Source organism: Cibotium barometz, chromosome 26 (genome assembly GCF_041138505.1).
Source record: "Cibotium barometz isolate CiBa-2024 chromosome 26, ASM4113850v1, whole genome shotgun sequence".
Taxonomy (NCBI): Eukaryota; Viridiplantae; Streptophyta; class Polypodiopsida; order Cyatheales; family Cibotiaceae; genus Cibotium; species Cibotium barometz.
The window spans coordinates 46,604,192-46,676,280 of record NC_141071.1 but is presented as its reverse complement, the minus strand read 5'-3'; the positions used below and the strand labels follow the sequence as shown (position 1 = coordinate 46,676,280).

Here is a 72,089-nt window from a genome sequence, read left to right as displayed (position 1 = left end):
GAGCCACCAACTCAGTGGCGCATATGATGAATGGGAATGAATAAAGTCTTGCGAGACTTCATACCACAAATAACTATGCCTTTTCTGGATGATGTGCCAATAAAAGGCTGTGATGAGAAAGATAAAGATGGGGGTTTGGATTCGAGGGGGTGCCGCAAGTTTGTGGCGAATCATATAGAAGATTGTGATATGATTCTATCCAGGCTTGAAGAGGTGAATCTTACTTTATCTGGATTGAAATCAGTGTTTGGGGTTGGTGAAGTGCTAATAGTGGAGCATCTTTGTAGTACTAGTGGACGCCGACCTTGTCCAGCCAAGATAGATGCAATACAAAGAATGAAAGAGATATGTATTAATGTTACGGAGCTAAGGAGATTTCTTGGTGCATGTGTCTTTTATGTTATATGGATCCCACATTATGCACATGTAGCAGATCCTCTTTATCAACTTTTGAGGAAAAATCAAAAATTTTTGTGGAGTGCAGTACATATTAAAGCTATGCGGAAGCTGAAATGTCTGCTCCAATCATCACCTACTCTAAGGAAGGCAGATTATGAGTGTGGCAGGCCTGTGATTGTTACAGTTGATACTAGTCCTACTGGGATAGGATGGGCAGTAGGGCAAGATGATGAGGATGATCACAGGTATGTAATCAAATTTGGAGCAAAGGTATTAAGCATTCGTCAGCGAAATTATCCGCAGATCAAGAGGGAGTTATGGGGAATAGTCACTGCTCTAAAATGTGAAAAAGAATATCTTATTGGGGCATCTGTACTTGTGGAAATTGCCACTCCTTGGGATGATTGCAAGCTGCTCCACTCCAGATATCGCTATGCTTAGGTGGATTGCCTATATCAAGTCACTAAATCCTGAGTTTAGGCATATTGTAGGAAAAGATAACCCAGTTGCAGATATGCTATCAAGAGCCAGGTATGAAGATGAAGAAGGGATGATTAGTGACATTGATGATGTAGGTACAAAGTTCTATACTACTGCATATGCAAAAGGGGACCATACTTGCCTATCAAATGCACTTGAGTTTTTTACTGAGGAAATGTATGAAGGAGATTGGTTGCTTATTGGTCAATACTTGAGTACTTTGACAAGACAGGAAAATTGGTCTAACTCAGAATTTAAGAGGATCCGCAGAAAAGCATATGGGTATTTTCTAAAGGATGGGTACTTGTGGAAGCATCCTAAGCAGAGGAATGCTATGCCACAGAGAGTCATATGTGATAAAGAGACTCAAGGGAAGCTCATGAAAGAATTCCATGAGAGTCTCTAGGCTGGACATCGAAGTGTGTGGGCCACCTTTACCAAAATAAAGGAAAGATATTGGTGGAAAGGAATGTACAAGGATGTTTCCCAATATGTGGAAACATGCATGATATGTCAAATGTACTCAAATGTGCGACATCGTGATGGCTTGCAACCAACCTACCCACCTGCCATGCACTACAAATGGGTAGTGGATCTAGTTACAATGCCTTTGGGAATTTGGCAGATGCGGTACATAGCACTTGCAAGAGAAGATTTGACAAATCAGGTGGAAGGGCGTGCTCTTAGAACAAAGAGTATGGAAACAGTATGCAAATTTCTCTTGGAAGATGTGATTTGTTGGTATGGTTGTGTTGGGAAAATAACAGCTGATAGATGTTGAAGAAGCAAGGGAATTCTTCTCTAGAATTGGCATCAAATTGGCCCTAACATGTGCTTACAACCCTGAGGGCAATGGTAAAAGTGAGCGAGGACATCCTCCAATCATTAAAGCTTTGGCTAAGGCATGCAAAGGAAGAATGCGAGAGTGGCCAAGGCTGCTACCATATGCTTTGTGGGCTGACCGTACAACTAATAACTCAGTGATGATAGGATACATGCCTGCAGAATTAATGTATGGTCAGAAGCCAGTAATGCCAGTTGAAGAAGTAGTTCCAACTTGGAATGTATTACCCTGGATGGAAGAATTGAATAGGGAAGACCTCCTTACATTGCGAATAAGGCAGCTGGAGAGGAGGCCTGAAGATGTAGAGCTTGCTAAAGCTCGTTTGAAAGATGCAAGGTTGAAAAATAAAGAAAGATTTGATAGAAGACACAGACTCCGGCCAAAATCTATTGAAGAAGGTGATTGGGTCCTAATGTATGATAGTAGTCTTGACAACCAGTTCACTGTTCAAAGAAAGTTTGCAAAAAGATGGTTTGGCCCTTACATTGTCAAGCATGTGCATGGAAATGCCACGTATACCCTGTGTGAGCTTGATGGAACAGAGATAAAGAATCTTGTAGCAGGCAAAAGGATCAAGATGTTTAAAAGAAGGCATGATAGTGATCCTTTTGATTCACAGGAGACTCAGGATGAGAGGCTTGTTGATAGTGATAGCATGGATATGGTTGAAGAGGAAGAGAATGATCTCCCTGATAATGTAGCAGATGAAGACGACATCCAGATATATGTGGATCTTGATGATGATTTGGCACATACCAGAGGATGTGCAGGTTTAGAGGGGGTGGATGTCGTGCCATGGCACGTCTATGGTGTGAAACCATGCATAAGAGGCCATTAAATGTAAATCCAGATGCATGGGATTAAGTGCCATGATTTGAGTCATTATATGATGCCTAAGTACATATGTTCATATTGTAAATGAGGTTCAATAAGACAACCTGAGGCTGAGCCAGGTCTTGAAGCCTCTGTACATAAGTATGGTGTGAATCATGGAGTTTTTATGCTTATGGTAGACCTTGTAGTAGGGAACACTCCTCTCAACATGTATGGGAAATGTGAGAGCATGTATGATGCAAGGATTGGTTTTGAAAGAATGCCTTTTCAAGATATCGTGTCTTGGAATGCCATGATTTCTGTTCTTACTCGGAATGAGCAGAACAGGGAGGCCTTTTTTCGCAGCCAAAATGATGGGCTCTCTCTTCACCCGAGCTCTGATTATGGTTGTGGGCTACGTCTATCCAGCATACAAATGCTTCAAATGCGTGGAGATGAACAGGCCTGATGTGGAGCAACTCCGGTTTTGGTGTCAATATTGGATGATTATGGCAATTGTCACTGTCCCGGAGAGACTGGGGGATGCCTTTGTATCATGGCTACCTTTGTATAGTGAGGCCAAACTTGCGTTTATTGTTTATCTGTGGTATCCAAAGACAATGGGAACTACTTATGTTTATTCAACGTTTTTGAGGCCTTTGGTGGTCACCCATGAGGGGGACATTGACCGCAACTTGAATGAGCTGACAACAAGAATAGGTGATCTGGTATCTCATTATTGGCAGAGGGGTTCAGTATATGCCCAGTCTCGGATCATGGAATTTCTTCAATATGTGGCATCACAGGCGCCTTCTTCAAGACCTGAACAAGGCTCGGATGTCTCTCAAATTCAGCCGCCCCTTGGCTTCCAACAGCCACCATCAGGCCACCAATCACCATCACCAGTAACAAACTACACATCTGCACCTGTAGTGCCGATGGAAAATCACTCTTAGGGCGACCCAACAGTTGGTGCTGGCTATCGTTACCAAGCACAGCCACCCTAACAAGGTTACTCGCAGCAAGCATCAGGATATCCTCAGCCACCCTACCTTAGACAGGAACAAGAAGCACCTTATGAAACGATGAACGTGGAGGAGTCCCAGCCAGTGTCTCAGGAAGTTAGCGTGCTTCCGGATTCAACAAACAGCTACATGACAAGGAGGCAAAGGTCTCACGGGCAGCAGCGCAGACGCAAGGTGGCAGCTTGCGTGGCATGCGAAGGAGTTTTTTTTAAAAAAAAGGTAATTTTCGAATATTAAGCAAGAAATAAGGAGGCGCAGTGTATTTCAAACTGGGAAAATTTGAAATTTTAGCTGTAACACTAGCAAGCTCTCCATATCTATCTCCTCAAGGCCTCCATTTCTCTATATCCATCTGCATCTCCTCCACCTCCATCTCCATCACCATCTCCATCTTCATCTCCTCCATCACCATCCACATTTCCATCCTCCACCTCCATCCTCCATCTCCATCATCTCCATCACCATCCACATTTCCATCTCTGTATCCATCTACATCTCCATCTCCATCACCATCCACATTTCCATCTCTGTATCCATCTACATCTCCATCTCCATTTGCTAGGTACAATGGCTCTACGGGACATCACCAACAAGCAATCAAAGTTTCACTTGCACGTGGACTTAGACGAGGAGTATGCCACAATGCGAAGTAATCGAACGAAGGGATGTATTCCTGCTGAGGTGCTACGACTTCAAGGTGCAAAAGCCATTGATCTTTAGACTGATGGAAGCATTTATCCCCTTGATCCACAGACTGGTGCACCTCCCCCTTTTCGTAATATCATGCAGGTCGTACGCTTCTTGGGTGATGGTTATAATGGTTTCTTAGGGTACTGTCAGAGGCTCTATTCTTTGTACTTGCAGGAACTCTCAAATCAAAATCACCTCAGGAAGCTTCTAAAATTATGCAAGGCAGAAAAGGAACATATGCTGGCTCGAGTCAAGGATCTAGAGAAGGAGGATGCAGAGCAGAAGATGAAGCTTGATAAAGGTGTGGAAAGGAGGGATCGAGCTATAGAGAACTATCTCCGTCTTCGAAACTCAACTCGGAACCTTCGCCGACGTGTCGATCATTTCACTCACCTCCCCGTGGGATATAATGCAAGGCAGCGAAAGCGCAAGCCTCTGAGTCTTCTTTCCAAAGATGGGGGGGCTCGCAAGCGACGTGTGCGTCAAACAAGGTAATCACAGCTTCAAAACTAGCATTACATTCCTTTTTCATATAGTTATGTCATTGACTCTGAACTATGTGATGTCCAGGGAATGTGCTAAAGCAATATTAGGTTGTTCCAATACTGAGGAGTCTATCCTTGAGCACATTATTCCAGAGCAGAAAGTAATCAATATGATAACCAATCCAGTAAATGGTGCGTTGCGTGACAGGATTCAAAAGTATTTTCTCAAGGAATTCGAGCAGATTGTCAGTCCCATTGACATGCTCACTGTGTGCGACACAGCAGGTATCAGTGATAAGGGATACAGGACTTTGTATACTTGCATCACAGCACGTCTACGAGGCAAAGGAATGACACGATCTATACTTCCAACACCATACAGTATAGTTATGGCAAGGAAGTCAGCAAACAACAATATTGCCGACTTGCTAGGCGGCTACAGATGGGTGGATGGTAGCATGCCAATGTCAAATTCAAAAGATTTTGCTTACAACAAGTTTAACAATGTTTACGTCGAGGTGGAGGCGCTTCAACGAGCTATGATTCAGTTTTATGATATGACATTAGAGGAGACGGATGGAAAGGCTATATTTGTCCTCAAATTGGATGAATGTCAGGTTGTAAAGGGCCAAAGGGTGGAACGTACAAGTCTGACACTCATGAGCAGGGCATTGAAGCGAAAGAGCTTAGACGGCGAAGATGAAACAGGTGATGCGGAGAATAACTTGCACACAAAGCGACGCAAGCAAGATTACTTTGGAGTGCAGTCTGAGAAGAACATATGGTGGCAGGCGGCATGGACCCTTCCGCATGAGGACCATGACAGTCTGAGGTGGTACTTCACCCGTACAGGTATTCAAGGAGTGATACACAGGCAATCAAATGGTGAAGTCTTGCATGTGCCTGGCACTGGTCACTTTGAAATAGAGTGGCACCTTGGTGGTGATCTCAAGACCCTCAAATGCATGTTGGGAACTAAAAGCGGTGCTAACACTTTGTTTCCATGCATCTTTTGTTGTCATCCAAGGATGCCAAGTGTCGCAGTGGGGAAGGCCAAACAAGCAACCAAGGTGAAAGGTCGTAAGCAGGCAAGTGCAAAGGGCTCAAATCAATTACAAAAAGGGAAGGGTATGCACGTCTGGCTCAATGGAATTATGAGCTGCAATCAAAGCAAGGCACCATCTCGCGCAGAGGAGGATGCTACTTGGAACCCTATTCTTTCAATTCCACTGTCGCGAGTACATGTGTGTACCTTGCACGCAAGACTTAGAATTCTGGACAAATTGTTGATGCTCCACATCAATTATACTTGGAACATGGAGCCAGAGTCACGGCGAGAACAGGGCATCCAAGAGCTTGAAGTTGTTTTATCATCCGTGGGGCTTCACGCAGGTGCTGTCACCCTCTCTAAGGATCGCAAAAACCCATCAAGTACCCAAGATAACCCTAATAAGATATGTATGGGTGGTGCAAAAGCAAGACACCTGCTCTCAAACTATGGTGAGGCTCAAAGCCATACACATTTTGAATTATGGAAGCAGATTTGTGATGTAACAACCTATCGAGGCAATGAGGCGACACTAGGATTGAAGCATGCACATGTGTGGGAAGCTTGTGATGAGATGATGAGGCTTCTTGAGCGCCCGTATCTTGATGAAGCAGAGATAGCTACATTCAAGACTTCGATTGACAGATTCACAGAAGAAATGATCGATGCTTGGGGGGAAACTCATATAACACACTACATGCATATTCTCTATGCGCACAGTTCCTTCTTTCTAGATGAATATGGGTCTCTTGCACTCTGGAGCAACCAAGGCATGGAACGATCACATTACCAAGCCAAGGCGGCCTATTTTAAGAACACGGGTCATGGTGGTGGCAAGGTTCGCAGCAATGCGTTTCAGGAAATGTTCAATTGGTTTTACCGTGCACTTACTGGGAGAAAGGCCCAAAAGCGAGCCGGAAATTTGTCTTTGAGGCGCAAAATCATGAAGGTGTTAGGTGCAAGGCGAAAGAGAAGGGTGCAATGCGTCAATGGCACGTGAAAGAGCGAGGCAATGGCACAGTGGTCGACTAAGAAATGGCCGTGTGTGGTTACCCACCCAATAATTCTTGTTCGCCACTTTTTGGCGCGTTCATTTTGTAAATTGACTTTTTTGTAATTTTGGCCCCCTATAAATATCAGTGAGTTTTATAGTCATTTTTAAAAGTCTTGACTTGTGAGCTCTCTCTCTTCCTCTCCCCTTGACTCTCTCGCGCGCTCTCTCTCTCTCTCTCTCGCTCGTGCACTAATATCTCACGCACATGGAGCCCCCAAATGATCCTCCCTCCAATACGCAGGATGACATTTTCAAAGACCTTGGGCCCTTACCGGTGGCACATAGAACTGCAATCCCAAACATTTACCCACAAGCCCAAGTGGATTTGGAAGCTGAGCATGTGAGGCTTGAGCGAGAGGCCCAAGAAGCCCAAGAATGCCAAGAAGCGAAGAGATTACACAAAGAAGCAGAGGACATGGAGGCAGTTGAGAGAGTAAGAAAAGAAGCCGAAGAGACCGTCAGAACTCAAGAGGACGAGGCAGCAAAGAAAGCACAGGAGGATGAGGCTGCCAAGAAGGAGGAAGAAGACGAGGCAGTTAGGAAGGCGGAGGCAGATAAGAAGGCTATAGAAGAAGCTCAGGCCGCCGCAAGCAACAAGAGAAGATTAGCATTCTTTGCTGCGGAGGAGGATGGGCTTAACAGAAAAGATCACGGATTTGTTGCTGACCTGCGAATGGTCGGATACGAAGATGACACAATTTTGGAAGCGGCTATACAAAGTCTTCGAGCAGAATATACAAAGAGGAGAAATGAAGACACAGTAGAAAGGGAGCACCTGCCGAGCAATAGGATTGTCAATGCAATGCTAGACAGAGTCTTGGCTCGTGCACTTGGTAAAGGAAAGAGAAAACTCTCAGCTGAGGAAGTAGAAAATAAGAGACAGAAGCTTGAACGAGAAGCCAGGGCAGCAAACACACGGAGGCTTCGTGAGGAAAAAGACAGGAAAGATGAAGAGGAGCGAGTAAGGAAGGAGGCAGAGCAGAGAGTAGCTCCGAAGACTCCATCTGCAAAGGCAAAGAAAACTCCAACACCTGCAAAGGCTAAGAAGGGGAAAACCATTCCTAAACGCACAGAACCCCCTTCCGATAACTTCCAAGAGCAGCGACAGAAGTTTAAAAATGACACGCCAGCTTGGACTCGCCACGCGCAAGCACCACCGCCCCCAACAACGCAGAAGAAGCAAAGGTGGAGACCAGGGACAGTTGCCCTTAGAGAAATTCGCAAATATCAAAAGACCTGCACACCAATTATTCCAAAGGCACCTTTTGGGCGTCTCGTCAAAGAGATTATCCACGACCAGCGCCGGGATGTCAATCGTGTGCAAGCGGCGGCACTAGGCGCTCTGCAACAAGGTGCCGAGGATATTTTGGTTTCGCTTTTCCAAGACGCGGTTTTGTGCATGGTGCATGCAAAACGTGTCACTTTGAAGCCATCTGATCTTCATCTAGCTAGGCGTATCCGTGGAGAGGAAGCTCTCTTTCACTAGATAGGGGAAGCCTTGTAATGCAACAAACCGTGTTTTGTAATCTCAATTTGATTAATGAAAAACCATGTCTATTTTCAAAAAAGTTATTTTCTATTGCAAGTGATTGTTGTCTTGTCAAGGTAATTGTAGTCTTTTGCATGTAATTGTTGTCGCTATGTACATTCGACCTCATGTGAACGCTCGTCTGCCACCGCCCGTCCGACTTTGGCTCGACTCGACGGGCCGATTTCTCCCGCGTATGGCCCCAGAAGGGTATATCAGCTGTGCGGGGTGCGCCGGGGCCGAGGGGGGGGCCGGTGGTCGCTCCGTGGAGCCTGTGTGCCACGGAGCGACTAAAGTGCTGAAGAAGTTGAATGCTAAGGTTTTTGAGAAGGCTAGGGATGTTGACCAAGGGATGCATCATATTGTTGATGTGTGGGATGTTGTTGGAGTTTTATTTGATATTGCTTGAAGAATTAAAATGTTGGTGTAGGAATAGAGGATTGTTTGAATTATGTAAGTATAGTTTTTAGGATAAATGCAAATGTTTAGTAGGAATACATGTTTTTGATCCAAGGGGAGGGCTACATGTTTCCTTGGCCATCAAATATGGAGTAACTTCTTTTCCTTTTGTTCCAGGTGGAGATAAAGGGAATGTGGTGTTGGTTTAATGGAGTTCTTATACAAAGTGTGCTAAGGTTTAGTAGGGTGAGTAGGGTGTGTAGTGTGAAGTCAAATATGGGGGAGGGCTAGGCAGTGTCACACAGATGGTGGTAGCAGTGAAGTGTGCATGCACATATAGAGGTGTAAAACATGAATGTTTTGTTGTAGGGGGGAGGGCTAACTATGCGTGTTTTGCTATAGGGGGGAGGGCTCAATATGATAGGCCAAGAAAAAGAATCCCAAAAGCATGTGAAAAAAGACAGGAAATGGTGTATTGACTACAATATGACCTAGATAGGTATGTACATGTGGCCTTGAAAAGGCATGGACTAGATAGCTAGATTTAGCAATTATACCATGTGTCACTTTTTAGAGAAACTTTCCATCTTGGAGGCATCGTGGACTGTAGATAGAGATAAATGTGTTGACATAGAATTGCAGACAGAGAGAGGAGAAAGAGTGGAGAGGAAGAAGAGATCAGAGTGAGGAGCTCAGAGCAGTGTGAGTAAGTGTGGGTTGGGGGCCAGAGCAGAGTGTGAGTGTGAATTGTTAGAGGATTAGCTGAGGGTTGTAGGAGGCAAGCCCAAGATCTCTCATTGAATCTCTATTAGAACTTGATGCTACCCAGGCCATGCTTAACTATAGTTTATGATTGAAGAAGAAGATAGTGAAAGAGTGGAGAAATTTGTAGAAGATGGTTGTAGAATCCAGCAAAAAGATTTGAGGTTGTGGAGATGAAGATAAAGTTTTGGAGAGCTACTATAGGGAGCTATCTGTATAGGTTTCCTATTTTTTAATGTATTTTTCCTTGTTTGAGTCCAAAGTCCCAGGGCTGTTGAGACTGGTTTTGATTTTTCAAATAAGAAGAAAACAAAGTCTCAGGGCTATTGAGACTGGTTTTGATTTTTCAAATAAGAAGAAAACAAAGTGCTTGAATTTGAACCTATTTTGAGTTAATGGTTGAGTTTTGTGATATGGTGATTTGGTTTTGGTGGTTATGATGTTTTGATTGAGATTATTGAGAAGATCAATTGTGAGTGACGTCTACGTGTTGGGAGTTGGTTGACTAGAGATAGGGTTAGTTGAGGGGGTCAATAGTGGAAGTTAGTGTCAGGAGAAGTCATTGAAGGTGTAGGAGGATAGAAATAAGACTTTTGGGTTCAGAGGAAGCCAATTATCAGGATAAAATTTGACACTTGAAGTTTGTCAGAGTCAATTAGAGTTTTGTGAGCTAGAGAATTTCAAATAGGGTCAGCTAGAGGTGAATTGATGTCAGATAAGGGTTGTAGTGTTGAATCATTGTGGGATCTAGGGTGTTTGAGGGTTTGTAAGTTTTAGAGGGCACAAAAGTGGGAAGGTCTGAAGTCGGTTGAAATCAAACAAAAGTTAGTCATGGTTGACAGGATCCAGCAGAAGGGTGTTGACATGATCAGTAAGGGTTCTGAAGTAAGGGATTTGAGGGTTGTTGGTTTTGGAGGAAAATATTAGAGTCTAGAGGACCAAAACCTGCTGGAAATTCTAGAGGATTAAGAAGGGATAAGGTAGGTGGTTAGCACAGTCAACTAGGGCGAGATACAATTAGGAACAATTGATTAGAGGAGGTTAGCTAAGGTGTTAGGACTGAAGATTAGGTTGTTGAGAGTCAGATCTAATCCAAGAGGACATTTTGGTGGGTTATCTAATTCAGACTGAGGGAGTCTAGGTGTTTGATTGTACAGCAGAGGGTCAAAGGACAGTTATAGGATTGTTGGGTGTCTTGAGTTGGGTGTTTTTAGTGATTTGGATGCTATAGAGGCCATAGTCTTTTCACTCTTCCCAATGGCCATTCATGCGATAGCTCAAGTTACAAGTGAAAAACATAGAAACATGCTTACCTAACAATAATCTGATAGAGAGGAGGTAGCTTACTCTAATTTTTAGGTGAATTATGTCTTGTTGTTAAAAAGAATGATTGTCCTTACCTTTACATTAATATGCCTTGTTGTATAAAAGAGTGATTGGCTTCAAAAAGCTCATCAAAAAAGTAAATATGCTCATATATTAGTACAAATAAGAGATTAGGAAAAAATCTCACCATAGGAAGCTCACTAAAAAATATTCCCCGTTTTTTCACCTTCAATAAGAGGGATGATGTACTTTTAACAGTTTTGGAGGCATTCCCTTCATGATGTCAATGTACTTCTAGGCAAAAAAATCTTGGAATTTTTTAAGGCCACCAATTATCCTTCTTGCTTAGGGATAAGGTTTTTGGCAACAAAAACATCTTGGATTTCCTTGAGCAAGGCTACCAATTCTCCTCCTTAGGGGTGAGGTCTTTGGCAATGAATACTAGCTTAGGTTCTTCACTAGGTCTTTCCTTGAGTAAGGCTACCAATTCTCATTCTTCTTAGGAGTGAGGTTTTTGGCAATGAATACTAGCTTAGGTTCTTTACTATGTCTTTCCTTGAGCAAGGCTACCAATTCTCGTTCTTCTTAGGGGTGAGGTCTTGGCAATGAATAATCGCTTAAGTTCTTTACTATAGAGCCAACAATATTTACTTCTTTGACCTTAGCACGAGGCCATTAAAAGAGGCATGGGGCTCTCTACCCAAGATTTTTTGAGACTTTTCACTGGATGTACCACTCCGGATGGCCTTTTTTGAGCCTTCTCATCATGTACCACTTTATGCCCACAAATGTTATAGGACTTAAAGTAGTTAGATCTTCTTCTTGGGGCTTTACGATCTCTTTGAGTTTAACTTCCTTCTCTACCTCCATCTTGAATTTTTAAAGCTTGCATTTGGTGACTTGGTAGGAGCTTGGCTTTATTGGAGGTAGTGGTATCCACCTTTATTGGCCACAATGTTGGCCTAAAGGGTAATCTTGTTTAGGTCAATTTTCCACTAATTTAAAGTAGGTCTCATGTGAGTCCATGGCCTCAGCATAGCAAAATCCAATGAAGTTCCATTTCCATGGGGAGGATATATCTCTATATGGGCTTTCTATGTGGTTTTCTTTTTCTTGTTCGGGTGACTGTGGGAGAAATTCATAAGTGGCTTCTTTCACTGAGGAGCCTTTGCTAGATGAGTCACTAGCTACCCCTCTGGTTCAATGTCCCTATTAACTCCCAAAAAGGATACTATACTAAACATGAACATGGTGAAGGCATGGTAACACGTGTGGTGTTCTTGGTGCGTGCCATATCCATGTATAACTATGCTAACGTGGTGATGTGCTGCTGTCCTTACGTGGGTGTCTATGTAGATCTTGAGCTCAAGCTCTCTAAAAAAGTGAAATGAAAATGAAGTGAGGGAAGGAACTACTAATAGTTTTTTTAAGGGAAAAAAAAACCTAACTAAACTTATTTTCTTAGCCTTATTACATCTAGATTTATGCTGGTGCGTGCACAACCCAACGCCTCCCTTGTCGCCTCATTCGTGCACGCCAAGCACCATGCCTATGGGGAGCATTGGTCTGCAACCATTCAAGCTGAGCATGACTTTTTGCGGCCTTGCGTGCCTCTTGCGCAAGCTTAGATTGTTGGGCCCGCGTCCTAACCAATACCCTTCCAAAGGTTGTGCGATAAAACCAATTGAATATCTCTTGTAGATAGTTTGTACGTGTTCCTCCTACAGAAGCTCCACCTCCATGTCTTGTATTTTTGTGAAATAAACCCCTGTTGCTTTATAATGTGATTTCTCCATCCCTTGGGTACTCCACATGTCGAGCGATCCATACTTATTCATGAAATACGCACCATGCGCATAAACTATGTGTTGTATAACATGACAATAGAATTTAATTAGAAAAAGTCAAGGTTAAAACACCAGTTTATTTTTTTATTGTACAACTTACCATATAGTGTGTTACTTTACTCTCTCCCCAAGTACCTAGCACACTTTTGGGTGGTGAATTCTATGATATGTTGTTGAAATGATGCTCGTTCTTGGGCAGTTGTGCTACTTTGATTCATAATGCGAATCATGTTATTGAAATTTATCCGAAGCTATTTGCGTATATTTACAAGAGCTGGCATTAGACAATCTACATTTGTGGTGATTGCACACAGGTCTCTCCAGAGTCCCCAAGTCTTCTTTGAATTTTCTATGTTTGCTGGCTTCTCCAAAAATCTCCTTGCCTTTGATCGAGTCATGGAGACCTTTTGAGCAACCTCGTATGACATACCAGAGGCCTGCTTATTCACTCCAATTTTCATGTTTCCACCATGGCAGCCCAGAGAATTCAAAAGATGCTCTAATTTACCAAGGGTTGTAACTTTCCTCTCTTGTGTAGGCATTGTGAATGCATAATCGATATGGCACTTAAGAAATCGATCAAAGATTCTCATGAATGCATGAAGTGTGCAAAAGTGAATATTCTTTAGTGGGGCTCCAATTTGAATTCCTGTTTGGTTCTCCTAGCATATCATGAGACATGACACCTTCCACCCATCTTGCATTTGGTTGTTCCTCATCTTCATCATCAGTTGACTCGGTTGGATCTACTGTAGCTTCTTGTTGCTTCTTCCCTTTCTTGGGATCTTTCGAGGCATCCTTAGAGCCAACCTTCTGTATTCCTTTTCCATTTGTCTTTTTTTGCCTAGGAATATCAATATGAGCATTGCAGTATGGACAAGGCCATCTTGATGTCACGCCTTGAGCACAACTCATCATGCATTTAATTGTCTTCAAATCTCCCCCAAGATGCCAATCCACCTTGAACTTTCCTATGTTTTCTACATCTAAAAGTTGACCATCAATTTGCTTTTTGATTACATCTGTTATCTAGGGAGTCCTTTCAAACATCCATGTCAATACCTCATATGTCTCCTTCGGTACCTCGAATGCACCAAGCCACCAGACCTCTTTCTCAGATTGCACACTAAAACTTGGTTTGGTAGTCTTTCCCCATGCACAAATCATGGCCTCATTCATGAGCGTAATGCTCATATGTTCTAGCTTCTGACCTTTCACAATTTGGCACTCATCTAGCTTGAGTATAAATGAAAGTGTGCTCCCCAAAACTGCAAATAAACGGTAATTTACAATATTCAAAACAAAATAATCGTCTTCATTTTCTACTGAAAAACATGAATAGTAGCAATTGCAAGTTCTCACCTTCTGGTGAAAGACCATAGAACTTCACCATAGCTTGTTGTAGTCTCTCAATATGAACAAAGATGTTATTGTAAACATCATAGTGAAATTCTGTACTTGTTGTCTTGATTTTCTTTCTGCTCAATCCTGTGTCTAATGTTAGTGTGCCCTCAACGTGATAAAATTGTCTTATAGCTCGTTGCACATCATCATTATTGATACGCTTGACATTGTGAATCACCTTGAGTGTAGGAAATAAAGTGCCAGTGATTCCTTGTCTTAGAAATGCATCTTTTACAACCTGATGGATTGCTTGGTACCCTTTCATGCTGATTCGAGCTGCATCACACGCATGTTGAATCAATGAAGAATCGATGGAGGTGGTAATCTCGCTCACTACATTGCTGACAACAGCTTGGCATATTTTAGGATGATGAGGGTCAGTAATAATTGAGAGAATATCCTTGGTATTCAGAATGGCTTTGACCAAATCCTTCCATCTCTCTTCATTAGAACCACACACCTCTTGCAAAAAATTCCTGGCAGAACACAAATCATGACTATTTTGTTTAAATCACTGAGTGCATAATGAAAGTTTATGTTACTTACTTTGTTGTACAAATCCTTTTCTTCCGCGCTCCACCTTTAAACGCAAGAGATTCTATACCAGCTAATGTCTTTTTGCATTCACGAGCACCATTTGGTGTTGCTTTGAGTCGTTTGATAAGTTCCTCTAGCCTTTGAATCTTTGCATCCTTCTCCACATTCTCTACGAGGATCTCTTTCATTTTATCTGATGATGTTTTAAGTCCTTCTTGACATTGTAAAAGGCTGAATTGTGATGCTTGCAAATTGAGATTGGAGAATATGGGTTTGCCAAGCTCCACTTGTAGTCAATCTTCTGCAGTATCCTAACAAGCCAAGCTCTCCTTCACCAACAAATTGCATAATAGATGATAAATTGCAGAAAGGAGGGTTTGCTCTTAATGGAGGGTCAACTGGATAGAGATGCCCATCAACCCAAAGATCTACATTTTTCTCCTTAGCTATCCTACGAGCTGGGACATATTATGCATCGGTAGGATGGGTTTTTTAGAGTTGCCATACTCTTCAGGAATACGAATGTGTAAATCAACCTTCCGTTTTCTAGCTTCACAAGGGGCTATACACACACAGCTTGCAAAGGCTCCATAGCTAAGCAGAGGAAGAAGCTAAAGCAGAGAGAGAGAGAGAGAGAGAGAGAGAGAGAGAGAGAGAGAGAGAGAGAGAGAGAGAGAGGGAGTGAGTGAGAGAGACTGTTAAAACTTTGTTGTTGCAGGTTTAACACAAATCCATTTTTCTAAGTAGAAAATGATATTTTTGATATACAAATATACTAACATGGAGTTTTTCATCAATAAATTATATTTATGAAAAAAATTAAAAATAATAATTTTTGGAGTCCCCACAATTTCGGGATCTGACAGTTAGTTATGTTTATGGGGTTGTGGAGACCTGACAGTTAGTTATGGATGTACTGGCTCCTGACAGGCTTCTGACGTGACCCTTGAATTACAAGCTTTTTGGAGGGAAAAAATAATTTTCATCATACATATTGGTTGGGTGGTGTTTTTTCCACCTCAAAATGTAAAAAAATAAAAAATAAAAAATTTTCGCTTTTTGGGACCCATCTAAATACGAGAATGCTTTGCTGATGTGTGGAAGGGAGATATGGTGGGAGTTAATGAGAAAGGAGATTTCAAACTGACAAGAAAGATTAAATTTATAGAGAGTGAAGATAAAAAATTCAAAAAGTAAGAGAGAAAGCATGAGAAAAGTCAAAAAGTAAGAGAGAGAGTATGAGAATATTCCCTTTAAAAATTCCCTTTAAAAAGTGAAACTAGGGGGTATGGCTGATGTGGCAAGGCAAAAAATAGGGGTCATCATAGCCTTTGTCTCCCTTAAGCCCAGCTTTTTAAGCTCTAATCCCTTAAGATTAGGAATCCTTAGGAGGCCCTTTTTGGGTCCAAAAAATTCCTAATGCCTTAGCTTGGCTATTTCGTTAGCCTTGAATTGTGAAAAGAAAAATGGTTTTCCTAAGAAACCAATGACACCCCAAACCTTGACATCAACGTTTTGAAGCCTTAAACCTTTCCAAAATCATTTAATACATCCCTTAATGACAATAACACATCTATTGACACCAAGGTAGTTAATTCACAACAAGTTACTAAGGTCAGCTTCTTATCCAAGGAGGGATGTTACATAATTTCCACCCTCAGCTGTGTGAGGACACCCAGATGCTCGTTTGACATCCTAGTGAATTGTTATCATGGATGACCCCACATTAAAGTTACCTAGTGTTTTTGGTACAGCTTGAGATCATGCTTCATGGGTGTATGTTGTTAAGGTGTAACAAGTAGTGCCATGCTTGACAACTATATAGTGGTCAAAGTAAGACAAGCTGACTATGCTAGACAACTGCACACGATTGAAGCGTAACAAGTGGTTTATGCAATTGATGCACCATGCTATTTCAAAGTGTAACAAGTGGCAATATACGCCATGCTAAATGATGTGTATAATGATACTCTCATCGTATAGTGAAACAAGTGGTAAGTGAATGTTGTGTTTGTTCTTGTTAACGTTTCATATTGGGATTAATTTTAGGGAAGGAAAATTAATTGAAAAACAACTAATGTGTTTACATTTATGAGATAGGGGATGAGCAGTGCACACGCATGTCGCACATGGAGGATCTTGTCTATATTTCTCTTATTTTATGCTATGCTATGCTCTATCATATCAATTTGATTCAAGTCTATGTTTTAATATTTGATGTATGTGTGTTTTTAATTATTTTTTCAAGAAATACATAAGGTCTTGTGGTGACAGGCATTCATGACTCTTCCTAGGGGAAAATGTTTGAGGGAGGAGGAGTTTCTAGTTTCTTCCTTTCTTTGCCACTAGGACCTCATGGAAGGCAGCCTTCAAGATGCCTTCAATGAGATTATGACCATAGGTTCCATGCCAGAGCGGCTTTCAAAGGTTTTGATACACTTGATTTCTAAGCAGGGTGGTACCGATTGGAGAACGGTAGTGGAGATCCATTATAAGTCCATTAATCTTCTTGGGACCGCCTATACGATCTCAGCCAAGGCCATCAGCCTTTCCTCCCTCTCTTGATCCATGACACTCAGACAGGCTTTTTTTTAGGATGGAAGATTCTAGACAACACCTCCACCTTCTGGGAGAGGCGATAGCTTTGGCCAGGATGGGGCATCAGGACCTCATAATGCTACTCCTAGACTTTGAGAAAGATTATGATAGGGTTGATTGGAGATTTCTGGAGGGCACAATGACCTGGATGGGGTTCCCATGGAGTGGATCCCGTGGTGTTTCACAACTTTACTCAACCTCTCATAGTAAGGTTCTCATTCAGGGAGCCTGTGGCAACAGATTCTCCCTTTCTCGCTCAGTCCAACAGGCCTATCCCCTCTGGCACCTTGCCTTTTCCTATTCGTCACCGAGGCCATGCGCAATTTTCTCTCAACTCAAAAGACGGGGCTCCAGGGATTGCGTCTTCTCCTCCGTACTCTCAGGAGGAGCTACTAGACTCCGAGTTTGTTGATGACACAACATCTTACCTACCAAGAGATATGGGGAATCTACAGAGATTTGTTGAGACGATCGAGATCTTTTGTCATGCATCAGGAGCACAAATTAACTGGAACAAGTCGTGTGGTTTCTGGGCCGACTTGGCACCCAATTGAGGCTTTCTAGTGGATCCCGATGAGCACTCAAGTTTTCTATCTTGGAGGTCAAGTGGGCATTGATATCCTTCCGGAGTAGTAGTAGTTCGCCCCTCTCCTTCTAAGCATTCGGAGAAAGATTTTATAGTGGAGTCCTACGAGGCTCTCTCTAGTTGGTAGAGTGGTGGCGAACCAGGTTCTTCTTGCCACCATGTGGTACATTACTTCTTGTTGGGCCTTCTCTCGAGCATGTATTGGTCGGGTACCCTGATTGACCCAAAACTTTTTGTGGGCTGGTAGTGATGGGAGGCCTGCCAGGGCCAAGGTAGCATGGAGAGTGATCATTCAACCCATGATATAGAGGGGGCCTAGGCATCATTAACCTTGCTATTCAAAGCCACGCTCAGATTTCAGCTCATCTTGAGTCTAGAGGACCCTTGCTTGTAGACTACAAGATGGATCTTCATAGAGATGCGGGCCTATAGACTTAGCGCAGCTTTTGAGGAGGACAGATTTGCAGACAGCTAGTTTACTCCAAGCTTTGGATCACCTCATGCCAGCCCTTAGGCAGCTAGCCTCAAAGGAGCGTCTTCAACAGCCATTGATCCTGGAACCCCTTGATTCGTTTACCTAGTGGCCATATGTTGGGGGCTCGACCTCATGTATCATGGGGCGGCTCGCTGAGCATAGGACCTGCTAGGTCCCTTGGAGATTGGCTTGCACACACGCAATTACTCGTGAAGGTTTAGGAGAGAGGCTTGGTAGGGATCCAAGGTAGAGACAAGCTCAGCACACAGACATTGACTCCGCTATTCCTCAGGAGTGGTTGACACCTATCCCTGATGCGACCCCCCCCCAATGTGGCTAGGTGTGTTTATTAGGAATGATATTCTATTGTCAGTCCATGGAGTAGATAAGGGCGATGGTTTTATCACTTTTTCTATCGATCCCCATGGTAGGCTAGAGAGATCCGAGCCCCCCTTAGAGGATTTTAGTGAGTGAGGGAGAGTGGACTTTGGCATGATCCAAGCCCCCCCCTTGGAGGATTTCAGTGTGCTGCACCTTACAGTAGGCCGATGCTAGGGATTGATGACACCCTGGTATAGCAGCAATACATTGGCAGTCACAGGGCCTCGCCCAATTTTTCCTCTCAGATTTTTGGAAGAGGCTCTAGGATAGTTTTCGGCCTCGAAAGGTCACCCTCTTTCTTTGACTGATGGCACACAAGAGCTTGGCAGTTGGCATGTGGTTGGCCATTGGAGGTCAACTAGCACCTTGCATGAGATGCAACCACCCTCAAGAGTCTCAACGAAATTGTCTTTAGGATTTTCCAAAGTCTCAGCACGTTTGACACTTCGCATTTTCACGATGGACAGGGCCCAGACCCAGATCATTACATGGGGCACCTCGCTTGGGCCACATCGGCTCAGCAGGTTTGACAATGGATTCTCTAGATTTTCACGTGATGGACAAGGCCTTGACCTACATCATTACATGGGGCACCGTCAATTGGGCTAGAGGGCTTATGAGGCAGATTGTGGGGGGGTAGCCCTTCAGGTCTCTCACCTCAGCATTTTGGCAGTCCCCATACACTGACCATATTGGAGACCGGGCTCATGCCAAAGATGGGCGATTTGCAGTAGCATTGTAGCCTGGCATATATGGCGAGCTAGATATAGCAAAGCCATCGAGGGTACCCACACTTTGACGCCTGCGGAGTCCATCATGAGCATTTGGCTCCACATCATCCATACCCTCCGTGGTTAGTGGGGGAAGTTGCAGGGTAGCTCTGGCCACATGCGGAAGTGGCGAGAAGCTATCTTGAGGCTCTAGTGGCCTTGCCCTTTTCTCACCAATAGAGGCGATGATCTCCCTTGGTATTATAGACCACCTGTATGGTTATAGCCCCCTCTTCCTATATGAGAGAGCCTTCTCCTCATAGAGCGGCCAGCCGGAGGGGAAGTGCATCTTTCTCCACCCTTTAATTTTTTTGATCCCCACCCTGTACATGAGGTGAGTTTGTATCTAGCCCTTCGTGGTTGTATTTAGTCCTTCATGGCTATTTTTCATTAACTAATAGAAGGATCTTTACTCGAAAAAAATACCTCCTACTTTCTAAAAGACCGTAGGATACCAACCAAAATACCATGGTATGCCAAGTGCAAGATAGTAAACGCAACCACAACACCTCCATGTAGCACGTGTGTGTGTGTACGCACATGTGGTGCAAGTGTGCATGCGGACTGAAGTTAAATAAGGAGTGCTAGACTTTGCTCAAGTTCTAGTAGGACAAGAAGAAGAAAAACGAATTCTAACCACACATTTGCACACACGCACACATACACACACGCACATATACAGGATGTATATAGTTCACATGTGACATGTCAAACCTTCCATGTAGAGAGAATACATAATGGTTTATTTCTACAAAAACGTTGTACAAAACCACAACATAAGCAAGTTTTCTAAAATATTTTATGGGAAAAATAATTTGAGGTACATGAGGAAAAAAATGAGGGGCCACATAAGGAAAACATTAACTGATATAAATACACACACAAATAGCACACCTTTATGCATGTAAGTTTACTAACAAAGCTTGAATTGAAAACACTGTGTATATACATAAATCTTTACACTATATAATTTTCAACACCTTAAATGTAATGCTTTTTTTCCAATATTATGAAGCTTTCGCAAGCTATACTTGTTTTCCCAAAAGCACAATGACATGTGAAAGGGAATTTTCAAAGCGAAATCTTATCAAGGATAACACAAGGACTAGTTGCCAACACTGGATAATTTAGAGTGGAATCAAATCTTTTAAATTTAAAAAGATGTAAAAAATCAAACGACCTGTAATGTTTGATCTTTATAATCTAAAGAAGATTTTTGGGAGCGTGAAATTTACATGTCCAATAGTAGACAGTGTTGAGTTGGATGGAATCTTTAAAATCTGAAAGGGTACAAAGAGCAAAGAAGTTATGATGTTTGGCCTTTGTAATCTAGTGCAAGGAATATCTTGTTTGGGCTCCATTGTGTGGTACTAGCTTTATTTTGAGTCATTTTGATGATAACTAGGAGTTGTTGGTAGTTTAACTTTTGTTAAGAAATGTGTAGTATTTAGTTTTGCTTTTTTGAAGTTTAAGCATGTGTGGGCATTTGAGGTATTTTCACATATCCTACTAAAAGTGAGCAATTTGTTTATATAGTTGTGCAGCATTTAAAGGGTATGCTTACAGAGTAAGAAGTGTACAATTACTAGCTACCATTGGAAGTGCATTTAAAGGTAAACTAGTTGTCCAAATTTCTCGTACACGGCACACCTTGGTCCCTCACATCAAGAATCAAGTCTCCTTGTTGGGCCCTCCCACTAAAGGTTGATATTTGATGGGCAAGATCACCCTTCAAAAAGATGAGATGCCCCCCAGAGCTTTTGATAGTATTTTTATTGTATTTTTCGGATGTCCCATGAACCTTTTTAAAACTTGGTTCATTTTTGGATGTCCCATGAACCTTTTTAAAACTTGGTTCATTTTTGGATGGCCCTTGAATCTTTTTAGTTGTTTTTAACGGTTAAAATGTGCGCACACACATCCCCACCCCCCACCCCCCTCTCCCCGCCCCCAAAAAAAGAGAGGGCATTATAGTTGTGTGACAAATTAAACCTATTTACAATGGATGGGGCATGGATGTGCATGGTCAAGGAGGTCACCCCACTAGCAAGCTTCACCCTTGCCCCTCAAAATTGATAGGTTTGGTGAAATATAACAAGATTTTTGATATTTTAATGTAATTTTTGACGGGTATTTTAAAATTTTGAAAGTATTTTATGGCCAAAATGGCTGTGACACCCGTCTGAAAGCATCTACGAGTACTAGGAATGTGCGTTTGCAATCACAAATGTATTAATAAGGGGACCGGGTGAAATTTGCAACCGGCCATGATTACAACTTACTTTCAAGTGAGGCACCCTTCCAATTCCGCTTTGACGACCTGCATAAAGACGTGCTTTTCAAAGAAGCCCCTTAGTCTAAGTCTATGTAGGGTCGAGAGTCTTTTCACTTTTTGGCAGGCGGAGTCCGGACGGCCAAACGATATGATGTGAAAACGGAAGCTAGAAACGGACGTAACGATAGCACGACTCGGTGATGGACGTAGCGATAGCACGACTCGGTGATGTTGCAATTGCACCTAAATGATTGATTCGGAGATCAACATGCACGATGCCGACTGATTTCCGTGCCAGAATTACTCTTCCTAAATGAGATTCCAATATGATATGTCATGTATAATACAGTGAATATATATCGGATAGTAGTAAATACTTGGAAGGCCTCAATATAAAAGGCACGGTGCATTTTAAGAAGTGGGGAGCATGGCATCCATGCTGTGGAAGTCAAGCGAGTATTTCGAGGCATTTTTAACAATCGAGATTTAAAGAGGCTCAAGTTTACTCGGGCGTGCCCGAGTTCAATGCAACGGTGCAACCTGCCCAAGTTCAACTCCACACCGGGTTTCGAATCCTTACAAAACCATAACTAGACGAATGCTCTACCACTACGTTACATGCATTTCGAAGGTCCATGAACGTGCGAATTGCTTATAACCCAACCCTTACTCGCCCGAGTTCACCACATGGAAATTGGAAGATTGCTCGTGTTTCGTTTCGCACCTCCAACTTCCGTGCCATCGATGCCATGCTCCCCACTTCTTAAATACACCACGCCTTTTATACCTCAGGGAAGAAAGGTAATGTATGTATGTGAATCTTTCTATAGGTGTACCATATCAATGTTTGTATTTTTTTCATTTTGAATGTTCGGGAAGAGGAGAGAGTAGGTTTGGGTAGAATTTCAATTTGGAGTCTCAAAAAGCACGAGTTGCCCACTAATACATTTAATAACTAGTCATCATTTTACAAGTTCATTTATAGCTAGTCATCATTTTACAAGTTTTCCATGAAATTCTAGAGGGTTTTAAAGCTAAATTATATCTAGAAATGTATTAAACTATGTTGACTTCTTGAAGCAAAAAGAATTGAAAAATAGTGTATGCGCTATATATTTATATTTCAAGTAGCTACAAGGAGTGGGGTTGCGTTAGACGTGTTTCTTCATGAGATACAGCAACCTCAGGAAGGCTTCGACGGAAGGGCCAAAGCGATCGATCGATCATGTAGCCTCCCTTTGTACACAAAGGAATCCAAGTCTAAAATGTGCTAGTTACTAAAGCTTAAAAAATTGAAGTGTAAGCCTTCTTTTCACAAATGCAGCCAGGCAGAGGGTTGGCATAGAAGCTTTCTTTCGATTTGGGCGAATCCCCTCTCTCTCTCCACTCCGGCCCACCCATCCTGCCTCTGTGCAGGCGCTTCACTTGCTTCTCAAACTGCCGCCATGGTATCCTCCCCGCCTCCAGATCGTCCACAAGCCGCACCAAACCCTTCCTGTGCAAAGGAATAGCAAACCTTTAATTTGTTAAACATATATATACCAATTGTAAACCTCAATAAACAATTCTTCTCTTTAATTCACTCTGCCAATCCATCTAATTTCATCCACATTTGTAAATATGTCGCTGTTGTTGGTTGCTTTGCTTATGTATCGGTTGACCCTAGTATAACGCCACGCATTTGCTAGCTAGTTAATCCTAAACACCTTTTCTCCTAATGCATCGAAAAGTCACCAAACTCTAAATTAAAGCTTCCCCTAACCTTGATTACGTGTTGAAACCATGTTTATTACCTCTCCGGGCTGATTGTCTTCCTATGCCCTTCAAACCGACGATGCCCTTGCACAGCCTTGGCCATGTTGCCATCAAAAGTGTGCACAAAAGCATCACTCTGCAAGGCGACCATGTAGTCTAATGCAGCCAGTCGGTTTTGGAAGTCTCGGAAGGGGAGAAGCTCCTCGTGGGTGGCCAAGGTGAAGTGTGTGAAAACGTTGGGGAAATGGTGTCGGAGGGCGTCCAAGCTGCCGTTGCCATAGATCTCCCCGGCGACGATGTAAATGCGCGTGGAGGGCGGGAAGCCCAGGCCTTGGAGGAGGAGGGCGGTCTCGCGTGGTGTCAATGGGCACCCTCCCTCCACGCGCCTCGCCTCTCCGTCTATATCCTTTTCCTTCCAATGCTGCACCCCGTATCTCATCTCCTTCAACTCTTGCGCTTCAGCTACACTTAGGCCATGGGAGCATCCCGTGAATGCCAGCATATCCTTCTCATGCCTGCAGAATGGGTGTTTATATTATTGATGACAATATATTGATTGGAGATTGATTTCGAACAAGCATTCAAATCTGTGATTATGTTGCATATTAATGATACTTGAATGCATCCACTCTGTGCCATGATAACCTTGTCACATTGGAGACTCGAGAGTAATATGAATATACCCACATCACACACACACACGCACACACACACACGCAGCACGGCACACATGCAGTACGTAGAAATTTTGAGCACCTCAAATGTAATGCAATGTAGGGCTCGCCCTCCGATCTCATCCTGTCCACCAGTTTGTCCCCCAAGTGCTCGATGGGGTCCGTGAATTTCAAGGCTGAGTAGCAAGCACGGCACCTAAGCCGCTGCACCGACTGCGGGAGGCCGTTATTGGTCAAGCGGGAATCGGTGTGCGAGAAGTGGACAGCTCCGTGCTCCTTCAGAAGAGGCAAGATCCCGTTCCTGTAGTAGGAGCTCTACACGCAAGCATAATATTACAAGTAGCGTAAAAGAATTGATTTTGAATTGATGATATATATATATATATAATATCCCCCCCACAAAACCTATTCGATCACACAAAACTCCCTACAGACAGACAGACACACAGACAACTTATATACAATTCGCAATATTTAACCTTACCTTGTAAGGTTAAATATTGACTAATTGAACTTACAATTATATTGTCCATTGCTAATGATAAATAATTACAGCTTAACGTAGGCAAAAGTTGTTTAACTGACTTTAGACCAAGACACGGGCGCCTTCCACACGGGATCGTGCATCGCTAGCGCCGGGGGCAACTGTTCCACAACCGGCACATCATGCTCTAACGTGCGTATGAAATGGTTCACGTCGAAAATGTCCTGAAATTCACTAAAGCAGGAGAGATACTGATGTTTTCTTGAAAAAACAGGTTGTATTTTACTTTTTCCTAAGAAAAAGTAGGCTAGCTGGTAATAAATTGTTATTATTTGCAGCGAATAATTCCTTTTTTTTCTTTTTATTAAAAAAAGTATACCTGGGGTCTGCCCAGAAAGAGGTGTGGTCTAGGAGTGGAACCACCAACGTCGCGTTGATGATTTTTGCGATCGCAACCATATCGCATATCTGGTCAAATTTATGGGTGTAAGAAAAAAGAAAAAGTGTCTTTAATTTGATATGGGAAACGTTAGAAAATATAGATCTTTTAACAATCTCGAAATTGAAGTGAAGTAGTACGCATTGCGCAAGAACATTGGCAAACTGGATGAAGGATTGCACGTCGATCACCTACCCCATTGCGCATCTGATTGAGACCACCGTTTGCATTCACAACAAGGTACCCATGAGTCTCCTCTGGCGATTCTACACAATCACACTCGTATAACAACACAATTCAGTAATGGAGCAATAAAGTTCCTAAGGGGTATACTGTACATTATAGAACCTGCATCGAAATAGTGTACCCTCTTAAAAATTCCAAAGGACGAAAGAATTTAGCATAGTAGCGCACCCACAAAATGTATTCAAAGCATGATTGCTTGTTTGATTAAAAAAGTGCATCTCTCACAAATGCATGTAAAGGCCCTATAACTTAAAATGATTGCTTCTTTGCTTTAGATTGATGAATCATGATCTTGCTCATTGAGCTTACTTTTGTCAGGTTTCCGAGGGTGGTGCGGCCAGTGCAGGCATGGCTCATAGGCTACATCACTGACGGGTGTCGCCCAAAGATCCTCTTTATCATCCACAGCCTGCCGGTAAAACGAGGGACAATAAGCAGTGCGTGTACGAAAAGGTCATCTTGATTGCATTGAGTAATCCGCAGAATCGTACCGGTTTACCTGGGATTCCCGGTGGTCGTCTCGCCCTTTTGCTTTGGGCCGAAAGCTGTCTAGAGTGAAAGACGTGCTGGGGTGGGAAGCGAGGGCGGCCGAATGATGCTGGACAGTATCCTCCGACGAGGAGCTGGTTGCCCGGCCGGAAGACTGGCGATCAGCAGTGTGAACGTCCTCGCTGAGAGCAGCAAGGTGCTGGGCGCTCTGGAACAAGAAATCCTGGCGGAACAACATCTATATGAAACACAATATAACCATTCATGTATTGAAATTCTCACCACTTACGTAGTAAATCTCGGTCAGCAATTCTCTTCCTAATTCCTCAATGCAGGGGTATAATAAAAATGAAATTTGGTCTAATTTTACTTGCAAAAAAGACGAACAATTATGGCGCATGACATACCATTGCTCCTGGGAGTCGCCCATCTTCTATCACACCGTCTCCTCCAAGGGACAGAAGTGTGAGGAAAATAATAACAATGCTCAAGACCGCGCAGAGACAGTAAGCTAAATGCCTCAAGAATTTCATGCTCACAAATGCCCTTGATTGCACAGAAGGAGTCGAAGCAGCCCTTATACTGATTAACAGTGCAGGTTTCCTGGGGCTAATCAGATCGCTTTTGACTGCATGACTGTCTGCCCAATCCTCTACAATGCAGGAGTGGTCCAAATGGTGAGAATCATTCTCAACATCGCCTGCAATGCCGCACAATGCGCTGTGTGATTCCAACTGGTCCTGCTGCGTTAATCTCTTGGTGCTAGTGTGAGACCGCCTTGTCATCTTGGGGCTTTCTACATACCTGAGCATGTAACTAGCATCTAGGTTGGGGCTCTCCACCCAATTCGTCCCCATGATGCTCTATTAATGCTATAATTACAAATCAACTAATCACCTAGCTTTCAAAATTGAACGTGGCAAGAGCTCTACTGAAAAAGAATGCCTAGCTAAAAGCAATTAAGGATTAAGGATTAATCTTGACCCCAAAGAACTTCATTACTAACAAAGGGAGTGAGCTATGGCTCTCTGGGGAATAAACTTGGCCAAGCGTCCGACGACCTTTACCATTAAGCTTCGGCCTGGAGCAGCGGACAGAATTGAGATTGGCTTTCATAAATTGGCCGGCGACAAGAAGCGCAATGTGATCTTGTCCAAGACGGCGACAGACACCGGGAGAGAGGCTAGAAAATGCAAGGGCACACAGTGCATGAAAATGAAATTGCAAAGTAGGGGTTGGGAAGCGAAGGGCTGGGCGATGACCAGCATGCGAGGAGAAAAACACACGCACGACGTCCTGGGGAAGAGTAGTTTTTTCAAAGAAAGGGGGGAATGTGGAAGGCCTAACTGGAGTGGACCCTATAAAAGGGGGGAGAGAGAGAAGCGGAGATGGTGGCCCGGCCGGTTGGTTTCTTGTCATGGTCCAGAGTCCAGAGTCCAGACTCTTGTAGTCCAACACGTTGCTCCATGGACAGCAGTTCTACGCCAAATAAAATCTCTCTCTCCATTCATTCACAACACGCCAATTTCTTCACCAACGTTGTCCCGCTTTCCATGCTAGACAACCTCCTCCCCCCCCTCTCTCTCTCTCTCTCTTTACAACATGTGTTTCACACTACCCGCCCAAAATCTTCCCTGCCTTGCACGCCCACACTCCCTCACACATCCCGTGTGGGTGCCCACATCCTACACTTTTAGTTTTTCAACTACCCCCTTCCGCCACCCTTCCTCGTTCTTTTTTCTCTCTACAACAACAATCATAAGGAGACTCTCATGAGTCAGGGTTTTTACTCTGTCTTGCGTATGCATTACTCATCCATATCTTTTACATGAATGCATTTTAGAGGACGTTAAGATTTTGCCATGGTGGCTGACCTCTTTAACCCATCATCATCATCCAATTTGAAGGCTCCAAAACCCATAATGATTTTAAACTTCAACGAAATTGGGTCTTTAAAAGAGCCCCCCCTCCCCCCAAAATGAATGGGCTTCACTTGAGGCAATGAGAAAAAAAATATGTGTTATTAAGATTATGACTTTAAATATTAAAAATGCTCTTAAAATCAATATTGAAGGTCTTAAAACGTGTAAAGTTTCACAAATTGTAAAACACAAGTTTTAAAAAATTTTAAAATTCAAGATGAAAATTGTACTTTTTCGTATGTCTATAGTTCTATCCTTGTGATTGCTTTTGGTTGAATAGATAGATATATATATATATATATATATATATATATATATATATATATATATATATACCAATGTTATCTTTCCCTCATGCAATTTTGTAGTGGTGGTATAACAATCATAATAATGATCATCGTAAGAGGAAAGAGAACACCAAGAGGACTTCAAAAGAAAGTTATTCACAATATGTTGTTGGTTTGAGAGAGAGAGAGAGAGAGAGAGAGAGAGAGAGAGAGAGAGAGAGAGCACTAATAGAGTGATTTAATTAGCCAGCTATTGTTACACTTTAAATTTGATGAATGTTGTATTTAGTTTAAGCCATGTTCTTGATTTGAATTTCTAATGAAAGTCAATGGAAGCACATAATGGGTGATCAAGTTCAACTCAAACACATCATGCAAGGGGAAAGTAGAACAAAGAATGGTGGTTTTGAATGTAGTGGTCCAAACTCCATCCTCGTATCAAACCTTGTGGCAAGTGGCAATAATTGATAGGTAATGGTACATTCTACTACATTCAAAATGTGCAAGTATTCTTTATACCTTGTGGCATTTTCTATCAATAACATGTCTCTTTTGTTGGATGGGCTACCCCATTTCTTGTTTTTCATAACCTTAAAGTGAAACTTTCACCGAACTTGTGAATAGACCTTACATTTCTCTACTTGGGCTCTTTTCTATTTTTTCTAGTTCCATAACAATTAGTCATGTTCACATTGTCACGGTATTCTTTAATAAATAGTAACATCATATCGATAGCAACATTGCACATGATGCACATTTTGACCATTTGGTTATTCAAAAGTAAGTTGTGTACATTTCTTGTTATTTTGTATGTATATTCTTGAGTTTAAATGAAGGTACTATCTAGAAGAACCTTATAAGTCATCTCTGTATACGAAAAAAGGAACAAATATTTGTAAAGTGATTGTAAGCAATATATTCATCATCTAAGCCCATGTTTAGTAGCACCAAAATTAGGAAATTTACAACAAAAGAATGGAAGTTTTTTGCTTTGCGCATATCAATTCGGTAAGGAAAGTGAAGTTTCAAGTCCATTAGCGAGGAAGTATACTAGGATAATACAAAGTTTATCACACTTATTACAGGTTTCAGTACATACGTGTATTTATGAGCTACAATCATGGGCAATATATTGTTTGATGCTAGTCTACGTCACGAGGGAGAAGATTCCAAAGTATAATTAAAAATTTTACATGATATATTTTGTCACATATCGAATCACCTTAGTTCAAAAGGAAAATATTTTTGCATATCTAATCTCATTAGTTCAAAGGTGAAATATTTATAAGAATGCCAGCTAACCTTGGAAGGTACAATATAAAAATATTCTTGGAAAAAAAGTATATAAGTGAGATATACTTTATATAGGTATAATAATAGATTATGAGGTATTGTAAGATAATCTCAATTTGGTGATGTCATCTGTATATAAATTTGATAGGAGGAGCATCGTATATATAAATTTTAAAATTACTTTTCGTCCATAACCATGTTTGTTACGAAGCACATATACAAAGAAAATAGAATTATTGCATACCCTCATTCTGGGTGAATAATATAATTGTTTTCTTCTCTTGATCCCCCCACTATCCTCCTCATTCAAAAAATGGTGGCATAACCTTCTCAATTCTCTAGGTCATGTAAACAATCAATGATTATTTGTAATCCTTTATTTATGAATTGGGAAAATAAAACATCACATCAAACTTATTTTTCATGCTCGTAAATGTTGGAAGCTACAAAGAATCCAAGCATAAATAATTGCATAAAAACTCAACTTGAAAATAACGTGCATAAGAGATTGCACGAAACACTATTGGGTGCCCCCACCAAAAGTGAGCCCATGCTTCCTTTTAGTGTATTTCAATTATATTTAGAAAAAGCACTAGTGGGGATCTAAATAGCTTCCCTTACAAATATGTCTACTTCAACAAAATTAGCTTTCTTTGTTTGAGTGTGCAAGCTTTCTACCAAAAATAAAGTGAAACTATAACCTTACAATTGTATCACAATTGTGTCCAAAAATAATAAATCATAAGAGAGCATTCACACGCTCTAGAAAATGTAGATGCCATCCAAAATGAAATAAGTGGCTTACGTCACTCAAAAATAACTAATGGTCACCCAAACCATAATCGAGTCATAATAAATATTTCTAGACCTCGACCAACTCGCCTCCATTATCCTATTTAATAATCTGCACTTTACAAAACAACTACGCCATGAATTAATACATTAATTGACAAATATAAAATAGCCATATCAAAAATATCTTGGTGATGCATCCTGTACTCATACGCATGTATGGAATCACCCACGTATGCATGGTAAGCTCCAATCGTCTCGCTGACAAATATAAAATAGCCATATCAATAACAATAAAAATATCCTGGCGATGCATCCCGTAATCATACGCATGTATGGAATCATCCACGTATGCATGGTAAGCTCCAATCGTCGCGCTGATGAAATAAGAGAGGCATCCCAAACTCATTCGCCCAACATAACATGCCCCAGGGGTGAGAAGCAACTGACCTCAATTGTCTCACAAAAATAAAATCATGGGATGGTGTCCGTGTAAGATGCAATTAAGGAAGGATAGGCGACGAGGGCATGATCAGGAATCCATTGCGCCTCTTCTATGGGGTGGCCTTTATATTTGATTAAATATCAATGATAAACATTTCCTCTGCATGTAGAAGTTTGGTCATGGTCAAGAATAATCCAAAGTTCTAGAATCTTAGAGTCTTCTTCTAACAATGGGGGTCATCATAAACTGGGTGAGGAGGTAGAGTACCTCTAAAAAGGACACAAAAGACTAATGTGAAATGAGTTATGGATATGCCAATGAGATGGAATATCTAGATGAAATGCATTCTCATTAATCTTTGCAAGAATTTTAAAAGGTCCATAAAAAATGAGGAGCGAGATTAACTGCAAGGTGTTTCTCAACACTCTTGAGTCTACGCTTTTCTATGTAAAGCTAATTTTAATAACCTATGTTAAAAGTTACTTTTTGTCGTCTCTTATTAGCTTGTTTCGCATATTGTTGTTGAGATGTAGCTATGGACTCACGTACTTCTCTAAGAATGTGGGTATGGTCTCTAATAAAGTCATCCATTGTTGGGGAACATTGTGTGAAGGTCGAGAAGCTGGTGTTGGGAATTTTGTACCATCATACACTATTTGAAAGGGAGCTGAGTGTGGTGTGTTGTTATAAGAAAACTAGAGTAAATGTAGGTGCTGATCCCAAGTACCTTGTCTAGACATAGTATAAGATCTAAGCAAATCTAAAATTATACTATTTGTAGCTTTAGTTTGACCATTAATTTCAGGATGAAAAGCAGAAGTAAAATCACTTTTAGAGCCAAGGTTAGAAAATTAGGCAATCCAAAAATGATTACAAAATCTAGAATATCTATAAAAAACAATCACCTTTTGCAATCCATGATGTGTGAAAACATTCTTTATAAAAAGATGAGCAGCTTGATATGTAGACAATGTTTTTTTACATGCAATGAATATATGCTTGCTTACTAAATCTCCAAAAAGGAAACTACTAGGAAAAATAAGACCTCGGTCTAAAATTTCTTCTATTTTCCTTTGAATTTCCTTTTGTTGAATCTGATTTTGTCTATAAGGGGCTCTATGAGGTGGCTGACTACCAGGGATAATCTCAATAGTATGGTCTTCTGGACGAGAGGCAGGTAGTCTTCGGGGTAAGTCATCTGCAAAAGAGTCTTTAAATTGATCTAGGAAAGATTGATGATTAGAAGAAATCTTAGACTTAACTACTTCAATCTCATGCACATAAACAAGAAAAGCTTTGTCATGTTTCCTTAATGCACGTTTATCTTGAGTATGAGACAACAATGGATATAATTCATGCGTGTTATCACTTTCAAGAGTTAATTTCTCATTGTTATGCCCCTGAGATGCATTTTGTGTGTAGCATAATCTATATGTGGATTAAATTGATGATGGAAAGGCTTGCCTAAAATTACATCACTAGTGTGCAAGGGTGCAATTAAGAAGTCTCTCTTCTCTTTATTATAAGGACCTATGGTGATTTCTAGTTGTCTAATTTCTTTAGTGCCATTATATCATGTGCCTTAAAAAGCAGATTTAACCTTATAAAAAGAAGGATGTGTTTCTATAATTGCAACTTCCTAACAACACATTTAGAAATAAAATCATGTGTATTACCATCATCATGCAAGACAACATCACGATCATGAATGTTACCTTTCATCTTAAGAAAAGATTCAGGGGAAATAGGGCTACCTAGAACATTGCTTTGGTTGGCATTACCCTCATCTTGTAGCATTTCCTCATACCAATATAGGGCATAGTCACCATCGTCCATGAGGTACCTCTTCACTTGCTGTGAAGCTGGGAAATTGGTTTCTTCACCCAACAATGATTAGCAAAATGCCATGGCTTGTTACACTTGTAGCATGTAGGTTGAGGCTTCATGGAGGTATTAGTTTTGTGACTAATAGGATTAGGATGAATTACATTGCTTTGTTCACTATTAGTCTTTACATTTTAAGGAGGATTATTGCGTGTATTACTAGGTGATACCCAAGGCTTCCTATTAACATCATAGCTATTAAAAGAACGAAAAGCATTAGAAGCGTTGTAAGCACGCAGAAAGGGTTGTCGATTGTTGTTGAAGCTCGAGGTTTATCGATTGCTTGGTAAGGGAGAATTAAGTTGACGTTGAGGCTTACACAAACCCCATTTGCGTTCGGCATCGTGTGCTAAGGAAATAGCTTCATCAAGAGAAGTGGGTTTAAACATATTGGCTTCCGCTTGAGTAGATTCCTCAAGATGACTGGATTCATATCTTCGTTGAATAGAAGATTCGGGAACCTCTTCAAGCATGCGAAGTTGTAGAAGAGTTTGCCAAAACTTGTTAGTGTATTGTGGTATAGTCTCTCGATCTGTCGTAGTCAAAGTATCCCATGCTTGACGAGCCTTAAGATGGAACTACGGTGGCAAGAAACTAGCCTTCACCTTATGTTGAAATTCCTCCCAACAAGTAGAAGGTTTGTCGGGACTATTGTGGAGTACATTCCACCAAAGTGAGACACGATCAACTATGTGACTTGCCACACACTTAATCTTGTCTTTCTTGGACAAAGACTTTTTGAAAAGGTAATCATCTAGTTGACTCAACCAAGAAAGAACAAGACGAGTATCCTTTTTTCCATCAAATTTAATAAAATAAAAAGTATGAGGACTAATCTTATTGTCCTTCTTCATAGCCTGTGCATCAAAAGTGGCCTTGATAATCTTGGCGATATGGTGGCGATCTTCAGAATCGAAAGTAGAAATCTCATTACCATTAAAATGTGCTTTAAGATCAAAGTGTCATTGGCATTCGTCAAGTAATTGTTGCTCAAGTAAATGAAGTTGCTCTTTGATTGAGGGTTGTGAAAGAGGAGAATTTGAAAAATCTGCATCCTGAGCATTAATATCATCATTAATAGGGTTGTTGGTGGCGTTATAGTTGAAATCGAGACCAAAATTAGCTCTCGAATCCATATATTTGAACTGTAGAGGCTATACCAGAGAGGTATGAGTTGTTGGAAACTTTTTTCAAATTGTAGTAGAGGCTGTAAAAAAAAATAAGAAGTTTTCTGGGCAATTTTTAGAGCTCCAAAAGCTCAAAAATAGCAATTTTGAGCCAAAAAATTGATTTTCTGGACCAAAAAAGATCTTGAAATTCTAGAAATTTCATATGTACTAGAAACCTGATTTGCAACTAACTAGACTTTTTGTTGAATTTTTGGAGCAAAAAAACTATTTTTGGACTATGTTCTAGCCTTTGGAAGCTTTAAAAGCTTGATTAAGTTGTAGCTATAGCCATGGGGGCTAGAAATGTAGCACCCGGCCAAAAAATACAAGGTAATTCATCATGCAAGTGGTCACCCCATCAACTGGAGGTGAAGAGGTTGAAAAAAATCAATTTCCTTAGTATATTTGCATCAAATCAATCCTTTCTTTCTCTAATTTATCAAATACTTAATCAAATTTGCCTCCTCTTAAGAAAAAACAATTTGGAAAAAAATCAACAAATTGATTGACTTGAGAGATTTCCATAGCATTCCATGATAGATTTTCGACACTTCCACTAGCTTAGCAATCTTGCTATGGCTCTCTATGCTCCTTCCCTTGCTGATTCGATTCGTACTGATTTGATTCGTACAGACGGATTATGAAGAGGATTAGTGAGATTAAAGGTGTTTTTGTGGTTTTTACAAACCCACTAATGGTTTTCCACCTTGCTTTACCCTTTGGACAATAGATTGACAGAGATTTGTTGTCCACTAGTAAAAAACAAGCCTTCTTTCAACCTTACCATCCATAGGCTCTAGAGATGTGCATCTAGGTTGGTTTGTACCATTTGGTTTGTTTGCACATTTGTTTGGATCCTGTGAAGTAGTTAAGAAAACTAAGATTACTTATCAACACAAGTGCCCATCTGAGGATTGGATGACTCAGTTATTACTGGGTGAGTCATGGCATCTCAAGAGAACTCACCATGATGATATCATTGAGTGCAGAATTACTGTGTCAGATGTTACCTTTAGGTAAGATTACAGAATTACTGTGTATGTGGATTGTTGATAGTTTTTATTCATAAGTACTTCATTGCAAGACACTGATTGTTGGTTTTATGTTTTTATGTTTTTATGTTGGTTGTTTGTTTTTATGTTTTTATGTTGGTTGTTTGTTTTTTATGATAGGTACTTCATTGCAAGACACACTTTGTGCATTCGCCTTCAAGTATAGGAGGTGGCGACTTCTACGAGGGGAGTGGCTCAGCTTGGACCAAGACATGCAAGATGGCACGCATTCAGCACTCATTGATGTGAATATTCTTTGGGAGGGTCATAAACCTTTTAGCGTTAATGTAGAAAGTTATTGGCCCCTTAGTTTTCTAAGGCAGGAAATCCAACTCATGTCCAATGATCCCCCTTGTAATTTTTATTTTAAGTTGGATGGTAGGAACGTTGGGAGTCGAAGTGAACATTGCAAAACATGCAAGCAGTGTGTTGATCCACACATTCTTGAAATTGTAAAATCCATGTAATTCTTATTCTTTCAAGTGAACACTGAATACTAAAAACTGTTTCTCTAAAAGTGTTGTAAATTTTATTTTATTTCATTTTCATAAATTGTAGTGGTTTTTTTAGGTCTACTGTGTTTCGAACCCATTAATATGTAAGAAAATAAAGATAAGTATAAGTAAGTACAATTATAAATATAAGTATAAATATATATTTAAGTGTAAACAATAATATAATTAATTATCCTAGAAATATAAATATGATTTATGGTCTCTTATATTTTAATGAAGTGTCATTAATTTTAAGTCTATGGATATAAGTATAAAAATAAATATATTTTTAAGTATATATTTAAGTGAAAATAATAATATAAGTAACTTTTTAAATAATAAAATATAATAATAATAATAATAATATGTAACAAGAAATAGAAGTATGATTTATTATTTATTATATTTTATTGAAGTGTTCTTTATTTACTAAAGTATAAACATAAGGTATTAAAATAAATATAAGTTTATAGATATTTTAAGTACAATGATAAACATAAGTATAAATTGCATCCATCTAGTCTTACGAAACCTAAAGTCATGACCCACCACTAGCTTCATTGAGTGCCATCACCTCCTCATGAGTTTTAATGAAATAAATATTACTCCATTAAAATTTTAATAAAATATATATTACTTTATTAAAGTTTTAATGAAATAATATATAAACTTCTATTTATAAGTATAAGTAGAAGTTATTTTCATTCACTTCTATTGCATTCTCTATCTCTCACTTTCTATCCACCTTGCTTGTTGCTCCCTTTACGCCTTCACCATGGCTTCTCATCCATGATGCGTTCGCATAGTGGATGAGTGAAACCTGTTAACGGTCAGATGTGGGAACAGATTTACCCTAGGTTTTGTCAGAGTGTTGAGATAGAGACTATATTTAGGACTCTAGAGCCCGATAGCTTAGTGCTTGCATGTTTTTTCCCGAGATGTGAAGATATCACATTTTTTATCCCTGACTCCACTGCTCGGTGGATACCCCTAGAGTTTCTCTTCTCCATGAAGAGTGGTGACAACCATAGAAATGTTGTGCAAAGAGCACTTGCACATGTTCCCCCCCCTTCCGATCTACCTCTGTGCCCCTCACTTTTGAGGAGGCAAACCCGATCGATCTCATCGACGAGCGGGATATTGCCTTTGCTATTTATATATTATGCTCTGATTTTTAAGAGGAGAATGATGAGGAGCCAGTGGTGCCTCTTCTCACCTATGAAGAGAAGGAGCCAGAGAAGACATTCCTAGATAAGAAAGAAGAGGAGGTATGTAGCTTGTCTTTGGACTTGTCGACTATCCACCAAGAGAGGTAGTCCATCCTATTGAGAATGCAAAACTTGCATCATTGAGTGCCATCTCACTATAGATGGTGTTGAGTACTTGCTCATGCAACATGTCCTTGAGGTCTTGGATTTGAGGGAGGAAGAGCTCTACTGCCACCTTGTCTGTGATGTTGATGAAGACCTCATTCACTTTGACACTGTGGATGTCCCTCCATAAGTAACTAAGATTGGCCAATTACGATGGCACGAGCATGGATGATGTCTTTGCAATCATCCACATCCAAAGAAGTGCTACAGAAGCTGCTCCTGAGTATGATATCTCAGATGCAAAATTTGAGAGGCTATAGGAGGAGCTCTTTGGACCTCGACCACGCATTGACCTCTCGGACCCAGTACATGGTGATAGAGTGATCCCTGGGGCAGCAGACCTAGATGCATCGGGGATGGAAAACATAATGATGAGGCTGAGAAGGTATGTAATTTTTTTTTAAAATCTTCCTGAAAAGTTTGGTGCGGGGCCTGGGGACCCCACACATGTAATCTGGGATGCATCACGGCCCTCCAGGCATGCTAGTCGAAGGCTGGCAAGGATAGCCCTGAATCTGCATGAGGGGCCTGGGGACCCCAAACATGTAATCTGGGATGCATCAGGGCCCTCCACGCATGCCAACCGAAGGCTGGCGAGGAAAGGGCCATCCTCGCCAGCCTTCGGTTGGCAGTTGGCATGCCTAGAGGGTGCTGTGGCCAGGAACCCAGTTCTTCATGCTTGCACGAAGCATATAGAGGTCCACTACCATTTTGTTAGAGAGAAGGTTTTGGCAGGAGACATTGACCTTGTTTATGTTAGCACACAGGATCAGGTCATTGACATCTTCACCAAAGCATTGGGTACAGAGAAGCTCTGCAGATTCAGGGCTTCGCTTGGTGTACATGAGATGGAGTTGAGCTCGAGGGGGAGTGTTGAGATATCGAGCTCATTTAGTGAGGCGGTGGACACTGATGACCCGCCTGGGGGATAGGCCCCACACTTACACCACTGGCATGGTTGGTGAGATCATGGGTGATATGCGGCCAGTGGGATGACAGGCTGTCTGACAGCCATTCTAGAGACTGGCATAGTTATAGCGCATGATCATTTAGTTGGGTTCACACTATAGAGAACCCTAGTATGTATTTGGTTGAGTACCTTTACATGTTGGGTGTATTCTAGAGACTGGCATAGTTATAGCGCATGCTCATTTAGTTGGGTTCACACTATAGAGAACCCTAGTATGTATTTGGTTGAGTACCTTTTCATGTTGGGTGTACTCTTATCTTTGTATATGGTATGTTGAGTGTTGTGTGAAGAAGAAGAAGATTTTTAGCCTCTCACCTTGTGTGTTCTCTTTTAGGGTTTTGTGAGTGTGTGTGTGCTTGCAAGAGCTCAAGCTCTCTTCTCCCCTGCGTCTTTTCACACTTTGCCATCCTGCATAGACAATGGCACATCTCCAACATGGGCAATTGGATGAGCAGTGTCATCCCCTATTTCCACAAAACTTGGTCTTTCAAGGTTTTTCATCTCCTTGAACCACTCCCCATGACTTGTCATGTGGTTCGAAGCACCTGAATCAACGTACCATACATCATCTTTATGTGCTGCTTCAACATTTTCAAACATGGCATTAACAACATGCTGCATAACAAACAACCTTTCATTATCCTCATTGTTTCTGCTCGAGGATGCATAGTTGTTTTTCTCTAATTTCCCATTTTGCATGTCAGCCTGCTTCTTATAACAATCTGCCTGCACATGTCCAGGCTTACCACAATAAAAGAATCCACGTGTATAATTATACTGCCTTTGACAATTTCCACGACCTCTTTGACTCCCCCTGCCTCTCTGAATTGGCCTCTTCCACCTGCGTGTTGTTGTTGTTGTTGTGAATTCTGGGACTGTTGTTGTTGCTGCTGTTGGCCATAATTCTGATTACCTGTTCGGTCACCTCCTTGGCCGTGTCCACGGCCTCCTCTACCTCGTCCTCTTCTTGAACTTGTGTAGAAGGCTTGTTGCTCTGAACTGTTTTTGTTTTGTGAAGACTGTTGGTTTTCACCCAAGCTCTTCTCTTCTATAATCAACATAGACAACAAATCTGTGAAATTGGGAATGTTTTCTTGAGTCTGAATAGATATCTTGAACGCCTTGTATTGTGGCCCGAGACCATGTAGACAGACTTCCACCTTATCATCATCATCTATTGAAATGCCAATAGATGCAAGGGATTCCACAATACCCTTGATCTTCAATGCATAGTCATTCACAGATATACTCTTTTTCTCCACAGACATACCCTTGATAGAGGGGTTGTGCTTGCTATCATCTATGTAGATGACCTGATCATTATAGGGGACCATGATGCAGAGATCTTTGATGCAAAGATCTTGCTTAGATAGAAGTTTGAGATAAAGGATCTGGGGGAGCTCAGATATTTCTTGGGCATTGAGGTGATTAGGTCACCACATGGTATTGGATTACTGTGCAGAGACAGTATGGCTTGGACATGTTGTCCAAGTATGGTATGATAGGCTGTAAGCCTATCTCAGTGCCATTGGATCAGAATGGTTGAGTGCAGATTCAGGAGAGATTTTGGAGGATCCTACTTTGTATAGGCACATAGTAGGAAGCTTGATCTACATGACGATCACCAGGCCACATTTGAGCTATGCTATTGGGTTGGTAAGTCAGTTTATGTAGGTTCCTCGGAAGCCACATTTGGATGCATTGAGATGCATACTGAGGTATGTGAGGTCTACTTTGCATTGTGGACTATTTTATGTGTACATGGGTACACAGATGCTGATTGGGCTAGTAGTATCTCAGATAGAAGATCTACTAGTGGATTCATGTTTTCTTTGGGGAGTGCTGCTGTGACTTGGAGTAGCAAGAAGCAGCCTACGGTTGCTCTATCCAGTATAGAGGCCGAGTACACAGAGGTGCTGCTATGGCAGCATGTGAGGTAGCTTGGTTGAGAAAGCTACTTGCAGATTTGGGTCTCAGTGGATAGACAAGTTGTCATTTTCTGTGACAACATTAGTAGTATGCAGTTGGCGAGGAACCCAGTTCTTCATGCTCGCACGAAGCATATAGAGGTCCACTACCATTTTGTCAGAGAGAAGGTTTTGGTAGGAGACATTGACCTTGTTTATGTCAGCACACAAGATCAGGTCGCTAACATATTCACCAAAGCATTGGGTACAGAGAAGCTCCATAGATTCAGGGCTTTGCTTGGTGTACATGAGATGGAGTTGAGCTCGAGGGGGAGTGTTGAGATATCGAGCTCATCTAGTGAGGCGGTGGACACTGATGACCCGCCTGGGGGATAGGCCCCACACTTACACCACTGGCATGGTTGGTGAGATCATGGGTGATATGCGGCCAGTGGGATGACAGGCTGTGTAACAGCCATTCTAGAGACTGGCATAGTTATAGCGCCAGCTCATTTAGTTGGGTTCACACTATAGAGAACCCTAGTATGTATTTGGTTGAGTACCTTTTCATGTTGGGTGTACTCTTATCTTTGTATATGGTGTGTTGAGTGTTGTGTGAAGAAGAAGAAGATTTTCAGCCTCTCACCTTGTGTGTTCTCTTTTAGGGTTTTGTGAGTGTGTGTGTGCTTGCAAGAGCTCAAGCTCTCTTCTCCCCTGCATCTTTTCATGGTATCAAAACTTGGGTGGGCTCTTGGTCATGGTGATTATTATGTATATTAGCTTGTTTGTGTGTTTCTTTGATTAAGCATTATTTTCAGTTTATTATGAAAAAAATTAGCACACTCATTGTCATTAGTTTTGCATTTGGAGAGAGATTATGTTCATGGAGATTTGGAGATCATAGAAGCTACCCAAGAGAGTTGCAAATGGGAGTTTTGCAACATGGAGAGCTTGCTCATCATCAAAGAAGCTGAAAATGGAGATTTTAGCAAGTATGAAGACTATGAATCTTCGGTGTCATCAAGGAGAAGCTGCCAAGAGAAGATATGCTGTTGATTATGCCTCAAGAAGGTTGGTTTTGTGAAGTTTTACCTCAAAGTTTTGGTTTTGAGCATGGATGCTCAATGTTGAAGGGTTGCTGGCTGTTGGGATTTGTGAATCCATTGGTTCTTTGCACTTGGGCAAAGAGCATGTGTGGAGGTGCATGCCTGCCAAGATGATGGAAAGGGAGATGGTGGACTCAATGGAGTTCACATGTGTGTGCATTAAGAAGAGGATGCACTTGTGAATGTTTCTCAAGGAGATGAGCAAAGAGGTGGAAGTTTTGGGAACTTCATATGTGTATGCACCTATGATTTCTCATAGGGAAAAACTCAGAGAAAGCACCCTTGAAGATTTCCACATGCAAGGTAGACACATGCATATGGGTTGCGTGCTCAATATGGGGCTTAATGTGGCCATGATGGTGGTAGTTGTGAACCTTATTCAAGAGGTTTGAGGAGGCAAAAGCATTAAAAAATGAAGGAGCTACGTTGACAAGAATTGCAGCAAAAGAGAATTGCAAATTGAAGGCTTTGACAGGTAACCACTGAGATCTATAGCTCAAATGGGAGCTCATTAAGAGGCCATTTTGATGGTCTACATAGACACTTGGGTGAAGAACCGGCAAAGTGCCAGCACCATCAAAGGCTAAGCAATTATCAAGCAAGGAGCGTAGCATAGGAGTCTTCATAGAAGATGATCTTAACCTCAAGTTGGAGGTTTATGAAAGCCTATGTGGCAGCAAGGAATGGTGAGTAGAAGATTAGAAGAAGTAACATCATGAAAGGATCGTGGAGGAGCTCAAATGATGGCATGAAGTTATCAAGTATAAAGAACTTTTGGTAATGGGTTCAATCAAGAGAGAAAAAGAACCTAGTCTGTGATTGTGGTAAGCTTACAAAAGTAGAAAGTATGCGGTGATGCAAAATTGTAGTAAGAAGAAGAGCTCATAGAGGAAAAGGATCTGCCAGTTTTCGGCTTGCAAAATGTGTGGCTAAAATATTAAAAGGGCAGAGGAGAAAACATGCTCTAGAACTTGAGAGTTTTTCACTACCATGACAGTGCAAGATTATTGCAATACTCTAGTATGGCAAACAATCCGGGAAGCGGCCAAGTAGCAAATTGGAAGCTTTTGGCTATGGTGGGCAATAGCGCAAGAAATGGACCAAGAGTATAGAGCCATGGAGAGGAAGACTTGAAGCCTTAGCTATGGCAAATAGCTGCAGTAGAGAGCCAAACCAGAAGAAAAGTCCAGAGGGAGGGTGGCCACGGAGCGAGCCCATTGCAGCGAGCCAATTTGCAAATTATTTTCAAATCAATACGAGATGCGAGCAGTTTCTTGTCATGTATCCATTGAAAGTGAGCAAGAATGACACACGACATACCAAAAAAAAAAGCAGGCTTACTACATGACATGCCATACCACCTTCAAGACATACCACCTTCAAGACAATGTATTCAAGACACAAAATAAAAGCAGGCTTACTACATCCACCAAAAATGCTACATCCAAACTGTCTTTAAATAAAAGTTCAAATATCACGCTACATCCACCAAAAATGCTAATATATAAAATGTCTTCTGTATCCACCAAAAATGCTACATCAAAACTGTCTTTAAATGTCTTTAAAAAAAAGTTCAAATATCACGCTACATCCACCAAAAATGCTAATATCCAAAATGTCTTCTGTCTTCACAAAAAATGCTAAGATCCAAAATGTCTTTAGTCTTCTTCAAACTGCAAAAAAGTAAGAAATTAATGAACATTGCATTTATAGAGGATTATGGGGTATTAACAGTGCCTTGTCTTATTAATTTGGGAATTACCTTTGTAGAATATGGCTCCAATAGCTTATTATATATGCGATGGTCCTTTTCAAAGATAATAACATTACGTTCCATGACCGCTGCAAATAAGTCCAAGAGTTCCAGTCCCAGCAAACAAGTCAACAATAGTATCCCTTGTCTTTGAAAAGAGAGATACTATGTACTTGCATAGCCTCTGCCCTCTTTGGCAACCACCTCTCCAAGGCTTTCCCTTTCGTTTTACCATATCCTCTTCAGGAACACTACATAAACACAGAGATGAGAGACCCAAAAACCTAAACCCTAAATACATAGACATTGTTTTTAATCACAGATCCAGAGTCGATCCCTTACATATCTTGAATGAGGTCTTGTTCCAGATCTAATTCACTCCCAAGATTTTTCTCTTCCACCTTATCTCCATACATCCGTAAATACTGCCTTGGTGTACTTGAGCGTACAAAAACAGATAGAATAAGACATGCAACCTGTAATGAAATCCATTCAAATAGTAGTGAATTCCTTAGGCTATAAGTTGAAATAGACATAGACATAAGAATTTTTGTAGAAGAGAAGTGTGCAGCTACCTTTGTTACAAGTTGTCCCATCTTCTTTCCCACTGGTGGAGTGCATTTGACCACTTGTCGATGAAAGACCACAAATCCTCTAGATGTTGCCTCATGCTCTATCTTCACTCCTTCTTCCATTGTATAAAGGCATGTTATGAAGCCATGATCATTAAGACAAAAGTCTACAAATTGAAAAGTTGCCTCATATAGACTTTCACTAACCACATTCCAAGGTGGCACTCTGTGTCCCAAACAACCCTCAACAACGAGGTTTGAGGGGAAGTCTACAAACACCATCTCCACACAATAGTCAGTCCTTTTCCCATGGACTTTTCCTTTATTACAAAGCACATTCATGGCTTCCAAAACATGTTTGAATAGAGGGGATGGCCCTTCTATGTTCTTACAGTCCCTTGCAAGGTCCTCGATGGAGGTATTGAATGCATATACCATGCCTGCGAATTCCCACAATGCAAGAAGAAACACAGAAGAAGATTGATTGGTAAGAGAAAAATATTTATCACCCCAATAAACATACACTACTGTTAACGGCATGATATCACCTTTCAAAGGTGCTGGTTGGATCATAGACGAGGCTACATGTACATTGCCCGAAGTACTTGTTGTTTGATGTACTTCTCTTTGTCTCCTATTTGCATCCAATGCTTGACTCACTATATCCCTCCCTAGGTTAACTGGTAGAGGGTGCATTCTAGATGTAGAGGCTATAGATGTGGCATGAGAGCTCGTAGAGCAGCCACGTAATGCAGTCAATGGTATACTCTGCACAAAGACAACTTATGGTTATAAATTACCTCATCAAAAAACTTTATCATCGTGCAAAAATCAGAGACAACTTATGGTTACCTCATCAGAACCCTCCACTATGGTCATCTTAGCCAATATAGCTAAGTGTTGCTCATGTAATTGAATTTCTTCATCTGGCACAACAAACCTCTCCATGTCTAGCCACCAGGGGCATCTTGTCTTTTCAACACTTGATAGAGGCTAACCATGCATTTCAAAAATAGATAACATACGTTTTATCATCATACATACATTTTATCATCATGACCATGATTACAGAAAACACTCTCTCCCAAGGTGCAGATCTGCATATATATATCGTGGAGTATCCTCGCAAATCCATAACAACACAAGAGGTGGTATGGCCTGTACTACACCACTATCCACCTCTTTCAGCAGCCATCTAAATTCCAAATGGAAAGGAAAACTAAAGTCAATAGGCTATACAAGAAGCATAAGGAGAAGAAATAAAATTGACCAAGTTTTTTTTATACCTATAAACAACTCGATGTGTTGCAGAGCGTAGCCCTTTTTGTGTGTCCATATCATTGCTAAATTTTATATCCCCCTGATGAACTCTGAAAGCTTTTTTGAAATACTTTCGTCGATGAAAGACGACATAGTTTATAAAGGAATTAATGGAAGGTAAGGAGATTCTATCACAATTTTCAATCTCCTCTAGAAGCTTGGAGCCATAAGAACTTATTTGTAGCCAGAACACAAATGAATGTAGCCACTCTCTAGCTTTTGCTTTGTCTTTAGGCAAGTACTCTATCTCTCGAATGCTAGCTTGTGAATTATCCAACATTCGAACTAAGAATGCCTTATCTTCATCCCTAACTTGTGCAGCCCCAATCATGTTCAGTTTCTCTTCTGTCGCAATATGGGTCCTTGCTGCATGCCAAGGAAGTGACAAAACAGCACGCCAAAAGTATTCTCCATTGGCAGGGTCTGCTATGCGGGCAAACTTTCCCACCCTATTCTTATACAGAATTTCTACCTCTCTTATCACCTTAGCCCTTCCGTCTACATCCATGCCCTTAGCCTTGACCTCGATTTTCATCTCCATATCGTCCTACAGAGTCCATTTAATTACAAAATTACTCTTGCATACATTAAACATATTTCGCATAATTAAGTAGATCTTGCACACCTTTAATATCTTGCATACCTTAAACACAAGCCATGCCAATATATTTATTGGAACAGAAAACCAGCTTTTTTTGCCACGAGTGGGGCACTTTTTCATTTCATTCTCCATCCAAGCCTTGTCCTCATCATCAAGCTCTGCAAGGAGGGTAGTCTTATCGGACTCACCAATTCTCCTTATTTGGAAGAGCCTATCCCCAAAAGTTGTTGGTACAAAGGCATAGTCATGCATCCTAGTACAACCAATGCAGAGAGTTGAAGCAACATCATGCAATCAATGCCAAGAGCAAAAAAGAGAAAAATAATAAAACATATACTTATTCAATCTGGAAAGAGAAAACATCAGCTCTCCAACGTCAGCCTTCTCGAATTGTAGAAAGTCACAGGCCACCAGACAATGCTTAGAGATGTCATTTGGAAATTCTGAGTAAAAGGAAAGAAGATGATAAAATTATATTAGATGCATACATAAAATTGTATAAATAGATAAAAACATTTCAAATCACCCTCACCTTGAGCAATCAAATCCATCCAAGATTTATAGCGGTTGTTTCCATCCAGTACATGTATCATTTTACCCTGGATGAACGGTCCCCATTCTGGCATATTTCTGAGAGACTCTTCAAAAGTTCCATTCACATCCCTCCATGTTGAACTCCATGACAATGTTGTTTCTTTAGTCAGAGGAGTCTCCTCTCCATCCAAATCAAACATGGACACCGTGAACGCCCCCTTGCTTTCAAGATACCCACCAAGGTTCTTGAATGCTCGACCAAGGTTCTTATCAGTACTGGGGCATAGTCTCCTTATGGCCTCTGTTGGAAGAAGCCTACACAAGGGGATCTTGGGGGGGGGGGGGTGCTGAATCTAACTCTAATTCGATTGATGAATGCAGTTGGAGTAGAGGTTTTAAGGATCTTTTCGAAAATTTCTGCTTTGATGCTCTCTGTTTTTCTTGTCTCAGTTGTCAATGTGTCTCCACCTTCTTCTTCTTCATTATCATCCTCTCTATCATTCCCATCTTCTTGTCTATCATCACCCTCTCTCTCATCCTCCTGTCTATCATCCTCTCTATCATCATGCTCTCTCTCATCCTCCTCTCTATCATCCTCTCTATCATCCTCTCTGTCATCATCCTCTCTCTCATCCTCCTGTCTATCTTCCTCTCTATCATCATCCTCTCTCTCATCCTCTTGTCTCTCATCCTCTCTATCATTCTGTCTCTCATCCTCTTCTTGTCTGTCATCCCTGTCTCTCTCATTCTCATGTCTATCATTCTCCATCAACACTTGGCCTTGACTCTGAACTTCCTCATCAAACAATCCTCGAGACACCCTCTCGGTTGTTCTTGCCTGTAATTTTTTGGAGCGTTTAGAAGGAGGTAGTAAGGAATCCATACCAGCAAAACAACAATCTTTTTGAGAACAAGAAGATCTAGTCACATAACGTTGGGAGTTGGTGTCCATTTTCAAAGATATAACTCTTCCCACAAAAAGTAAAGTAAACTACACGAATTATTCTAGGTAGTATAATCATGGGTTGGCATGGGTTGGCACAAAGTATACGGATTATTTAAGGTTGTATAATCATGGGTTGGCAGGGTTGGCGCAAAATATACGGATTATTCAAGGTTGAAAATAATCTCGGGTTGGCACAAAGTATACGGATTATTCAAGGCTGTAAATTCCTAATCATTAATAACAAAGTGCTCGAAAAAACCTTTTCCCAAAAAGGATTTCATTCCTCTGCAACGGCTGGAAGGAAAGGTACACTCGTGCAACTATCTTCTACAACCATTTTCTACGACTATCCTCTGCAGCTATCGTCTTCTACAACTATCTTCTACTCTATTCTCTGCAGCTGTCGTCTACAACTATCCTCTTCTACAATTATCACCTGCAAATATCCTCTGCGTGTTTGCAAGCATGTAAGTCCCCCTCTCTCTATCTCTCTGTGCTTGCAATAATGTACTGCTATTGATTACAATCTGGATTTTTTTATTTAATGGCCAATGTAAAAACTCCTTCTCTACAATGACTATGATGGCATAGTCATGGCTCTGCAGATGAAGTCTCGAGATAGCTCTGTAGTGGCCATGTTTAGCTCTACAGTGGCCATATTGAGGATCAAAACATGTCTATGTAGGGCCTCCAAGATCAAGTGCGCTGAGCGCACTTGATCCTGGAAGCTCTACAATGACAAGGATGGCATAGTCATGGCTCTGCACATGCAAGTCTCGAGATAGCTTTGCAGTGGCCATGTTTAGCTCTCTGCTTGTAATAATGTACTGCTATTGATTACAATCTGGATTTTAATGGCCAATGTAAAAACTCATTCTCTACAATGACTATGATGGCATAGTCATGGCTCTGCAGATGAAGTCTCGAGATAGCTCTGTAGTGGCCATGTTTAGCTCTACAGTGGCCATATTGAGGATCAAAACATGTCTATGTAGGGCCTCCAGGATCAAGTGCGCTGAGCGCACTTGATCCTGGAAGCTCTACAATGACTATGATGGCATAGTCATGGCTCTGCACATGCAAGTCTCGAGATAGCTTTGCAGTGGCCATGTTTAGCTCTACAGTGGCCATATTGAGGTGTAAATTTTCTGCTGGATCAAGACATGTTTATGTAGGTCCATGTTGACATGTTTATGTAGGTCCATGTTTATGTAGGTCTGTCTATGTAAGGCCTCTAGGATCAAGTGCGCTCAGCGCACTTGATCCTGGAAGCTCTACAATGGCTCTGCAGATGAAGCCTCCAGATAGCTTTGCAGTGGCCATGTTTAGCTCTACAGTAAGTAGCCATGTTGAGGTGTCTATGTAAGGTGTAAATTTTTTTACTGGATCAAGACATGTCTATGTAGGGCCTCCAGGATCAAGTGCGCTGAGCGCACTTGATCCAGGAAGCTCTACAATAACCATGTTAGCTCTGCAGATAAAGCATAAGCCAATGTTTAGCTCTACAGTGGCCATGTTGAGGTCTAAATTTTTTGATGGGCATGTTGAGCACTTATTTTTAATAAAAACATAGACATCTTTTGCTAATGTGGATGCCTCCATGGATAGACAAGACATGCCTGTGTAGGGCCTCCAGGATCAAGTGCGCTGAGCGCACTTGATCCAGGAAGCTCTACAATAACCATGTTAGCTCTGCAGATAAAGCATAAGCCAATGTTTAGCTCTACAGTGGCCATGTTGAGGTCTAAATTTTTTGATGGGCATGTTGAGCCCTTATTTTTAATAAAAACATAGACATCTTTTGCTAATGTGGATGCCTCCATGGATAGACAAGACATGCCTGTGTAGGGCCTCCAAGATCAAGTGCGCTGAGCGCACTTGATCCAGGAAGCTCTACAATAACCATGTTAGCTCTGCAGATAAAGCATAAGCCAATGTTTAGCTCTACAGTGGCCATGTTGAGGTCTAAATTTTTTGATGGGCATGTTGAGCCCTTATTTTTAATAAAAACATAGACATCTTTTGCTAATGTGGATGCCTCCATGGATAGACAAGACATGCCTGTGTAGGGGCCTCCTAGATCAAGTGCGCTCAGCGCACTTGATCCTTAAAGCTCTACAATGACCATCTTGTGCCAGTACGTGGCCATCTTTAGCTATACAATGAAGAGGAGGAGCCAGTAGACATTCATGGTCTTGGCCCCACACACAAAATACAAACGCAAGGAAAAAACGCACATTTAAAAAACGTAAAAGAACATACTCTCTTTCGGGCAGGTGATGCTCGGGCAGGTGATGCCCTTTGTCGTGAGGGTGAGAGTTGCAACATGAGCGCAGCAGACATCTTCATCTTCAACGTTGTTGTACTTCAGCGATATATTTAGGGAGTACAACGTTACTGTGCAGATATATTTAGGGAGTACAATGTGGATGCCCTTTTATAGAGGTATTCCAGTCGTGGTCTTCCAATAGATTACAGTCGTGTGCATAAAAAGTCGTGTAAATATTTCTAAAAGGACTTCTTCTAAAAGTCTAAAAAGTCTAAACCACTGCTTAAACCACTGCAGTACACATTTGACCACTAAAAAGTCGTGTGAATATATATTATTGTGCTTACTTGAACATTAAACCACTAAAAATTAAACCACTGTAGTACAAGGAAAAATGTGCAAATTATACTTCAAAATCGTACTGGGAAAATTACAAAACAAAATCCTTTTGGGAAAATTGCAGTACAAAATTACAAAAACAAAATCCTACTGGGGAAAATTACAAAACAAAAACGTACTGGGCAAATTTAGTTGGAGTCCTACTGGGAAAATTACAGGGCAAAATCGGTAAAATCCTACTAGAAAAATTGCAGGACAAAATCTTAAATTTATGTGGGGAAATTTATGCATCCCCATCTTCCTCACTGTCATCTTCTTCACTATCATCCCTATCTTCCTTATTGTCATCTTTCTCACCGTGGGAGTCGGGGATGTTCTCTGCATCTGCATCATAGCCTGTGCCTGTGTCTGCCTCGGGCATTTCAATGGGCATTTCTTTATGTTCTGCTTCCTCTTCCTGCTCGGGCATTTCTTCAGGCATTTCTTCATCTTCCTCCTCTTCCTCCTCTTGTATTTCCTCTTCCTCTTCTTCTTCCTCGAAAGGAAAATTGTACCAGTCCCCCGAGAATATTCTGTGGTGGAATCGCTATCTGCGATTCCATCATGGTAGCTCTCATACCATTCAGCGGGTGGGGTATCTGGCTCCTCTGGAGCCATTTCACTATTTTCACTAATTTCACTATTTTCTTCTTCAGAGGTATCACCCTCTGAAAATGTTGAGAAAACTAGAGATAGTAATATATAAATAGAAAGACAGAGCAGCTCCATTGTATCTTAAGAGGAGGGTGGTCTGAGAGCAGCTTGAGGGTGAACTAATAAGAAGCAATGGCAACCTAATAAGAAGCAATGGCAAAACAGTGCATGAGAAATAACATATAAAGAGAAGAAGGAGTTTTACTTTTTTTTCCTAGTGACTTGGATGAAGAGGACATGGAAAAGGTGGTGCATGCAAATAATTTAATTGACATTGAGGAAGGTGATCCTGCATTTGACACTGCAGTATCTGCCTTCCAAATTGTTCGTACTTTGCCGCCCAATGACATATTCCATAATATTATAAATGAATGCACATTCAAAGGAAAAGTCAAGGAGCTCCCTAAGAAGTATGAAGAAAATTGCATTTATGAGCTTTTAGATGGGAAGGGCATGGAGGGTATGGAGCACAAATATGAAGGAAATGCATGGACAAAACCCCAGACACAAACAAGAACTAATAAATCTTTTATTTTGAGAAAGAGTTTTTGTGGGGGTACCTTCCAGTGTATGAATGAAAGATGCACTTATCGATTTCGAAACAAATCACCGAATAGGCTCCATTGGAATGGCCAATTATTGAAATCCCCAAATGAAGGATGTTTGGCTTTGGGAAGTTATGGAAACTTAGAGTGTTTCTTTTGTAAGCATGTTCCAATGTGCATAAAAACATGTTCAGTGTCTGCCTACTATTTTATGCCTAAAGATCACTCCCATAGTAGATTGTTCCTTCACTATGGGAAACATACACACACAATTGCTAGAGGCATGTGTCGAGCATCTATGCGAAACATTAAAGCCTTAGTAGCTCGTGTTGTTCAGATGGACCATAATGCGGGTCCACGAAAGGTACAAATGATTGTTGCCAGGGAGTTGGTTTTGAAGGCTTTCACTGACGATGATAAAGTGATTGGAGAGTTTATGTCAGAGAGGGAACTCCAGGAGATGTCTCAAGAGCTAATATCTTTAATAAATCTCAAAAAGTAAGTTCTTCTCTATTGAATATATATATATATATATATATATATGTAATTTCTTAACCAACTTGGTAAATGTAGGGTGAAGCAGATGGTAATGCAAAGTCGAAAGACAAGTCGAGCACTAGGTGATGGATTTGAGGCTATCCTAGAGTTAAAAAGAAAATGCCACTTTCAGTTCTTCCACGGATCAAGGTTTCCCTTGCAAGCAACCAAAAGTGATGAGAGGTGCTATCTTTTCAAGATGTCCACAACTGGCCCTGGCTCTGGCGTTGATATTGTCAATAGAATGGATGCTGCGGGGGATCGAGACCTTCGACATTCATGGGTTTGTTTTGATCATGTACACCGAGTGGAGAATGATTGGCACACAATGGGTGCACATGTGTATGATCACACGTATGTTTTAATTTTTATTCTCTTTTCAAAATGAAATGACTGTTCGACTGAGTTGTTACAATACAATAATCTTCCAAATACTCTTCTTGCAGGATTGGAGAGCTACTCACAATTGCAACTTGTGAGTTTAGAGAGGAGGATGAGACAGCACAGATAATGTTTTGGGAAAATTTGAATGCAGTTATGATCGACCATACTGGGAAATCAGCAAACTTTTTTGGCTTCATGGCCGACGAAGCAGGTGCAAATTGGAATGCTATTAGGTCAGTATATAACAATGGAGATGAGATGGTAGGAAAGGAGAGATCTTGCCTTTTTCATTGGAAGGACAATCTTCGAGTGCATACACAAAAGTATATATATGCTCAACATATGGAAAAACACAATGAAATGTGTGAGAGGTGGAGGACTGCACCAACCAAAGAGGATGCTTTAGTGCAATTCCGTAAGATACGTGCATGGTGGGCAACAGGAAAGGCAGCAGACAGAAACATTCCCAAGCTAGATAGTTGGCTTAGTTGGTGGCACTATAGAGCAAGTCGTTGGGGTCATTTTATTATTAAGGTATGTTATGTATGTTTTTTTTTTCTATGAACTTAATTCAATAGCAGTAATTAAAAAACCTACTGGTTTGGGTTTATCTTTGTGCAATGGGTTTTCAATGAACAGGATGGTGAGCCTATTGTAAATGCTCTGGTACCACGGATGAACCTCTCTGAAGCCAAGCATGCTAGTTGGCTAGCAGGAGAAGGATACAAACATAAAATTAGTTTGTACGATGCATGTGTTTCAGATCTCATCAATGCTTACTTCCAGTGTGCTCGTCAAATGGCTTTTATGGAAGGAAAATATATAGGTGGAGGGCCTGACCTAGAGATATTAATTGAGAGAGCTCTTTCCAGACAAACTTCAAGCCCTTCTCCAGCTGCTACTTCAAGGGCAATTGATGATGCAGTGATGGGCACTCCAATGTTTACAAACAGGATAAATTTCAAGGGTGAGAAAAAGACTATTCGAGCTAAACGTCCACTTCATGAGGTCCATGAGGGGAATGTAGGGAGCTCTAGCCACCGACCAGAGTTTGTTTATGTGACAGTGGATAAGCATGAAAAAGGGCAAGCATCAATAAATCCAGAAGAAGGTGACGTAGCACTTCAATCATTAGAGCAAGATATTCATCAGACAAAGTGGGCATTGCGCAGGATTCCGATCTTCAATAGAGTAGAATGTAACCATTGGGTAGGAGGAAAAAAATGTAGCAGAAAGCTACGAGGCGGAGAAGTGGCACCATGCTTTTGGAGTGATTGTCAATTATCTTCTTGGAGGAAAGAAAAGTACTGCTATTTCTGTAATAATGATGTTCGACACACTTGGAAGCCTATAAAGACAATCTTACATCCACCTGCAAGTGTTCCTAATGTTTGGCCAATAGCAACAGGTACACTTTGAAAGTCAGGGAAGCTCATGATTTAGTAAAAGCTGGATTTGAGATTGGTGTACAGATTCCAAATAGTTTGCTTCAAGAGAGTGAACAAAACAAGCAAAAAATTCTTGAGGAAGATAAGCAAAAATACCCCTATCGAAAAGGTATATCGAAAGCTGCATATGCACAGATCAGTGCTGCGTTAGATATGAATGTAGAAATTATGGGAGGACATGTTCAAATGGAAGGGCAGAAGGAAATATTTAAAGTGAGGGAAATCCAGAACAAAGAAGCCCTACCCATTGAAGTAACCATTCAGAACCACCCAATATGTTCGTGTGCAGAATTCAATGATAGGTTGGTCAAAAGAAAACCATATCTTGCCTGCAAACATATCTACTTTGTTTTCCTGATGATTCTTGGACAGGATGTGAACAATAATATGCATATCCATCAGCCAAAGATTCCTAATTATATTTTGAAAGAGATGCTCACAAGATCTCAGAGGAGCCACCCACAACAATTATAGGATATACTTATAATGTTTTGAGAATATTTTGAGAATATCAATTAAACTTTTTGTACTCTGTGCGCTATATAAATAACACACTTATATTGATTGATTTAATTAAGTTCAGTGTTATGTCAATGTTTTCAGTCATTTAATAATTAAGTTCAGTGTTATGTCAATGTTTTCAGTCATTTAATAATTAAGTTCAGTGTTATGTCAATGTTTTAGAGAGCAGCACAAGCACAAATCTGCTCGCTTGAAGGGGATAATCTATTTTTGTATTCTGTGTGATTTTTGCTCTTATTTTTGTATTCTGTGTGATTTTTGCTCTCGGCTCACTGCTCTCGGCTCGCTTTATTGACGCACTCGTCGAGAGGGAGGATGAAGAAGACGACTTTGTGTGAAGTGGGTCCAAAGCAGTAGACTGGCGTTATGCATTTGATGCTCATTAAAACACTCAACAGAGACTGCAGCATAGCAAGCATAAATTTATTTTCTTAAAGTTATAAAAGAACTTTAGCAGTACACACTCCATATAAGGGTGGTTTTACACTCAAAATGTCACTATGTTTGAGAGTTGTTTATATGGTGTTAAACCCGAGTTGTATTTTTTCCACAAGAAGATGTTCACACATGGTTCCCTGCCAGGCTTGGCCAAAAAGACTTTGTAATTTTTATTCTCACCCACAGTTGATGATGGGTAGCCATACCCAAGTAGATAAAATCTCAAAATGAGATATGTATTTTTTTTAAAATCACCCATTGGTATAAGGGTAACCTGCCCGAGCTCACCGAGAAGCTCAAAATGGTTGTTGTGATGTGTGCATGAGCGATGCACGTGTGAGGTGCATGCATATGGGTTGGTTTCCACCTGAACCTCTATGTTCAGGTGGTTCCGCTACTGTGACCGAGTCGGCTGAGAATGGACTAGGTGTCTAAGATGGTAGACACGCGCACACATGTTTGGTTGATGGACACTCCAATGTATCATTGAGGGGGAGTGTTGAGAGGTAGCGATTGCGTTTCTACAATGCTACATTGATATGGGTGATGGATAATGGGTGAGTTTTGGAACACCTCGATTAAGAGGGCATGTTGAGAGATGTAATCGTGGTGTTGTGTGTATGTGGGTAAGCACCCTAGAGGTGCAAGATATTGTGGTGAGATAGGAATGCCACATGTAATATTAAATGGTATGTGAGTGTTGACCAAAAGAGTGGAAAAGGCGTTGCCACATGGATGATGACATGTAAAGTGGGATAAGGCTAGAAAGCCTATATCATTGTATGGTTTATTGTGAATGCAATAGAGCAATAGAATTGAGTGTTGAGTGTGCGATCTCCCTCTCTCTCTCATGGAGTTTTTAGTGTGGTTTAATCCACCTTAATTATGTTGCGTAATCGTTGTCTATCACCATGATCAATCCCATTTTTGGATTGTTAACAGCAAGCTGATGCATCCCAGATTACATGTGTGGGGTCCCCAGGCCCCTGAGGCCCCGCATAGATAATTTCATCTCATTTGAAAATATTTTTTTTCATGTAATTGTATTTTGGAATAATTTTTGATATTTTATTTTTGCATGCAAATATTTTCTTTAGGAAATTGTCTATGTCGATGAGTTTGCATCTAGAGCTGGTGGAACAAGGGGTGGCAGAGGAAGAGTTTAGGATGCAGCTTTGAAGGAGTACATTGGCATAATCTTCCAAGATATTATTGTCTTTCACAAAGTATACTCCCCTGATGGACAAGTCTCTCTCATGAAGATCAAGGCTTCAACAAAGGGTGCTGCATTCAAGTCCATGCCTGTGAAATCAAGCTTAGAGAAGATGGTGCTTGTGAAGCGTTGCAAGCTCCTATACTTGTTCAAAGCTCAGCGTGGAGGGAAGATTCATTTACTAGTTAGCCTAGGCCTTGCCACTAGGAAGATTGATCTTCATGCTATCCAGATCGAGCTTGAAGGAAATTTTGTTGTAATTCCTTTGCTTAAACCTCCTACTGACTCTGTTGAGTCTAGTTCTAAGATGCGCAAAGTTTAGGGTTTTTGTACTTACTTCTATGTCATGATGTAACAATTTCTATATTAATAAAAATATATTTTAGAAGTTTTGTTGTATTCGTGCAATCGACAAATAATATTTAATCATTAATTTAAAATTAAAATCAACAAATAATATTTGATCATTAATTTGAAATTGAAATCACAATACAAGTAGACATTTGGCAAGGATCAAAAAAAATATTTTCATTAAGTAAAGCATTTACATCATGATCACATGAGATTACATTATGAAATATACATGAGATTATCCTAAACCCTAAACTGCGGCTCATCATCACCATAATCTTCCCTCCACTTTCGCATGCATAGAACTAGCTGCATATCTTTGTCAGTTATGGTGATTCTCTTGCCATGGACTGCTGCGTACACTGTGTCACCATATATGTCCACCAAAAAAGCTTTAGCAGCCTCTTGAAGAGATTCCAAAGCTATTGCTGTCCATCATGTGGGAGCCTCACTATTGTCGACCCCACGATGCCATCGAGATAGTCGGCTCATGTTCAAATCATCCATAATCTCCGTAACGAGGCGATGAAAGGCCTCCTCGGGATTAGACGGTCTTCCATCTTCTGATACTTTTTGATTTCCCGAAGAGTGACAGTGCTGGGTCTCCACCGAGGTTTGCGATGTGTGGGTGGTGGTGGGGGCCTATGGGATCAACCCTCTTGGTAGTCTGCTTCGTGCGAGCCATGTTCTTGAAGAAGATAAAACAAGAATAGAATGAAAATGAAAGACTCTAAACTTATATTTATAACTTCAAAAATTGAAAATATAACTTATATTTATATTTTTATAGAATGAAAATAAATAACTCTTAAATTTTTTAGTAATTTTTATTATATTTAGTAATTTCCTTATTTATAAGAGCCCCTCTGATGCAAAATCTCACTAATTCCCTAGGGTTTCTAGAACTTCGTTCCATGTTTAAAGTAATCTAATTTTAGAGTAATTTTTATTATATTTTTTAGTAAAGAAAAAATTTTCAAAACTTCTAAATTCATTGAAATTTAATACAATTATAGTCTTTCATGCATACATGTTTGAAAAATCCTAAATCCATATGAGGCCCATGAACAAAAAAATAATGCTTTCTATAAACTTGAAAAACTATACGAGAGAAAAAGATAATAACACCTAAGATATTGAGAAAGAAACATCAAATTGTACTTGTGTTAAAAACACTTCTCATAGATTACAAGTACATTGAAACACAGGTTTACAGTGCATCATATGATTTAGTCAAATCATATTATCCATATTCAAGCTGAAGGCATCACCATTATTATGAATCCTTCGTACAAGTCTCAAATCCTTGTCCATAAGAGTGATGCGCTTCATGAATAGCTGCCAACAACTGACCATCATGCATGAGGTCCACCGAATATGCATGAGCTGCTTCTTGAAGAGCTAGCAATGCTTGGGCTGACCATTGCTATACATTGTTGACTGTAGAACTAAGACTTGCATAGAACCTATTATGAGACATTCGCTGGAGATCTTGCAATATCTCTCTCAACTAGTCTTGCAAATGGCACCCTTGGTATGATTAAGTTTGTGCTTTTCTGCCTGATACTTCCTTATTTCTCGAAGAGCAGCTGTTCCTGGTCTCCATCTATGCTTCTTGTGATGTAGCAGATGTGGATGCATTATACTTGTAGTAGTGCCTCCTGGATTGCTCCATGCCCTGTGTAGACCATATCACTAAACTTCCTTCATTTGCAAAGTAAGGACCATGAGCATGCAATATATGCTACATCAATAAGCAACATAATCATAGTTAGTCTCTAAAACTGAATTGTAATGTCACACTTATTATGATGTCATACTTACCATGTAATGTGTTATACTAGAAGTCCAGGCTTCAACAATTGATGCATAAAATATACCAATCACCTCCTTAAACTCCTTAGAATCATCAGGTCCAAATGTCATCTTCTGCAAAAGCACTGTCAATTTGTCAAGAGAAATCCACACATTTGCTTTTGCTACTCTAGTCTTTCCTCCATTGCTTCGATCAGGAAACGGCCATATGTAACTTTTTCCATGCTTCATATTTCTCTGGTTGTTGTACTAGTAGTTCTCCATTTTCATTTCGTGGGGCAGAGAGGAATTTCCTTACTTTTGAGCCACCAAAGCAAGGCTTGCATGGTACATTGCCGCTTGCTCTCTGGACTTTTTTTCATCCTTCTTTATTTCTACCTGACCTCGATGTAAACCCATCCCAGATAATACTTCTTCCACCCTTTTACATGTTTCTTGAGCATCAGAAGCTGGCTGCACTTTATAAGCAAAACACACATATTCATAAACGAATTTGTCTATGATCCTCACTAGTGCATGCAAAGTGCAAAAGTGTACTCTTGTCAAGGGGATGTCAAGAATAGGATCCCACTTAGGATCTACTCGTACCATTTGGCCCCCACAGCAAACAAATTGATCACATGTAGGACACCCTTCTCTACCTGTTTCTTCCCATTCTTACCTTTCTTTCTAGAATGCATACAATATTATGCAAGGAAACTCTGCATTTGACACACCAAACATGCATTGCAAAGTTTTGAGATCTCCAACAAGGTGCCATTCCACTTGATACTCACCATAACCATCTACGTGTAAACTTTCACCATGATTTTGACGTTGCACTATATTAGGTGTCTCTGTCAAGTTAAAGAAAATCTTCAAAATCTCATGATCTTCCTTTGGTACTTCAAATGCAGCAAGCCACCAAATTTCATTCTCATACTGTACACTAAAGTAATCAGGATGACCAGGCAAGATGTTAGGATCCAGTGCTCTATTCATGAGAGTTAGACTAACACGTTCTAACTTCTGACTTTTGATAACCTCACTTTCATCAAGCTTCAATACAAATTTTAGCTTGCCTCCACATTTTGATATATTGTAAAATTTTACCGAGAAGTAGAACGACAGTTAAAGGAATACCTTAAAAGTGGATTCATTTGACCAAGCGCTTCACCTTGGGCTTCACCAATTTTATTGGTGAAGAAAAAAGATGGGTCTATGCGACTATGCATAGAATATCGTGGTTTGAATCAAATCACGATTAAGAATAAGTACCCTTTGCCACAAATAGATGAGTTGTTTGATCAACTCCAAGGGAAAAAGTACTTTACAAAATCGATTTACGATCCAGATATCACCAAGTGAGAATTCGGGAAGCGGATGTCCAAAAGACAGCTTTTTGAACTAAGTTTGGTCACTCTATGAGTTTTTAGTCATGCCCTTTGGTTTGACTAATGCTCTGCCCACATTAATGACACTCATGGTGGATAGTGTCTTGAAACCTTATTTAGAAAATTTTTTGTTGTTTTCCTAGACAATATCCTGATCTACAGTCGTACCAGAGAAAGAACATATCAAACACTTACAACAAGTATTTGAGTTACTTAGGAAGCATTCACTTTATGCCACAAAGAGTAGATGCGAATTCTTGTTGTAAAAGAAATTTAGTACTTAGGCCACATAATCAAACACTTACAACAAGTATTTGAGTTACTTAGGAAGCATTCACTTTATGCCACAGAGTAAATGCGAATTCTTGTTGTAAAAGAAATTTAGTACTTAGGCCACATAATCTCGGAAGATGGCATTCGTATGGATCCAACAAAAGTTGAAGCCATATTGAAATGGCCACATCCCACAAACGTAGAAGAATTAAAATTTTTTCTTGGTTTGTCTGGATTCTATAGAAAGTATGTTCAAGATTATGCTAAGATAGGTGTTCCAATGACAGATCAGTTTAAAGGAAAGGGAAAGACCTTTGTTTGGGGGGATTCTTAGCAAAGACGTTTTGAAAAACTTAAGGTAGCTATAGCTATAGCTCCCATTCTCCCAGTTGTCAATCCGAATCAACCCTTTGTGGTAGAGACGGATGCTAGTAATGATGCAGTAGGAGAAGTCCTCTTACAAGGGGGGAAACCTACTGCATTTGATAGTAAAAAGTTAGACAGAGCTTAAAAAAAATATTTAGTTTATGAAATGGAGTTATATGCTATAATTTATTCTTTAAAGAAGTGGAGGTATTATTTATATGGTGCCAGATTTGAGATAGTCTGATCATGAGTATAAAATGGCCATCTAGTCAAAAGGAGTTGAAAGGACGCAAAGCTCGATGGGCAGAGTTGCTCCAAGAGTTTTGAATTTCAACTAAGATATAGAAAAGGACATTACAATATGGTAGCCGATTCATTGAGTCGCATGCTTAAGGTTAACGAGTTGAGTTTTACTCAAATTAAGAGTGATTTTTTGGAATCACTTAAGGGGAAGTGCATTGATGATCCACATTATGACCACGTGTGGATTGTCCTAGAGAAGAGGGATCCCTTGACTATAAATAAAGATAGCCTTGTTAACGAGACAGACACTTTCACTAGGCGGTAAGTCTCGAGATATATCTCAAGGAGACATGTCACTTACAAGTGATGAAAGAAATCTTTGGAAGAAATTTTCCATTGATAATGGTTACCTACTTTACAAAGGTAGAGTATGTATACCTTCGGTCTCAGACATTAAGTAGCGTATTTTATATGAATATCATGATAGTCCGAGTGCTGGTCATCTTGGAATACGAAAGATATATGCACTAGTTATAAGAGACAATTTTATTGGTCTAGCTTAATTAAGGACATCTAGGACTATGTCTTAAAATGCCAAAAGTTCTAGGTCAATAAAGTAGAATGCCTAAAAGTAGGTGGTTTACTAAGTCCAATAGAGATCCCAAATGGCAAGTGGAAGAGTATCTCAATGGACCTTATAGTTAGATTACCTAAATTGAACAGAGGCTGTCAAATCCCCATAGGATCTCCTCGTAGAACGCTCTTGGTACAAGACTTGAAGCCTACAAACAAACCAAACAAACGTGAAGGGGGTGTAGGCCTGACTCACCTCCCAGCCTTGACAGTTGTGGGCAAGGCCACAAGTCTTGGTTATCCCCACCGAGCCACAAGCTGAGCTAACTAGATGGACGTACTGACCAATCTCTACCTCGTGATGTCCCATACCGCCACGAAGCTACCCTCACGGGCCTCGAGACTAGTGCGGGCCTCGGCTACATAAAGCAGGTGCACATCTGCACTAGATCTAGGCTTCTAACCATAGAGCTCTCACAAAGACACGCAAGACTCTATGAACTAATGACTAACCTTGGCCACCCTTTTATAGGCTCTTGGTCGGTCATCGGTCGGGAGTCCACACTTGGGCACTCGCCCGTCCATACTTGGGTGCTCGCCCGTCGTTAATCTATCCCTAACTCAGCTCGCCAATCAGCCTGCCTAGCTCCAAGCTTCCCCAAACCTCGAACCTAGTCTTGTGTGCATGTAGCACACGATAGATACACACTGTGCACATGACATACTCCCCTTCCTCTGAGAGCTCACTCCTGAGCTCACTAAAAGGCCAGGGTAATCCCCCTAAAGGGTAGTCAATGTCTCCCATGTAGCATCCTCCTCGACACAGTCCTTCCACTTGATCTTGTATTCCATGATAAGTTTATTAAGCAATCGTCTTTCATGAAATCCAAGAATCTTTTCAGGTTCGTGTGGAACAAATGTCATATCCTCGACATCTATAATCTCTTGAGAGGAGTAACTAACTGGTCTGTTCCACCCAGTACTTCCTTAAGTCTACTAACCATGAAATACAGGGATGAACTTTCACATGAGAAGGCAAATCCATTTCATATGCGACTGAACTAAGTAATACAAAATGGTCCACAATATCTAGGGGATAATTTTGGAGATCGACCTATCTGTAAAGTCTCGGAATGTTTCGGAACTCGCAAATACACTATCATTCCTTCAGAGAAGTCTATGGGTGAATGATGTCTATTAGAATAAAATCTGTCTTTGTCTTGAGCACTTCTAATAGATTCTTTTGCAGCTTGTAACATATCTTGCAAAAAATTAAACCTGTAAAACAAACCAAGCAACGTGAAGGAGTGCAGGCCTGACTCACCTCCCAACCTTGACAACCGTGGGCAAGCCCACAAGTCTTGGCTATCCCCACGGAGCCACGAGCTGAGCTAACTAGATGGACATACCGACCAATCTCTACCTCGTGACGTCCCATACCGCCACCACGAAGCTACCCTCACGGGCCTACACCTGAGTTAGCAAGGCTCTTCATTGAAAATGTCTATCAATTATATGGCTTACCTATTGCCAATATAGTTAGTGATAGAGAACCATTTCTAACATGTTGTGTTCAAGAGATTGGACACCATGCTAAGTATGAGTACAGCTGAGCATCTTCAAAGCGATGGTCAAACCAAGAGAGTCAACCAAGTAGATTGGAAGATATGCTATGAGCATATGTAAGAAAAAAACAAATCAATTGGGAAGAATATTTACCCATATTAGAATTTGCTTATAATAGTGCCAAGGATTCATCAACGGGATTTAGTCCATTTATGTTGATATATTGTTTTTAACTACGAGCTCCAATGGCCGTTGGACTGGAGAAAGAAAAGATACAAAAGGTTAAAGATTTTTTTCAAGATCTCTAGGAGATTACAAAAATCGCGATTACATATACGCTAGTAGTACCCCGAGGCCGCATACCCACGCGCGTCTGTTCAGTTGTGCTGTTAGGCTGCTTATTGCGCACACGCTAGCAGGCAGCTTGCCGATGGCATCAAGGTCACAAGACAAGTGCATGATCAAGAGCATCGTGCTTCTAGTAGTAGCGCTGATATTCAGCTCCGTAGCCACCGCGCGCCCTTGGAGCATCCTGCCGTCTCTGGAGTACTACGTGCAGGTAGAGCTGGACGGCCAGGATCTGGGCGTTCTCATCCCGGCCATCGACAGCACCACCACCAATAGCTTTGGCCGCACGGAGCTTTTTGCCTTCAACGTGACAGAGGGCGCTGAGGCATCCTCCAAGCAGCTGGGCTTCATCCGGGGCTACACCGTCCAGGCCAGCTACACCTCCGCTGCCCATGGCGTGGAGGTGGAGGTTCTCTCTTACGACGATGGCTCCCTCAACGGCACCATCAGCCTGCAGGGCCTCATCAACTCCGGCACCAACGAGATCGCCGTGGTGGGTGGCACCGGCGACTTTCGCGGCGTGCGAGGCTACGGCATCGTCACCCAGCTCAATTCCTCGGCTACCCTTGCCCTCTTCCATCACGAGCTCCGCTTCCTCTAGGAGGTAGCTAACACCGAGCTCAACACACAAGGCCCTCAAACAAAAGAAACAAAAATGTAAAGAGCTACAGTCCAAGGCCCTCAAACAAAACAAACAAAAATGTAAAGAGCTACAGTCATTACACATGTACACTTTCTTTGTTTTTCTTTCACCTCCCACTGTTAGAGAGATTTCTTGTGGTGGATATCATACTTTCAACATTTTTGAAAAGAAGTGGCTGCCTTCTCTACACAATCTCACTTTGGACAAACTTACCTCAAGCTTTGCCTTTCACTTCTAATGTTCTGTCGCCTTAGAACATTGAGCCTGGGCTTCTACTCGTTTGTGCACTACATCATGTGGCCATGCTAAGGAAACTCCTTACCATCACTCGTCTCATTACGAGTGTTTGTGTTCTTGGACTGGTGTTCAAGAAGTTGGATATGCAAGTATCATTTGCAATCATCGTCTTAGGAAAGCCTATTGCCCACCATGACCCTCATGTGTTGATTGATGTGACTTTCATTAGATTTTTACCTTGACTCCATCATAATTGGTGTTGCTTGACTCCATCATAATTGGTGTTTCATTAGATTTTGACCTTGACTCCATCATAATTAGTGTTAAATCTTGGATAGTTGCTTTACAACATTTAGGTACAAGCTATCCTCCACAAGTTCTTATGATCTCCATGTACAATGCTTCTTGTTCATCAAACAAAATATTTGGTCTTACTATAGCTAGCACAATGCTCCCCTTGAATCAAACGTCTATCCACCATTGCACAATTGCTTCTAGATTATCAGAAACACCTTTTTCTTGGCATTCCAACAAATATCCTTGCACCATCCACAAAATAAGACTAGAAAGAAAAAATGATGAAGCTCCATGATGAAAGGAGAAGTTGCATACCTTTGATGTCCCATACTTTGACTATTTAGAACTTGATATAACATACCTACAATTTGCAAATATAAAAAGTCCAAAAAGGTTGTGCCTACGTCCAATAACACACTCAGCTAGCTTAGCAGCTTAATAATTTATGAAAGAAGAAGTTGATTGTTTTAGTGCACATACCTAAAGTTTGCACAAAAGATCCCTTGATTATTTTATCTTGCATGGATAAAGTGGCCTCACACACTTTGCTATTTCCACATCCACTAATGCATATGGGAAGGATAAATGACATCGAAAAAGGAAACCATAACAAAATGAATGCAACCATAGATGTCATGAGTAAAAGGCTCCAACACATCTATAAGAATTTTTGCTAATCGTTGGTGTTTAGCCCCTATAATTAGGGAGATCCCATCTTCTTTATCTTTGAGAAGGCACCCTTCAACGAATGCATGAAGCCCATGGGTGTGTGTGGAAAGTTACAATTTGATCTTCCACCTTCTTCTCCTATCACTTGGTAAGGATCCAAGATGACTTTGGTAAGACCACCTTCCCATTTTTTGCCCTCACCACCACCGACCATGTGTGAGGGATTCAATCAAGAGATCTCATGTCTTCTTACACCCCAAGTGTATCTCATGCACCAATCAAGTGATCCCAAATGTGGGATGCAACATTCTTAAAGATGTGAGTTGGATCCAAGAAGTGATGGATCCTTAGTTGTAGCCAATAGGGGAAGCGAAAGAAGATGGAGCACCTACTCATCCCTATTGGTGGCTTGTTATCCTCTCCATTCCAATATGTTTACCAATGAGCCATGGTCATGGGGTACGATGGAACACTTTTCCAAGAAGGAACAAAACTCGCATGGTAACAAGAGAGAGAGCGATGATGGTTTTCATTAACCACCTGCTTGAGATGATCCGGTGTTCTTGCCACGAATGATGGCCCACATATTCGGCAAGCATGATATCCCGAAGTTCTCAAACCTAAGCGATACATCACATAGACCATTGAGAGTCAATTTATGGTAGAGTGAAAGCCAATAAGAGATACAATACGGATGCCAATGAGCTTACCAAAAACCTTGCCTTATACCAAGAAGTCATGTATGGTCCACAATAATATGCCCTGCACCTCAACATCATGATGATTGATTCAATGAGAGACATCATGAACATGGATCCCCTACCATAGAGCCTTGAGAGCTCCTCAATCAAGGGCTCAAGGTAGATGTCCATGTTCTTCACCTTGTGCGTTTCAGGGACGAAAAGAGCAAGAAAAACATGGCCTTTATTAATGGCCTTCCATGAGAACAAATCGTAGTTTACTACCCCCACCACTGGCCGATTTCTCCATGCAGTTGACTTGACACTAAAATGATTCACCCCATCTGTGCCAATCCCAAGTCGTAAATGTCATGGCTCTAAAGAGAACTCGGGCCATGTCTCCTCTATGTGATGCCATGAGGGGGAATCCATGGGTATCCTCATCTTAAGACAAATTTAGGAATTTTGGGAATTATTCGAGTCCCATTTCTTATAGGATTGGTTGGAAACTCGGTATTTTTGTGTAGTTTGAGCTAACATCTATTTGTTGGTGCACTCTTTGTGCCAATAGATTATATCTTGACACAACTATTTGGCATATTTGTTTGTAGTTGTATAGATACATACGTGACACTAAACTTAATTGAGATTATACAACACCTTTCATATGAAGAAGATAATGTTAAATACTATCTCCACTTTGAGACATTGAAGTAAAAACATGGGGTTTATTTAATTTGCTAAAAGAATTCTAAATATCATTATAAAAAGGAACCTTAGAAAGGAGAGATCTCTAAAGGGTGTGGTGTTAGAAACAACAAAACAAAAAGTAAATCTCAATGACAGTAACAATATGCTAAGTTTACGATTGATCCACAGATAAAAACCCATCTTAGACACTATATCAAGATTATAAATCATGATATATATGCTCAAATTTGAGGGACATTGAAGTAAAAACATGGGATGATAATGCCAAAGAACACTTGTTACATTCAATGAGATTATTACATTCAAGTTTATAATTTATCCGAAGACAAAAACCCTTCGTCAAGATAATAATTGAGTACAAATTGTATCTCAAACATAGCGTTTTGTCATGTATTGCTCCAATACATACAAAGTTTCTCTATCATAAGCTGCTTCATTTACTAAAGTGTTGCAAGTATACTCCCGTTTGTTCTTTGCATAAATCCAACCAAGTAACCATGCGCTGATTGTTGTCTCCAAAAAACTTTGAAGCTCCTCTATATTTTGATTCCACATCTTTGGAAAAATCAAGTAGGTTCCGGGCATATTCCACATTACATTGTAGAGGGTATCATCAAAAATTAGTGTGTTATTTCCATCCAGGTCATGAAAAATTCTCCATGCTACATCTAAGTTTTTGTGGTATACAAATCGATATCCAATAAGAAGATCCGTCTTTTGACATGCTGCATGCCTTGCTACGACCTTAAACTTTTGATGGTGCCGAGGAAAGCACAACTCAAGAATGCATCGAGTCCTTTGTAGTCTATTAGTACTCCAGATCCATACCTCAAACCATTGCATACAAAAATCAAGGAAAGTGAATACATCTTTGCGAATCAAATGCCAAACACTTGTATTCTCTTCCACAAGATGCATATGTTTGGCCCAGTCTGGACATACATCACCATGTTGCATCTCAATGGTCTTAAGTAAGTTCAAGTATCAATACTCTTCTTTGTTTCCTTATTGTATCTGGGGGTGGTGGAACTCTTTTGCCTCTAGGTACATAAGTCACCAATGATTGGTGCCACCTCAATAGTAAGTTTTCTGTACACTTGAAATCAAAGCTATATGCTTCAACATATCCTGTTGAAAACAAAATGTTTAGTTAATGTACATTCAAAATTTTGAATAAATATATTATGTGCCAACAACATAAATTCATCCATGATATGGATGGTCTTAAACCTTCATAGACAAATGCTCCAATACCTCATTAGTTCAACCAAAAAAATAAAAGAGTGAGTATATTGTCAATGCTAAATTTCATCAAATTTATTGAATATGATGTATAAAAGATTTTCACTATTGAGATAATTGAGTCTATCCAAATTAAATTATTATGATATTCATAGCCTTACACCTTGACAAGGCAATATATTCAATAAAAAACAAAGACATCTTTATTGCAATCGAATTGCAAATATTGACAAAAGAGATAATCAAATGACAGTCAGTTTGAAGGCATTTGATTTCTTGATACAATAGTGTAAAGATTTGGCTCGTACAATCCAAAAATTAAACCCATCTAAGCACATTGTTTTGGCCAAAGCCTAAGTCTATCTTATGGGCTTTTAGGTACAAAATGGCTCCAAACATTCTGCACCCAACAAGTCTTGATATTTGTGCAGATCCCATACTTCAAACTGCACGTTTAGACCTCAGAAATGGTTTCCTTTGACCTGCAGCAACAACTAGTTTGGGTTAGGTTAGAATCTGATTATACTGTCACTCAATGTTTAATGAAACCAGACATTATCCTACCCATAAGCTCAAGTAAGCCTTTTGTAGCCTTGATATGTATGCTTTTGCTGCAACTCCACTTATGAGATGACCACGATCATATCCCAAGCGAGTAGCATAAGCAATAGCGTGTTGATCACTCAAAATCCTTCTTTTGTAACACACTTTTAACAAGCTTAGCTGGTCTTTGGACAGTAATGGTACTCCAGCTTTGGATGCCAACATTGCTAGATCCTTGCTTATAGATTCTACTTCTCTTTTTTCCCCTCTTGATTGGACATACTTTAGCTTATCACCATATAATGGTAAGTGTGAAGATGCAGAAGATGAGTTTTCCACTTCTTCTCGCAAAAATAGGGAGGTGAATTCGAGCCATTCTTCCAGTACATCTTGAAAATCGATAAATAAATTATGGCCATGTGTGATAGGAGATTGACCTAGCCGATTAAGCAAAATAATAGACCTAATGTCATTTGTATTATTTAGATTTAAAAGGTAGGGTAGAAGGTCATTGCATAGTACGTAGTCGTGCCCTCCTTGAAAACTTTCAGGGAAGAGACAGTTGTCTTTTGGATTAACACATCCCTTGAAAGGGCTATCATCAATAAGCAATGTATTCTTCTTATTGCAAATATCTTGGAACTGATTCCAAACCTTGAGTGAAGGTTTAAACATAGCCTCAACAGTAGGCTTATCTGGCCTATACACTTTTCGAAGATTATGGATATAACATTCTTCTTGTCCCCACACCATAAAGAAATGATATTTCTTATGTGCATACTGTTCAAGAGTGTTTACATAGGCACAAACATTCTTGTGTAGCATGGTGGACCAAATACCAACATGAAAGTACTGGCAAATCTCATCCAAAAATTCAAAACACCTGGGGCGAATAACAACTGTGGTGCGACCAATATCAATTCGAATACAATTTGTTTGTGGATGCCTCTTCTCTTCCTTGTTGAGTAAAACTCCATTAAGATCAAGTATAAGTGCATGTTTCTTTATGGTGATTGCACGAGGAATATTTTCTGCATACAATACAGAAGAATGATAACACTTTAATGTGTTTACATACTTAACAATATTAAAACAAGTGATCCTATATTATCAATGAGAGCTAATTACAACAAAACATCCACAAGTTTACTTTCGTTTCATGCTCCCATACTCATCTATGACGATGGCTCCTAGACTTGATTGCATTTCCCTATTGATTGGTGAAGATTGAAATACTAATCTATCTCCATCTCTCTCAAAAGAATATAAACTTCCTAGAGGCCTACTCTTTTGTGTATCGGAACGTAGCTCCTCAACACGTTGCTCTATTTCTTGCGTACTTAACTTGTGATTGTTAGAAGTAGCTATACCTGCAAAAACAACTCTCGCTGAGAAACATAGTTTTTAACACACAAAATTACTGAATAAATCATCTTAAATAACATCCTATTGAAAAAGATATACCTTTAGGTTTCTTGGCACCCTCTGCCACCACAGAGTCCTTGATTTCAACTATTCTCTCTTTATTCGTAGCATATGTAGCCTCATCAATTTCTTCAACACCCTCTGCCCCCACAGAGTCCTTGATTTCAACTATTTTCCCTTTATTTGTAGCATATGTAGCCTCATCCATTTGTTCAACAATCTCTTCTTGTCTCTCCTTGGTTGCAGAAGTCTCTTGAAGCTCTTCATTAACTTTATCTTTATTCTCACTAACCTCAACATTAACTTGCAAATTAGGAATGTCCTTAGTCTCTTTAGTCCTATCACTTGAAGGCCTTGAAGATGTTTGCAAAGCTGAATCATCAATGTGATCTACCTCCACCATGTTGTCTTCATTATTTCTAGCATTTAAATCATGAGAGTTGATCTCTCTAGTAGGGCTTTCATGATGATGTTCTAGTTGAGCAATGTTATCTTCGTCTTTCCCTTCTTTGTATATATCTGTAAGATTAAAATAAAATGCTATTACTTTTAGGATTTAAATAATACACCAAGGCTAATACAATACTAGTCATTTTTATATCTACACATATACTTTGTATCCAAACTTAGATTACTAAACTTCGACTGATGTACCATAATGAATTAGGAACCATAACATAAGAGTCAAACTTGAGTTTGAGCCTCACTTACAAGGGCAACGTAAAGATCGCTCAACTTGAGATTGTGCCTTGTGTTGGAAGACATCCCCAAGGTTGGACATAAGTGGAGGTACGGTTGAAACTTAAGTTTGAGCCTCACCGCTACACTAGGATATGGAGTAAGTGTAATTTCTTAATAGTAAGTGTGCGTCATCATTTGTATTAGGCTCAAACTTAATTTTGAGCCTCACTGCTACACTAGGATATGGAGTAATTTCTTAATAGTAAGTGTGCATCATCATTTGTACTAGACGTTGGCATGAAATAAAGGATAAAAAGCCAATGTATTAATCAAAAGACAAATAATTATTTCAACAAATCCACACTTTGAACAAAACCTATGCTAATATTAGTTGTTGATAAGCTCCTTTCAATGATCTCCATTCATTGTACATTCATAATAAGCACTATCAATGCACTTTTCTACCTTTCTTTGGTTGAGAGCTTGATGGGCTATGAGCATGGAAAGCCTTGTTGACATCTGTATCCCCAATCTTCTCAATGGCCATAGCAACCCCAACATTTGTAGCTTCCATGGCTTTTGCAGAATCCAATATATCATCACCATTCCCACCTTCATCATCATTTTCATGCCTTCCAATATCTTCAAAATTGTCTTCGGCATCCTCATTGAATAGAGCATCATTCCCTTGGTCCTCTTCATTCCTTTGCCCTGCATCTTCAAAGTCTGTAGCATCCCCAACTTCTTTATCATCATCTGTGTCATTTTTGTTGTCAATATCATCACCTTCCTCTTCGTCCTCTGTACTTGGTGGGTCATCAATGTGAAGATTTTGAAGGTTCTCTTTTTCTGCATCATCTAGTGTTTGCTTTTTTGTGCCGCCACTTGCACCACACCACTCTTGCAAGGACGGGTGACCATCTAAAAGAGCAGAGCACTTTGATTCTAATGCCATCGCTTCCAAATCATCTTTGCATAAAGCAATACATCGTCTCTTCTTTAGCAAGCTCTCCTCTAGCACAACTCCACCACAATATATCTCTACAACATAGCTCTGTTCAGGACAAAACCCTGTGATGAGACCATCAATAAAGCCTTTGTCGATGAATTCTCTATTTTGGCCACTAGATCCTGAGATGAATACATTTTTTGTGAGAACCTTATCAATGGCCTCAAACTTGTCAACCTTGCTGATGAAAAGAATAACAGTTGCAATCTCAACTGTTCCAGATATCCAGGCATCATCTTTTTGTGTGTGGATCACACCAAATTCATAGTGCACCTTTGTTGACTGGCTAGAAATCCCTTCGATAAGCATTCCAATGGTGATGAAATCAACAAAACACACAAGAATATATTCATATTGTGAGTTTAGTGTGTTCAAAGCAAGTGCCAACTTGGAGAAAAATTCTGACGAGAGCTGCTCCTTTGTACCATGTAGGTCCATGATTGCCAGTTGAAATGGTACATGCTCTTCACTACAAAAGGCTATAATCTTTGTCATATCAAAACCCACCCCCCTAATTTTCCAAGGAATAGACTCTTGTTGAGATACAATACCCATAGATGCTCTATATAGGTGATTCAGTAAAGTTACTACACTTTTTGGAAGTGAAGGATTTTTTTTTGAAGGATTGAGAGCATCCCTAACAAAGGACTGGCTGTAACTCCTCAATTGATTATACTCATACTCCCCTAGCTTATATGTCTCACACACCTGTTCCCAAGTCATCTTTTCCCTTGTCAGATCAAAATAGAAGGCGGTTATTGCATCTTTGAGAACTCGATCTGTTTTTAGCTTCCAAGCCATCTCTTCCATATCCATTCTTTGATGGGTTTGCTTTCCCTTTTTAAGCAATATTCTCTTGTCAAGAAGTGATGTTTGAATGTCCAAAACTTCACTCTTCTGAAGGCCTAAAATGCACCTAAACAACGTTGGGCCTAGTTGGACTGTTCCTGGTGCCTGCTGAATTTGCCCACTCTTCAAAGTTGGAAGTCTGGGATTTTGATCAAGACCTTTAGTTTGGGTTTCTCCCTTTGTATTTGGTAGCAAGCCTTTTGCATAAAGCCTCATGATCTTAACCCAGTTCTGCCATACATCATCATCACATAGAAGCAAGTGTAAATCATTTTTGATAAAGTTCTTATGTAATGTGTGCTCCGTGGTCTCCACAAAGGCCTGCAAAGTTGCAAAGTAAGAAGTTAGCCCCTTCACTATAGATATCACAAAATATTAGGAGGAATTATGCATCTATGGGTTTTCAATCATTTGAAGCTTATGCTCAAACTTGAGTTTGAGCCTCACTTGCAGTGCTAAACTAGTATATAATGGTGATGCTCGATCTTAGGTTTGAGCATCACCTCCGTATGCAAATCTAGGTCCATATTTTATAGTTATGGGGGAGAAACGGCCGTGGTTGGCAAATCCAAGGAATGGGCATCTGATTGTAAACAAATGGGCGTGCAAAGTCAAACACTGTGAGCGAATGGGTGTGGGAACTTCCTGGAGGATGCGAACAAGTGTGGGAACTGCCTGGGAGTTGCAAACGGGCGAGGGATCTTGTAAAATCAAAAGGAACATCCGTGGGCTTGCCAAAAATGGTTGGAATGGCCGGGGGCTTTGGATCGGCTCCAACTTAAGTTCGAGCCATAATTAGATATGCAAGTGCTACACCATCACAGAGAGGTGAGGCTTGAAGTTCAATTTCAAACCAAACTATTAAGTTTATGTAGTTTGAGAAGAAGCCTTACATGCATCTTTCTAATGCTACTGCTATACTTAAAACTATAGATCTATGAAGAAGTAAAGAAGAAGTATTTTAGGTCTATGATTTACCAAGATATAGCAAAGAATCAAAAGAGTACCTTCCAAGACTCGTCCATCTTGGGTTGATTGACACCAGGCAAAGGTTTACTAGGACGACCGTTTGCATGCCATTGTGCTCGAGCTTGTAGAAGTTGATCGAGGAATGGCTCCTTTTGCATTGACTTTGCAACAGATAAATTCGCATCCTTGGAAATGTCACAAGAAATCTTGGGCGGGCAATTTACAATTATCTTAGATCTCCTGAACCTGAATTGCTGACGCAGTGGAGGGGTCACTTTAGCCATATTTAGAGGTTGCAAGCTTTTTGCAGCAGTAATGGAGTGTTGACCAGAGATAATCCAATATTCAACTTTATGAATATCTTCTTTTGCGAGTTTATCAAGGGGTTGTTTTGTAGCACGATTACAGGGCATCAAAATTGCAAGTATCTCCTCTTGCTTTGGGTCCTCAATAAAGTCTTGGGTCAAAATACGAACCCAATCCTTATTTAACCTTCTATACACATAGTTTGAAGGAGCAGGATAACATTTCATCACATCAATGCTGAAGACCTTATTTAGACCAAAGGGATAATATCCCTTCTTTATTTCTAATGAGATAATTGC

The 72,089-nt window shown here is 40.5% G+C and overlaps 3 protein-coding genes and 2 pseudogenes across 4 annotated transcripts; 3 read left to right on the top strand and 2 right to left on the bottom strand.

Annotated features, from left to right (window-relative positions):
* The first annotated feature begins 2,831 nt into the window (after positions 1-2,831).
* LOC147624031 (putative HVA22-like protein g pseudogene) lies at positions 2,832-3,798 on the top strand (annotated as a pseudogene).
* Positions 3,799-22,815: 19,017 nt separating this feature from the next.
* Positions 22,816-27,302, bottom strand: LOC147624030 (O-fucosyltransferase 19-like). 2 transcript variants are annotated; one of them, XM_086820705.1, is made up of 9 exons: positions 26,221-27,302; positions 25,824-26,036; positions 25,634-25,733; positions 25,274-25,344; positions 25,019-25,107; positions 24,741-24,873; positions 24,238-24,470; positions 23,520-23,996; positions 22,816-23,221 (listed from the first exon to the last, which is right to left on the bottom strand). In XM_086820705.1, the coding sequence occupies exons 1-9, from the start codon at positions 26,668-26,670 to the stop codon at positions 23,011-23,013; spliced, it is 1,977 nt and encodes a 658-aa protein (XP_086676831.1). In that variant the 5' UTR covers positions 26,671-27,302; the 3' UTR covers positions 22,816-23,010. The 2 variants fall into 2 exon arrangements, with proteins under 2 accessions (XP_086676831.1, XP_086676830.1); XM_086820704.1 differs by having other exon boundaries at positions 25,824-26,051; positions 26,221-26,817.
* A 14,808-nt stretch (positions 27,303-42,110) lies between these two features.
* On the bottom strand, positions 42,111-43,780 carry LOC147624029 (uncharacterized). The gene is made up of 6 exons (XM_086820843.1): positions 43,685-43,780; positions 43,381-43,600; positions 42,836-43,272; positions 42,603-42,736; positions 42,338-42,511; positions 42,111-42,180 (listed from the first exon to the last, which is right to left on the bottom strand). The coding sequence occupies exons 1-6, from the start codon at positions 43,778-43,780 to the stop codon at positions 42,111-42,113; spliced, it is 1,131 nt and encodes a 376-aa protein (XP_086676969.1).
* Positions 43,781-49,771: 5,991 nt separating this feature from the next.
* On the top strand, positions 49,772-53,033 carry LOC147624028 (uncharacterized; annotated as a pseudogene).
* Positions 53,034-61,530: 8,497 nt separating this feature from the next.
* On the top strand, positions 61,531-62,361 carry LOC147624027 (uncharacterized). Its single transcript, XM_086820924.1, has one exon. The coding sequence runs from the start codon at positions 61,612-61,614 to the stop codon at positions 62,128-62,130; it is 519 nt and encodes a 172-aa protein (XP_086677050.1). The 5' UTR covers positions 61,531-61,611; the 3' UTR covers positions 62,131-62,361.
* The last annotated feature ends 9,728 nt before the right edge of the window (positions 62,362-72,089 follow it).

Bases quoted from the DNA above. Each gene is read 5' to 3' on its own strand.
- LOC147624030 (XM_086820704.1), bottom strand. From the start codon at position 26,670: ATGGGGACGAATTGGGTGGAGAGCCCCAACCTAGATGCTAGTTACATG. The intron at 23,997-24,237 runs GTGCTCAAAATT...CCCATTCTGCAG, and splicing joins TACATTGCATTACATTTGAG to GCATGAGAAGGATATGCTGG. The intron at 23,222-23,519 runs GTAATAAACATG...TCCTTTGCACAG, and splicing joins AAGACAATCAGCCCGGAGAG to GAAGGGTTTGGTGCGGCTTG.
- LOC147624029 (XM_086820843.1), bottom strand. From the start codon at position 43,780: ATGGAGAGGTTTGTTGTGCCAGATGAAGAAATTCAATTACATGAGCAA. The intron at 43,601-43,684 runs GTAACCATAAGT...GTCTTTGTGCAG, and splicing joins TAGTGGAGGGTTCTGATGAG to AGTATACCATTGACTGCATT. The intron at 43,273-43,380 runs GTGATATCATGC...GGGAATTCGCAG, and splicing joins CCAACCAGCACCTTTGAAAG to GCATGGTATATGCATTCAAT.
- LOC147624027 (XM_086820924.1), top strand. From the start codon at position 61,612: ATGGCATCAAGGTCACAAGACAAGTGCATGATCAAGAGCATCGTGCTT.